The sequence below is a fragment of the Oenanthe melanoleuca genome, chromosome 13 (assembly GCF_029582105.1).
Source record: "Oenanthe melanoleuca isolate GR-GAL-2019-014 chromosome 13, OMel1.0, whole genome shotgun sequence".
In the NCBI taxonomy this organism is placed as follows: Eukaryota; Metazoa; Chordata; class Aves; order Passeriformes; family Muscicapidae; genus Oenanthe; species Oenanthe melanoleuca.
Window position 1 is genome coordinate 4,311,872 of NC_079347.1, and position 69,510 is coordinate 4,381,381.

General features: G+C 51.1%; 2 protein-coding genes across 7 annotated transcripts; one reads left to right on the plus strand and one right to left on the minus strand.

The window, feature by feature from the left end:
* The first annotated feature begins 515 nt into the window (after positions 1-515).
* On the plus strand, positions 516-18,443 carry SH3TC2 (SH3 domain and tetratricopeptide repeats 2). 5 transcript variants are annotated; one of them, XM_056502626.1, is made up of 18 exons: positions 516-765; positions 2,269-2,415; positions 4,219-4,314; positions 5,069-5,196; positions 5,587-5,692; positions 5,978-6,121; positions 6,218-6,419; positions 6,876-6,949; positions 7,636-7,831; positions 8,719-8,855; positions 9,213-9,254; positions 9,506-11,200; positions 11,287-11,467; positions 12,791-12,941; positions 13,403-13,525; positions 13,951-14,101; positions 15,048-15,244; positions 15,455-18,443. In XM_056502626.1, exons 1-18 carry the CDS (start codon positions 639-641, stop codon positions 15,644-15,646), a joined length of 4,089 nt encoding a protein of 1,362 aa, XP_056358601.1. In that variant the 5' UTR covers positions 516-638; the 3' UTR covers positions 15,647-18,443. The 5 variants fall into 5 exon arrangements, with proteins under 5 accessions (XP_056358601.1, XP_056358602.1, XP_056358600.1 ...); XM_056502627.1 differs by lacking the exon at positions 2,269-2,415; XM_056502625.1 differs by lacking the exon at positions 516-765 and having other exon boundaries at positions 2,060-2,415.
* An 11,139-nt stretch (positions 18,444-29,582) lies between these two features.
* ADRB2 (adrenoceptor beta 2) lies at positions 29,583-55,223 on the minus strand. Of its 2 annotated transcripts, none has more exons than XM_056502645.1 (2): positions 53,847-55,222; positions 29,583-32,245 (listed from the first exon to the last, which is right to left on the minus strand). In XM_056502645.1, exons 1-2 carry the CDS (start codon positions 55,018-55,020, stop codon positions 32,211-32,213), a joined length of 1,209 nt encoding a protein of 402 aa, XP_056358620.1. In that variant the 5' UTR covers positions 55,021-55,222; the 3' UTR covers positions 29,583-32,210. The 2 variants fall into 2 exon arrangements, with proteins under 2 accessions (XP_056358620.1, XP_056358619.1); XM_056502644.1 differs by lacking the exon at positions 29,583-32,245 and adding an exon at positions 32,825-36,561 and having other exon boundaries at positions 53,847-55,223.
* Between the last annotated feature and the right edge of the window lie 14,287 nt (positions 55,224-69,510).

Genomic DNA, 69,510 nt, shown 5'->3' on the forward strand with positions numbered 1-69,510 from the left:
GGAATCTTCTTCTTCATCCTGCCATCCCCACAGCTGGTACATCTCATGCGTTGTGCCAAGCACGGGAATTGTCTGGTGAGAAGTTCCCTCTCCGAGTCATGGAATCATAGACACCACCAGGTCTGGGTTAAACACTTTAAAATTTACCTCTGTTTATGGGCAGAAACACCTTCCACTGCACCAGTGTGCTCAGAGTCTCATCCAACCCGGCCTAAATCACTCCCTGGATTAATTATTCCCTACTCTGGAGAAGTTCAAGGTGCTGCCATGGCTTGGGATGCAGCCTGGGAGAGCAGCAATGCTCCTGAGCAGCCCCAGCACACAAACCCCTGCAGTGGTGGCACTGGCTGCTTGCTGGAGTAAAAACCCATCCCTAAACCCCTCCCAACCTGCAAGTTCCCTCCCTAAACCTTTGGGGTTTTATTTTGCAGGGGCTGTGTCACTATTGCCCAAAGATGCTCTGCAGAGCACCCACAGCACAGTGAGCCCTCCCAGCCATCCCAAATCCAACCCGAGGGATCCTGCACAGCACCAAACCCATTCCTGCCAGTGCTGGATCAGGGATTTGGAGAGCCCTGAGCCCGGGGGTGCCCACAGTGCCCAGGCTGCAGGAACTCACCTGGATGTAGCTGGCAGAGATGCCCGTGGTGCTGCCAGCTGCCCCCACGGTGCCACGGGAAAAGCAGCGGGCAGGGAGGAGCTCCAGGAGCACAGGCAGCCCTGGATGGAGGATGCTGGATGAGCCCCAGCTGGACATCCCCACAGGTGAGCTCTGGAACAGCTCTGCCTGTGGAACTGGGGGAGATCAGCTCAGAGGGAGCAGCTGGGAGCCGGGCAGGCTTGGCAGAGCGAGGGATTCCCGAGGAGCAATGCCAGGAATGTGCCATGTGGGATGGGCACTGCCCTCTGGAGGCAAAGGCAGCTGCAGAAAAGGAGGCTCAGGGGGGAACTTGTGGCTCTGCACAACTCCCTGGCAGGAGGGGACAGGCAGGGGGTCGGGCTCTGGGAACAGGATGAGAGAAAACAGTCCCAGGTTTCACCAGGGTTGGATATCAGGCACAATTTCTCCATATAAAGACTTGTCAAACACCAGCACAGCCCGTCCAGGGCATGGTGGAGTCCCCTTTATAAGGCAGACGTGGCACTTAGGGACATGATTTAACCTGGCCCCGGCAGTGTCAGCTCTGTGGCCAGACCTGATGCCCTTAAAGGCCTTTCCAACCCTCAGTGATGCTGTGGCTCCAACCCCAGCCCTTCCCTTCCCTTCCCCGTGCCCGCCGCCCCCGCCCAGCCAGTGCCCTCAAAGGGGACATTGTGCATTGTGCCCTGCCCTGCCAGCCCCTGCCAGCCCCTGCTGCTGTCACTGCACACATGGGCTGCTGCCTGGGCACCCCCTGGCACCAGGAGCTGGCGCTGGGATGCACAGGTAAGGTGCCTGTGGGAGCTGTGGCTGGCTCCTTCCATGGGATGGGACCCCCGGGGACACTGGCTACTTGCCTTTTTGGGATGGCTCCTTGTGCTCTCTCCTCTGGGATTAGGGTGTGTTGGGAGTGGGGCAGGACATTTTGGCCAGGGAGGGGTCAGGATGACTTGGGGGTTGGTTCATTCCCATGCTGTTGGCTTTTTGGCCACCCTCCCTGCCCAGGAACCCCCCAGGCACAGCCCATGGGGTGCTGGCATCCCCCAAGGCACCATTCCTGTTCCAGGGAGCTGGAGGAGGGACGTGGCTCAGGGCCAGCAGCTGTGGCCACGTGTCCCCAACAGAGCCAGGGCCAGAAGGTGCCCTGAGCAGGCAGCCCTGGAGCCAGGAGTGCAGCCCTGAGCCAGGAGTGCAGCCCTGGAGCCAGGAGTGCAGCCCTGAGCCAGGAGTGCAGCCCTGAGTGCTGGGACCTGTGTCTGGCTCGGGGCTGGAGCTCCTTCCTGCCCACTGTTACAAAACATTTTGGCACTGAGGAGGTCAGTGAGTCACTGGCACGACTGGGAACAACTCCCCAGCTGCAGTTTCAATTGGTGCCTTGAGAAAAAAAAGCTCCCAGTTCCCTTTCTGAGCCTGGCTCAAATGAAAATAAACACTGAAGCTGTGAGAGAAAGCAGAGCGAGCCCTGGCTCCTTCCTGGCTCTGGGCACCCATGGACAGGCTGTGTCCTGCTGCAGGCACGAGCAGTGTCCCACCTGCCACCTCCTGGGGCACATCCCATGGACACCTCTGGGGCAGGGAGGATCCTGACAGGGATCCAGACACCTCTGCCCACCCCCTGTGTTCCCCAGGTGAGGAGTGTGAGTCCTGCTGGCCCCGCTCCCCCGAGATCCCACCCCGCTGGCACAGGGGACAATGGTGGTGGGACACGAGCACAGCACCAGGGACCCAGCACCAGGGAATGGCACCAGGGATGCATCTTCAGGGAATGGCATCAGGTACCCATCCCCATCCCCATCCCCATCCCCATCCCCATCCCCATCCCCATCCCCATCCCCATCCCCATCCCCATCCCCATCCCCATTCCCATCCATCTGTCCTGGTTTTAAGGACAGGTGTCTGCCAATAAAGGCAGAAACTTCTCTTTGAAATGGAGAATGTAAACCCCCTCCCTCCTAATTATTATTATAATTTTTGAAATTAACAAGCTCTCAGGCAAAGATATGGGAATTAGGAATAACAGTTCTTCACTAGGAAAATGAAAATAGCAATGCAGTATTACACAGAACAATCCCAACCCTGCCAGAGTCAGAATCCAAGCTGACACCCGTCAGTCAGTCAGGGTGTTGGCACAGTCCCATTCAATGGTGGCTGCATCCTCCTGCAGGGGCAGATGTGGTTCAGCTGGAGCAGTGCTCCTGGAGAAGGTGCAGTTTCCTCTGAAGCTCCAGGGATGATGTGGAAAGGTCTGGTTTTCCTCTGGAATCCAGTGGAAAGAAGGTTCCTTGGTGTCCCAAATGTCAGTTTTTATCTGGGTAGGAAAGGCTTGGCTGCTCCCCTGGCTGGAGCATCTCCCAGTGGGATGATGGAATTTTATCAGTCATGCCCTGGGACTCACTGGCCATGAACAGGAGATATCTCCTGGAGGGAGGATGGGGACAGAATTCACATTTCTGGCCCCATCAACCCAACACACCATCCCCACCCCCATCCCAGGGAATGGCACCAGGGACCCATCCCCAGCCCTGCCAGGACACAGGAATGAGAGGAGGACAGGGAGGAGTGGAGCAGTGGCAGGAGCTGGCTCAGATTTTGTTCTGCCTCTCCCTCCTTTCACTTCCCTTCTCTGTTTCCCTCACGTGAGACAGAGCTGCCACAAGAAATGTTAAGACTTTGTTAAATATAAACCCTTTTCTTTCAAAGCAAAAGTTATCCATGACCTGTTCAGCCTTGGGCTGTTCTTTTCTAATTGCTGGCTCTACATAAGAATTCTATTTTTCTAAATAAGAATTCTATTTCTGCATGCAAATACCAGTTTATTTGAGTGACTTAGCAAATACCAATTTGAGTGACTGGCAAAGGTGGCACAATAAAAAGAACTGTAGAGCAGAGTTCTGGTCAAAGAAGTGACTTTAAAAAGCTGCTGCACATTCCAGCTCCACATTTCCAGGTATCTGCTTATCTTACAAATCCAGTCTGATTGCTGACAAAAGTTGGGGTTTAATCTGGTTATCCCTCCATGGCCAATGCAGCTGTGGAGGAGCAGGGCTGGAGTTTTGTGTGCCTCAGCTTTCATTAACATAATTAGCAGCTCAAGTTGCAGGCCCTGAATCCTTTATGGCAATAGTTGATGATGTGTGGAGCAGAGAGAATGCTGCTTGGATTTTGGATACCTACCAGAGCAGGCAGGGGAGAAAATCTCATTTTCATTTTCTAATTTTTGAACAAAGAGTTTTGCAAGGCCTTGGCTCTCCTGTGCTAGGGAGTTGAGGCTTCCTCCAAAAAAAAAAAATCTCTGTTGAGGATTCACCCTTTTACCAGATCTGCTCATCTGAGGGAAAACCCCCTCATTCCAGAGCCACTCCAGCACTGGGAAAAACCCAAAATCAATGGAATGATGGAGTTAGACCCCATCAATCCCGTGGGTCTCTCCAACCTTGAGCAGACTTTGGGGTGTTTCCAGACCCACACCATCCCCAGCCCCGCAGGGTTGTGTTCCCAGGAGCTCTCAGCTGCTCCTGGACATCCCAGAGCTCTTCCAGAACATTCCCAGCAGCTCTGCTGTGTCCCCTCCTCTCCAGGGAAGGCAGAGCAGAGCAGCCCCACTCCCGAGGCAGGACATGGCTCCCCAGACCCCTCTGTGGCCCTGCTGGCTCTCAGGGACACCTTTCCAGCAGGTGAGGATCTGCCTGGGGGGTCTCACACGTTTCCTGGGGTGCTTTGGGTCTCATCTCTGGCTGAAGGACAAGGATGGGCTGGGGTTGTGTGGTTTGAGCATCCAGCCAGGCTGGGGGCTCTGCTGGGCTGGCAGAGGTGGCTCTGGGTGGCAGGACTGGCTCTGGGGGGCAGAGATGGCTCTGGGGGGCAGAGGTGGCTCTGGGGGGCAGAGATGGCTCTGGGGGGCAGAGGTTGCTCTGGTGGGCTGGCAGGGTGGCAGAGGTGGCTCTGGGTGGCAGGGGTGGCTCTGGGTGGCAGGGCTAGCTCTGGGTGGCAGGGCTGGCTCTGGGTGGCTCTGGGTGGCAGAGATGGCTCTGGGTGGCAGGGCTGGCTCTGGGTGGCAGAGGTGGCTCTGGGTGGCTCTGGGTGGCAGGGCTGGCTCTGGGTGACAGAGGTGGCTCTGGGTGGCAGGGCTGGCTCTGGGTGACAGAGGTGGCTCTGGGTGGCAGGGCTGGCTCTGGGTGGCAGAGGTGGCTCTGGGTGGCAGAAATGGCTCTGGATGGCAGAGATGGCTCTGGGTGGCAGGGGTGGCTCTGGGTGGCAGGGCTAGCTCTGGGTGGCAGGGCTGGCTCTGGCTGGCTCTGGGTGGCAGAGGTGGCTCTGGGTGGCAGAGGTGGCTCTGGGTGGCAGGGCTGGCTCTGGGTGGCTCTGGGTGGCAGAGGTGGCTCTGGGTGCCCTTTATTCTCCTTTCATCCTCCTCTTTCCCTCCCCCAGAGATCTCTCTCTCCTTCTCCGTCGAGAGCCGCTCCTCGCGGGGCCGCAATTCCCAGCTCCAGGAAGCTGCCAGGAAGAAGCTGTGGGCTCTGGAGAGCGATGACAGAAGTGTCTGTGCCCTGTTCAAGGTACAAACCCCATGCCAGCATGCTGGGATGCTCCTGGAATGGTGGGAGGTGTGCTGGGGTACCAAACCCAGCTGAGGAGCTCCTCCAAGGTCACTGCAGGGGACTCTGGACAGGAATGGAATGATGGGGAAAATGAACTGATGGCAAGAGAGAGGCAAAGCTGAGCCTTGTGTTGTTTTGGGGGATCTGAGCCTAAACAGGAATTCACAGGGCTGGGATCACCAAATCCACGTCCCTGCTGGAGCTCTGGACAGGCACAGAGTTCTCAGGTTGGGTTTTATATAAATAATCCCCAGCTGCAGAGAGGATGCCTGGGCTGAACTCTCCTTCCCTGTTGGATTTCAAGGCTCCAGGGCCATCCCTTGATGCTGCTTTGTCTCCCACGTGCAGGAGCTGTCAGCCAGGCTGGTCTGCATGCAGGCACACGAGGATCGCTTCCTCCTCACCTTCAAAACCCTGGAGGAAATCTGGAAGTTTTCCACATATCTGACTTTAGGTAATGTTCCCAAAGTCTAAACAGACCTTGTGTGTGAGAAGGGTTTTTGGAGAAGGCGTTGCCTGACACTACAGAACTGTAATGCTCAGGGTGGACAGTGAGAATATGAAATACAGAACTTTGCAATCTGTTGTTTATAAAATCTCTGCTTGGATCAGTGAGGATCAGGAGGATTCCCTTTGGGAAATTTTGGAGATAAAATTAGAAGCTTTTGGAAATCCCCAAGACCCTTCCTGCTGTTCAGGGATGGAGCTGCTGATACTGATCCCTCTTTTGGCTTCTCAGGGTACGTGGGGTCCTGCCTGGAGCAGCTGCTCTTTGCCCAGGAGTTCTGGCTGGACTGTGCCCTGGTGGAGGACACTGAGCTCAGGGTCACCATGGATGAAGAGCACCTGGCCACCATCTACATGGATCTGCTCCTCCAGGAAGGTGTGACGGGAATGCACATGGAATTCCTGAAATCCTGCAGCAGGGCTGTGCTGGATCACTGATGCACTGATCCAATCTGACTCTCTCTCTCTGCAGGGAATTTTTTCTCCAGGGCAGTGCCTGGTGCCTGGAAGTCAGAGCAGGAGGAAGAGGAGGGTCTGCAGCTCTGCAGGAACGAGCTGATTCATGTGAAGAGTGTGGGACAGGATTCCAGATGGGAAGGGGTGTCCCTGCTGACAGGGCAGCGAGGGTTGGTGCCCCTGACAGCTCTGGAGCCAATAGCTCAGCCATTCTACCAGTAAGTGGTGAATTAAAGGCCTCAAACCAGGATTCTTTCCTGATCCTGGTGTGTGACTGGCACCAAAACTGGCTGGGCAAGAGTCTCACAATTCCATGAGGATATTTCCAGGAGGATCCACATTAGGCATAAAGACTGGAGTCAGTGCAGTGCTGTCAATGGGACACAGCAAGGACATGCTCCCACTTCAGAAGGGGTTTTTGTAAGATGTTGATTTAGGTCATACATGAGCTTATCTCTGATTAACAGATGAAGAAGTGGCAGAAAAAATTTAGGCAATGTCAGCCAAAGTGGGGATTCAATTGGTCACCTGGCTGAGCTTTCTGCCTTGGAGAAATCTGCATTAAAGATGGGAAATTTGTCCTGCTCTTCCCCTGGGGTGTGACACGTCCCTGGGGCTGGCCTGGGGTCAGGAGTGCTCTCAGAGGACCAGTGAGGGTCCCTTTTGCCTTGCAGGTGGTTCCTGAGGAATTATGCTGTGAGCTTTGGGCTCTCCCAGGAGATCAGTGGGACGAGCTCTCAGGCCATTGGTGAGTGACCCCACTGTCCCAAAACCTGGGTTTGGCCACAAATGACCACAAATCCTGGGCCTGAGCCCACTGCAGGGGCTCCAGGGGAATGCTGCACATCTGGAGTCTCTGGAATGCAGATCAGAAATTGCAAACCAAGTTCTGGGGAGCACAGAGAGCTGCTGGTGACATCCTCCTGCCACTGGGTTTTCCCTGTCCTACTTCAGTTTTGTGTTTCTTTGAATTCTTTCAGGAGGAAGGTTTCAAATCATGAGTGTTCCCATGAAACCTGTGCCCACCAGCCAGCCCTTAACCCCAGTCCAGCCCAGGCCAGCCCAGTTCAGAGCAAGCTGGACCCAGGATCTCCCTGCAGGTGTGACTTTGTCATGTAGGGACATTTGCCCTGTCCAAGATTTCACTCCTGGCAGAGTTGAGAATGGGCAGTGTCTGTGAAAATCCATATTTCCAGTCACCCTCCAGGCTGCAGCTTGCAGAGGTGTGGAGTTTATCCATCTCTCTTTTATTTTGTATTATAATCCTCTTCTCAAGGAGAAATGGTGCAGAGAAATGGATCCAAGATCACAATAAATCTTAGAGGGGAGAGAGGCTGGAATCAGCCTCTCCTTGCCCAGGTCTTTTCTGGTGAGGAGGTTTTAGTTTTAGCAGGGATCTCACTGAAACTCCCTTTTTTTGCCTTGTTTTCCCAGTCAAAGGCAGGTGCATTGCCACCAAGGAGCACAGAGGAGCAGCGTGGGATGAGCTGAGCTTCTCCAAAGGAGATCCCATAGAAATCATCGGTTTCTTCATCCCTGGGCTGCCCTGGTTTGTGGGCAAATCCCTCAGCACTGGCAGCATTGGCTTTGTTCCCACCCAGCACGTGAACCCCGAGGCTTGTGAACCTCTGTGAGTTTATTTAAATTAAATTCTGGAAAAAAGGGAGGGGAGGCTCCAAATCCCACCCCAAGGCTGTGTGAGGGCCTAGGACAGGTGATTTCCTTTGCAGTACCACAGGAGGGTGGGTTTGAGGTGTGAGCAGAACCAGGCTCTCTGCAGCCCAGACAAAGAAATTGGATTTCACCTGCTTCAGGTGATTCTTGGAGAGGAACAGATCCAGCCCTGGGCTGAGCTGGCTTCAGTTTGTCCTAGAAATGTCTTCAGTTTGTAGCTCTGAGGCTGACAAGGATGGGGAGAGCATTCCCTGCCAAGAAACCAACCCTGCTTTCCTTCCTCCTGCCCCTGGATGTGGAGGCAGAATGGCCACAGGCACAGAATTCCAAACCCTCCCAAGGACACAGCAAGAGCTGTCCAGGGAGGGAGGTGATAAATCCCATCCTGACTCAGGCACTTGTCTCTGTTGGTGGATTCCATTCGATGCCCATCCCAAAAAGCTTCTCCAAGAGTGTGAGGACAAGGTTTTAACCAAGCTGTGCTGGGCTTTCCTCTCTCAGACTCACTCAAGGTGAGTTGTAGCCCTTTTCTCTGGCACTCCAGAAGGGACAGAGCAGATCAGGTGATATCCCATGGCTTCTGGATTCCAAAAAAGACCAACAGGTTCTTTTCTCTGGTACCTTTCTGGTCCTTCATGGAGAACCTAGATAGGGAAGGTGTCCAAAATCCTGTGTCCATGTGCAACAGAACTTCTGTGTTGGGAGGAAGAGAAGGAATGGGAAAACATCCCACCCCATTATCCCACCCCATTATCCCATCTCATTATCCCATCCCATTATCCCACCCCATTATCCCATCCCATTATCCCACCCCTCTGACTCTTTTCTCCTGCCCCACCCCAGGGGAAAGGGCTTTGTGTTTCTGAGTGAAGAGGAGAAGTCCCCAGTCCTGCAGGTGCCCTGCAATGGTGACGAGCAGCACTTTGTCACCCTGCTGGGGGACCTGGCACACACTGACATCACCTCTGTGTACAGGCTGGGTGAGTGTCCCCTCCCCTTCTGTCCCAGCCCCAGGGAGAGCTGGAGAGCCCCAAGACCATGGGAGTGCAGAGAATGCAACTTCTGGGGTGGAGGCAGCACCAAACCCGTGCTCAGCCTGGTGCTGGAGGCTGGAGGTGTCCCCAGGAGTGAGCCTGCCACACTGGGGTTTGCAGGGACCTTCTGTGCTCCCAGGGCAGCTCCTGAGCTGGGATTCACCCTGGCAGATGCTCTCTCCACTGAGCCTGGCCTGCAGGACCTGGGTCAGGGCTGGGTGGCTTTGGGACTTCAGCTGCTCTCTGCACATTGACACCAACCAAGGATTTGGGGTTTTGTTTTCTGTTTGTCTCTTTGTACAGCTGGTTTTGAGCCCACAGCTGCATTCCCACAAGTGCCACCAGGTGAGTGTAAGGAGGGGACAGAGGGGGAGGGTTTGGTGGTGACTTCTGAGGGTGAATTTGGATATGAGGAAACATCAGAGAATGGTTTGGGTTGGGAGGATCCTCAAAGCCCATCCAGCCCCACCCCCTGCCATGGGCAGGGACACCTTCCACTAAACCCCATCCAACCTGCCCTTGGACACTTCCAGGGACAGGACAGCCATGGGAAGAATTTCTTCCTGACCCCACAATGGTTTCCCTGTCCCTTCCAGAGGCTGCTCTCCACGGCAGTAAAGAAATGCAGGTGCTCCAGTCTTGGGAGGAAATCAGTGACTGGGCTGCCAGCAGCACCTCGGAGCTGTCCAGCCCAGGCAGTGAGACAGCCCCTGCCACACTGGAAGATGTTCTCCTGGACAAGCTGGATGATTTGGATTATCCCAAATTCTTCATTGACCTCAACGCTGGACACATGGAGGATGCTGATGTCTTTGACCCCATGCTGACCTTCCTCAACCAAGACAGTTTCGTGCCCAGTTTTCAAAGCTTTTATGATCTCAGCTTTTCCTTTCTCCACTCCACTTTTTACGGTTTCTCTGACGAGGATGAGCTGGTCCTGTACCTCGAGACTTCCCGGAACTGGGCCAAGAGGACTCACTCAGTTTGGGCTCACGTCAGGCTCTGTTTCCTCTTGGGAAAACTCTGCATCAAAAAGGTGAAGCTGTCCCAGGCCCGGGTGTACTTTGAGGAAGCCATGAGTGTCCTGGACAGGGGTTTTGGGGACCTGCCCCTGCTGGCAGCGCTGCACATCAGCCTCGCCTCCATCTACCTGAAGCAGAACATGAAGCACAAGTTCTCCTCCCTGCTGGGGAAGACAGTGACCCTGCTGGTGTGCCTGCCTGGCCGCTCCTTCAGCTGGGAGAACGAGCTGGAGCTGCTGGTGTACGTGCTGAGGGAATCCATCGCTGTGCGCAACGCCCCGCTGGAGGCCCGGACCTGCTTCCTCATCGTCAGACTGCTGCTGCAGCTGGGCAGGACTGAGGAGGTGCTGCCCTTTCTGGAGCATCTCCAGTGTCTCAGCAGCACCTGGCTCAGCCCAGGCAGCCGTGCTGGGCCGCTGGACGCCGCTGCCACCTTGGGCTACCTGTATGACAAGAAGTGCCTGCCCAACGTGGCGCTGGCCTGCGTCAGGGCCTTCGCTCCCAGCAGCACCAAGGGGACGCCCACACCCCTCTGGAGAGCTGGCTTCATCCTCCAGAACGCTTCCAAGCTCGTGGGGAAGCAGCTGGACAGGAGCAGCATCCCAGCAGTGGCCTGTTTGTACCTGCAGCAAGCGCTGCAGTTCTGCAGGGCCGTGCCCACGCAGAGGACGCTGTGCGCCGTCCTGTCCAGGCTGTTCCTGCAGCACGGGAGGCTGGATGGAGCTGTTTGTTACGCAGCCAGGGCTGCAGGCCTGGCCAGGCTGATGGGGGAGGAGGAGACCTTTGAGTCCTCGCTGTGCCTGGGCTGGCTGCACCTCCTGCAGCAGCAGCCGGGCCCGGCCGGCGCCGTGCTGCGGCCGCTGCGGCGCGGCCTGCGCGGCACGGCCAGCGACAGCCAGGCCGGGGCCCTGCACAACCTGCTGGCCATGGCCCTCGGCGGCCAGGGCAGGCTGCAGGAGGCTGCAGAGAACTTCCTGAGGGCCCTGCACAAGGCCAAGGAGACGGGCAGCGGGAGGAACCAGGCGGTGGCCCTGGCCAACCTGGGCCAGCTGAGCCTGTCGTGCGGGGCCGCCCAGCTGGCCGAGCTCTACCTGCTGTGGGCAGTGCGGCTCTTTGCCCCGCTCCAGGGCCACCTGCAGCTGGACACGGAGCTGGCACAGGTGCTGCTGTGGCTGGCACAGGCCATGGTGGACAGGCAGAGGATGGAAGATGCCAAACTCTGCTATGAGCTGGCGCTGGGCTTCGCCCTGAGGTGGCAGAACCTGAGGAGTGAGTAGAGAGAGGGGAGCAGGGCAGCGTTGCGCCCTGCTGGGTGCCCAGAGCTGTGCCCTGACCTGTCCTTCTCCCTGGCACAGGTCAGCTGCACGTCACCGAGCGTCTGTGCCATTTCTACAGCAGAGTGTGCCCCGACCTGCAGGCCTGCATCACCTACCACGAGCACTGGGCATCCCTGGCACGGCAGCTGCAGGACAGGGAGCTGGAGGGCAACGCCAGGCAGGCGCTCAGCCAGCTCTACCAGGCTTTGGGCACGCCTGAGTGAGTGCCTGGGGCTGCTGGATGCTGCCAGTGGCTTTCCTGGGGTGGAAACAGGGTGGGAAGGGGTGTGGCGGCTCCACCTGCCCCACAGTTCTGCTTCTGAGATTTATAAGCTGTCCTTTTGCTCTGAGAGTGAGCAGCTCAGTGTCAACCAGAGCTGGGCAAATGTTGTCCCAGACAGAGCTGGGTTCTGGCCAAACACAGTTCTGCAGGAGACACCCAGCCTTCAGCAGAATGACTGAAGAATTCATTGCTTCCTTTGGAAGCTCATCCCATGATTAATCACCCCTCCCCAGTAAGAACAAGCTCCTTATCTGCCCTTTGGGTAAGGCTGGTTCCAGCCTCAGGCTGCCAAGACTGCCCCTCCTATATTGCTGTGATATTGTCCCCAGGGAGGAACTTAGGACCCACAGGAGCTGCTTAAAACCAGTATCAGCTCACCTTTAATCTCCTGCCTGACACCTGGGACCGATTAAATTGGCAGGAGAGGAGAGAAGGAGGCTGGGACAGGTCACAGACCTTGATGGCAATCAGGTCAGAGATGTGCAGAGCCAGGTCCCACTGCCAGAAGGACAAATGGACAGGGCTGTCCCCAGCTGGGCTGTTCACCTCCCCAGCCAGGGCACGGTGAGTGCAGGGGGAAGGTATTTAGGGAGCAGATGCCTGTCATGTGAACGGGGCTATTTAGGATCACAAAGTGCTATTTAGGATCACAAAGCACCCCATTCCCTGGGCTCCCAGGACAGCTGGGGCCTGGCTGCCAGCGGGAGGGACACCAAGCAAACAAACTGCCCTGGACATGCTGGCTCTCCCTTGCCCACAGCTCATCCCACTGCCTGTCCCTGTGTCCTCCAGTGACCAGGAGGCTTGGACATGTAGCCAGAGGTCTCTCCATGGCTGCACTGGGGACAGACACCAGGCAAAGCTGTGGGTTTGGGTGCCAGTCTGGGAGATTTAAGTACAAGCATTCTCTCCCTGGGAGCTGGGAGTGACTTTGGGACTCAGCTCAGGGAAGCAAATTGGGTTTGTGGGTGACCTGGATGAATCCCTCTTAATCACACAGGGGTGAGGAGCAGCCTGAGTGGGACCACTGGTGTCCTGAATTGTCCTAAGGTGTCCAAATGACCATTAAAGCCTGAGCATGGAGACTTCCATGATCCTGCCAGGACACTGCTCAGAGCTGACAATGTCCCTTTGTCCCCAAACTTTGGTAACTACAGGAGGAGAGAGCAGGGGGTCAGTGCCATGGGGAGGTGGCGTGGGGACAGCTGAGAGTGTCCTGTGACTCCTCTGAAGTGACTTTTTTGCCTGTTGCCATCCCAGGGCTCTGAGACAATCCCTGGACTGCACCAAGCAGTGCCTGAGGATCTTCATCGACCTCGAGGAGGCTGCGAGGGCAGCAGAGGCCTGGCTGCAGGCAGGAAAGCTCTACTACCTTCTACAGGAGGATGAGCTGGTGGAAATGTACTTCCAGGTATGGAGGGGGTGGCTGCAGCTGTGCCATGCATCCCATCACAGCCTTTTGGGGCTGGAAAACCTGGAAGGGAAAGTTCTGAGCACTTCCAGCACTCCTGCTGCAAGGAGGAGCTCTTGCTTTACCCTCAGGCTCTGAATTTCCTCTCTTTCTCTCCATCCAAGGAGTTTAGAGGATTTTGGGGTGAAAATAACTGAATTCATTGAGTCAGAAAGGGATGTAGGAGTGCCAAAGGAAGCTGGAGGTGCCAAGTGACCAGTTCCCATTGAAATATCCATAAATAAAGGATAAGTGCCAGGGAAGTCTTTGGAGTTGAAGACTTCTGGCATCTCTCCACCTCCAGCATTATTTTATCAGCTGAGCTGCAAAGTGGAAGAGCAGCTCCTAAATTTGGGGTTCATTTAATCACACCAATATCTCTGCCTTTTCAAATGTCACTCCAGCCCCTTTTTTCCTTCCAGGCAGGCATCCAGACTGCTCTGAGAGGGGACAACTTCTCCTTGGCCATGGATCTTTATGAGAAAGCAGGTGACACCTTCTTTAATGGCAGCCGGAACAGGGCCCGAGCTGTGGAGTTTTACAGGGTATGGAGCCCCCTGAGCATCTCTGTCCCTGTGTCCCCTCTAAAAAAACTGGAGGGTGGAGAGGGATGGGGTGATCCTGAGAGTGCCAGGGCACAGGTTTGCAAAAAACCCCAGAGATCATTTGGGATTGGGCTTGGGAATGGGCTCCTTCCATGACAAATCCTGGTGGTGTTAACTGTGAGCTGGTCACTGCTGGGTGCACCCAGTCAGGATTCCAGGCACCCAAGGAATGGCAGAGATGTGAGGTTCAGGCTTTGAGAGCCATGCTCTGGGATTTAAAACTCACTTTCAAGGGAAAAAAGGGACTAAAAACTAAACCTGCAGTGCCCATCCCCTGCCTTGGTCCTTGTCCTGCTGCTCTGTCTCCCCTCTCAGGCAGTGCTGATCCCTCCAGGAGCCCTGAACTCACCATTCTCTCTCCTTAGGGAGGTGCTGTGCCCTTGGCCAGGAAACTCAAGGCCACCCAGACAGAGCTGAGGCTGTTCAACAAACTGGCAGAGCTGCAGATCAGCCTGCAGGGCTATGAGAAGGCTCTGGAGTTTGCCACGCTGGCAGCCAGGCTCAGCCTCAGGGTTGGTGAGTGATTTACACCCGAAAGTTACTGGGAGTTACTGATTTCCACCCATGGGGCATTGGGAGCCATTGAATCTTGTGGGTGAGAACAATATCCATGTGAAAAGGGAATCACCTGCTTTGCTAACTCTGCTGGACCCATTCTTACCCAAAGCTGTGACATCTTTTTAAGGCCACTTGCCTTTTTTTCAGCTGTGTGACAGCAGAAGGGTTTTGTTAGCCCAGAGCACAGGAAGTCTGGTGGAAGCTGAAGACTGAGCAGTTCCTCTCTGCCCTGCTTCTGCTAAAATCCTCACCCCTTCCCATTACAGAAATAGTTTGGGTGGGCAAAATGCCATCCAGCTTAAATGTCTGGGATGGGACCAGTCTTGTACCAGACCCTTCCAGCACCCAAAAATTCCCCTGGCTGAGTGATACTGCTGGGCCAATCTGTCCAAGCTGTGGCATTAACAAACCTGCCCATGGCTCTGTTTTCTCTTCTTCTAATGCCCCCAGGCTGCTGAGAAAATGCATCCAAAGTGGCTCAGCAGGGCTGGGGGCAGATTGAACTGGATCAGCAATTTTTCCAGGAGATCCATTGTATGACCTGGTTGATTCCACACAACCTTTTCCAGATCTGGTTGATTCCACCTTTTCCTCTCTTCCCCAGGGGATCAGCTGCAGGATCTGGCTGATTCCACCTTCTCCTGTCTTTTCCAGGGGATCAGCTGCAGGATCTGGCTGATTCCACCTTCTCCTGTCTTCCCCAGGGGATCAGCTGCAGGATCTGGCTGATTCCACCTTTTCCTCTCTTCCCCAGGGGATCAGCTGCAGGATCTGGCTGATTCCACCTTCTCCTGTCTTCCCCAGGGGATCAGCTGCAGGATCTGGCTGATTCCACCTTTTCCTCTCTTCCCCAGGGGATCAGCTGCAGGATCTGGCTGATTCCACCTTCTCCCCTCTTTTCCAGGGGATCAGCTGCAGGAGCTGGTTGCCTTCCACCGCCTGGCCACAGCCTATGAGCTGCTGCACATGTATGAGATGGCTGAGGATTGCTACCTGAAGACTCTGGCCCTGCGCCCCCCCGTGCTGCAGAGCTCAGCAGAGGCTCTGTACTACTGCAAGCTCCACTGGCACCTGGGCAACCTGATCCTGCACAAGCTCAAGGTGAGGAAGGAGCCTCCCCATGCTGCTGAGGCTTGGAGGGAGAGCTGAGGGTGGAGGTCACATCTGGTTTTGAAGAGGGGAAGGTAATTGGGAAAGAAGTGCTGGCACTTAGCACCATTCCAGTCAAATCTGGTGTGCCTGGAACCCCCAGGCTCTGCTCCATGAGCTCCAGTGAATCCCTCTCCTAACACCTGTTCTGTGCTTTCTCAGGATGAACAGGATGCATCCTCCTACTTCCTGCTGGCCCTCGCTGCAGCTGCTGAGCTGGGAGACCAGGAGCTGCAGGCCCAGCTCTGTGCCAAGCTGGCTGCCATCCCCAGAGCCCCAGGGGCACCTGAGGGCACACCAGGCTGTGCCACAGAGCGGCCACGGTGGCTGAGCCAAGGTGGCCACGTGGTGTGACCCATGGAGCCGTGTGTGCTGTCCAGAACCAGCCCAGGAGCCAGGAGAGCTCCTGCAGCACGTCCTGAGGAGCTGGAAGGGTTTGATCTTCTCATCCCAAGCATTTGGGACCCTGCCCTCATTTCCCAGGAGCAGGGTTGTGCCCCAGGTGGAGGTGGCACAGCCAGGGCAGGATGCTGGAGCTGCTGGTGCAGCAGGGCTGAGCTCCTGGAGGGGTTCAGCCCAGGATGGGGATGGGGACAGCTGCCATGTGCTGTCCCCACAGCTGCCCCACACCTTGGAGCAGCTCAGCCTGACCCAAATGTGTTTGAAACAGCAGCTCTTTTATTTATGCCTGAGTTTTATCCTGACTCTGATGACATCTCTGCCACCCCCCTCTCCTGTAAAATGCACCACCAAAGCTTTTGGCAGTGAGAGACAGAATTAGGGAAGTGAGGAGGAATAAAGGGGCTGGTCCAGCATTACCTGGGGGCAGAAAAAAACTGCTCAGGAGGAGGCAGAGCCCCAGCCCTGCCATCCAACCTCCAGGTCCAGAGCAGGAGCACAGGAAAGGAGCACTGGAACCGGGAGCTGCTGTGCCCCATCCCCGGAGGTGTCTGAAGGCAGATGTGACATTTGGGGACACGGTTTAGTGGTGGGGGAATGGTCGGGCTGGATGATTTTAGAGAGATTTCCCAACCCGAGTGGTTCTCCCGGGCGCAGGGCAGGAATGTGCAGCTCAGAGTGGCCACCAGAGAGCAATAAATGCTCATTTTTGCAGCGAGAGCTGTTCCTCACAAACCGGGGCTGGGCTCTCGCTCCGGGACGAGCGCAGGGAAGAAGGAGCGAATTTCCCAGCTGATCTCTTTGCTTTGGCAACCAGTGGCCATCTGTGGCTTCCCAGCCAGACCCTGCTCCCAGCTCCCTGCCCGTGCTGCCCTGCCTGGGATTGTTAAATGCAGAATATTTATTTCCTCCCCGAGTTCAACTTCCTGTTCCAATCCCTTCGAGGCGTTTGTCACCGGGGCAATGATTATTTACTGCTTGTTTACCGAGCAGACCCCAGCCCAGAGGAGGGGAATCTTCATTCTGGCTGAAACCCAGCGAGCTCAGGGCTCCCCAAAACCTTCCTGCCCACCCCACTGCGGGTTGGTGCTCACCATGCCAAGGCAGGATATTTTTTTTTGGTATAGATGGTTTTTAAGGACCATTCCAACCACTTAACATTCTCTGGATCTTTTCACACACGGGGAAAAGCACAGTCTCACATCTCTGTGCCAGGAGGAAGATGGACAATTGGAAATGAGGCTGTGGGGAGGAGCTGGGATGGCTCTGGTTTAAACACACAGGCTCAGTGTCTGAGCTGGCCTAACTCAGCCCAGCTCCAGCAGTCAAACAGAGATGTTCTGATTTACAGGGACTCTGGAGCTGCTTGGAAACCAAATGTATCCTCTTTAAATCACAGCAAAAACCAAATTTTGTGGTGCCTGCAGAGGGAAAAAAGTCTTCCTCCTTGGGAGCATCCTATAAAAGATCATTTTCCCTCTCCCTCATCTGCCTGCCCGCTCCCCCATGCTGAGCTGAGAACTCAGGGTGGCCAGGGCTAATTAAAATTCATAATATGAAATTTAAAGCTTTTAAAGTCCTGGGTCGGTGCCTAAGGAAAAATGAGGATATTCCATCCCTCCGGCTTTGTGGGCAGAGAAATTTGGGGACTTTGTGCCAGAGGAGGTCACTGGGTGGTGGCTCAGCTCCTGGAGCTGCTGTCACCCTCCACCCTGTCCAGGCTGGGGATTTTGTCCCTCATTTTGGGGATCCTTTGGGACACAGGACCCTGGGGGTGCTGAGGGGTCAGAGCCTGCCCAGGCTGTGCTGCTGCTCCAGGAAGGGAGGGAATGTGGGAACCCAGGAATTATCCTGCAGCACAGCCAGAGGCAGAAATAGGGGAAAGGGAAGGGATGGATCAAATCTCCTCTGACACCAGGTGTGCCCTGGCTTGTGACTCCTTCCTGAGCCACGTGTAAGTGCCTGTTCTGTGCCCAGGCCAGGAGTTTTCCTTCCTCCCTGCAGCCAGACAGGCTGGAAATAGGCTGGAAATAGGCCTGGTGGGGGCCACGTGCAGCAGCACGTGCTGCTCAGAGCAGCACCTCCATTCCCAGAGCTCCCAGAGCTGCAGGAACATCCCTGCTCTGCTTTTGGGGCTCCAGTCCTTCCCCAGTTTGACCTTGCAGGCAACAGCAGTCCCAGTCCTGACACAGCACCAGCACTGGCACTGTGATCCTGTGTTTGTTTAATGCCTCAGGGGGCCATTTAAGGCCTGGAATAACCAGGGAATGGATTTCTCTCACATATGTTCATTCTTGGACAGTGGAAATACCAGGACAGGAATAATTCTTGCATCATCTGAGCTCTGGTGTGAGCCTCCCGTGGAATCAGGAGAAAGGAAATGCTGATAAATGGAAATACAGAGAGCTGGATTTATTTGGATTTTCATGGAAATGACTCTTTTCTGCAGAAATGCTGCACCCAACAATAACAGTTGTTATCAGCAGACATTTTTTCATCATTCCTTCATGGCACAGTGATGCAAAGTGGGCTGGATGAGAGACCTGATGTGGAGGAGCAGCGAGGCTGAGGCAGGGATAAACCTGGAGCTCAGCTTATCTCAGAGGTGGCTGCTCCTCTCTGGGCAGCATCTCCTGGTGTTGCCTGGATGGGTAATGAGGAGTTGGTAAACACCAGCTGTTCTGCTCAGCAGAGCTGGGGGGAGTGTGTAAACTGGGTAATTTAGATTAAAAATCATTTATTTGCACAGCAACCTGCTTGTTCAGTGATAATTGGGCTCATAAATATGTATGGGAGGAGGAGGAGCAGGGGCTGAGCCAGAGCCAGGAGTCACCAACTGTGGCTGCAAGGGCTTAAATAAACTCTCCAGCTCTGCACTGGGCTGTGTTGGGATGAAAACACCTGGAACAGGTCTGGAATTCCTGCAGTGCTGCAGCCCTGCCCTGAGAGCTCACCCTGCACCTGGGGGAAGGGAGGAGAGGCAGGGGAGCAGCAGGGAAGTGACTCTGGATGAGGCAGGAAACAGGCAGGAAAACTGGGAGAAAAGAGGCAGAAAAGTGGCAGGAAAACTGGCAGGAAAGAAGCAGGGAAACTGGGAGAAGAGAGGCAAGAAACTGGGAGGAAAGAGGCAGGAAAATTGGGAGAAAAAAGGCAGGAAACTGGTGGGAAACAGGCAGGAAAACTGGCAGGAAAGAAGAGGGAAAACTGGTGGGAAAGAAGCAGAAAAACTGGGAGAAAAGAGGTAGGAAACAGGCAGGAAAAGTGATGGTAAAGAAGCAGAAAAACTGGGAGAAAAGAGGCAGAAAAGAGGCAGGAAAAGTGGCACAAGAGTCTCCTCTCTGCACAGCACTGGGGACAAGTGTAGGAAGCAGAAGAAGTGCCAGCAATTCTGTCACACTGCAGGAGAGGGGAGGGAAATTAAAAAACTCTGCATTTGGCCATGGGGACTCTTGGAAAGCAGTCCAGGAATCAGGATGAGCACACAGAAATGAGCTCCTGAGCAGCAGATGGGTTGTGAGGAAGGAAGAATAAATCCTTACATAACCAAACTCCCTCTGGGCTCTGGTTATGGGGTGTTTGTTTGCTTTTGCTGTTTTGTTTGGGTTTGTTTTTGGTTTTTTTTCTTTCTTTTGCACCTGCTCTGACTGTGGCACTGGGGCCACATGAGAGCATAAACACATGTTGATTATAAATCCTACAAGTGCAGGATTTCTGGGCTGGTTGTGGGGTTTAATCCTCCCTGGGGCACCCTCAGCTCCTGTTTATTTTCTTACCCTGTCTGAGATTTAAGCCAGGCTTGATCCCAAAGTATTCCTACAATATTAATCAGGTTTAAAGACCCTTTCCTCCAGTGCTTTGGGAAGGATTTCATTAATTCCTAGATGACTGCAGAGCATGAGGAGCCTCTCCTGGATTTCCCTGACCCATCAGCTGGGTTTTGCCATTTTTATCTGATGATGGGGCAGGAGGATGAGCTCTGTGCTCAGAGCACCTGAGGGGCACCCAAGGGAAGCCAAACCTGGCACCTTCAGAGCCTCTCTGGTTCTGTGCCTGCACCACAACTATTTTGGGAGTTATTTGGTACCCCAGAAGATTTGGGGAGGACAGGACCTGCTCTGTCCCTGTCCTGCCTTCTCCCTGCATCAGCTGAACTCCTCCTTGAAGATCTGGGCTTGACAGATTTTCTTCTGAAATCTTCTTGCTGCTGTTATGATAAACTCCCAGGCATGAGCTGCTTTGTTCTCAAATTCCTTCCAAAACTGGCACAAACTACTTTTGTGATGTGTCCCTCTTCTCTCTGAATTCCTCTCCAACATTCTGGAAATCTCTTGATCTTGTATTTCCACCTGGAAAGGTACAATAGCTTAAAGGACACTTAGGGAAGTCTCTGTTGGACACTCTGCTAATCCTACTGAGCCTCTGGTGATTTATTTTTTGGCAGGAAAGCTCTTGCTTGTGGTGATGCCACAGCAGCTAAAAATTCCACTAAATTTTGCCCTGCTCACACTTTTTTATTTTTTTTTTTTTTTCTTTTGGGTGGCCGAGTTCTGCCAACACCCTCTGGCCTAAACCTGTGCGAGTGGGTGTGAGAGAACTCGGGGTTAATTAACAGCTCGTTAACATTTCCTGCTCTCCGGGGTAAAGGTCGGTACCTCGAGCAGCCTCGCAGACAGCGCAGAATTCCCAGCCCATCCCTGCCAAACCGCAGCTGCCATTCCTGCGGGATTTAGGGAAACCAGCCCTTCCCTTTTCCTTGCCCTCAAACAAGGCCGAGAGGTTTGACTAGATAGAAATAATAAATAAATTTGGCTGATAGAAATAATAAACACTGGACTAAGGGGTGTCCCCGGGCCAGCTGCTGCTGTGGCACTGCCTGTCCCCCCTCCTCAGAATCTCCTGAAAATCCTCTTCACCCCTGGCAAACTGGGATTTCTCCCAACATCTGGATTTCTGCCTTGTTTTGGATTCACTTTCTCAAAATCTGGCATGAAGAGCAGCGCTGGGGGAGAGGAAGGAGAGGGAAGCAGCAGAAAAGGGGGCAGGAGGGAAAGGGGGGGGACAGGAGGAGGGGATGGCACCTGGAATCCAGCGCAAGCAGGATGGAAAATCCCTTGGAAATGCACTCCCCGGTGGTGCTGCAGTGGGGAAAAGAGGCAGCAGAAGCTGCTGGCAGCTGCCCTCGGTGCCCTGTGCCTGCTGTTGGTGGCTCCTGGGGACAGGGCAGAGCCGGGGTGAGCACTCAGCACCCTAAGCTGCTCTGAGACACGAGTCTGATCTCAGCCCCCAGTGCACAGCTGAGCCAAGACTCAGCTCCTTCGGGAATGGGCTCCAAGGAACGTGAATTAAACTGGATTTACTCAGCTCAACCCAAAGCTGTCCTGGGTGACTGCAGAGCTCTCACAGCCAGACCCCAGTAGGTGATAACCATTATCAGGCTCTGGCACCGAGGTTGTGTAACCTCAGTCATCCTCCAGGGAGGCTCCGGGAGCTCCTCTGCTCCCACCCAGCCCAGAGTTTGTGTTCTCACTCCTGCAGAGCAGCAGCAGCTCCCGGAGCCAGTCCTCCTTCGGGATCCCTGATGGAAGCTGGGGTCTGTGCTGGGATCTGTGCGTGTCTGTGTGCCAGCATCCCAGAATCCCAGACTGGTTTGGGCTGGAAGGGACCCTAAAACATCCTTAAAACATCCCATCCCAGCCCTGCCATGGCAGGGACACCTTCCACCATCCCAGGCTGCTCCAAACCCATCAAACCTGCCACTGCCAGAGATCAGGGGCAGCCACAGCTGCTCTGGAGCCTCCATTTCTTCCTAATATTCAATTTAATTATCTCTTCCACCAGCTCAATGCCAAAAGCCTCACTCTGAGGAGGCAATTCTGCATTTTCTCCATGTTCTCCAGGTGCAGGCAGGATTTTTTTGGGAAGGCTGGGGCTGCACCCCATGGGCTGATTTTTGAGGGACAGCATCTCAAACTCAGAGCCTGCCTGAGAAAAACACAGCAGGTGGGAGGGGGTTACCATGGCAAGGAGCTGCTCCCAACCCCTGCATCTCTTCCAGCCCAAGCTGGAGCTGTAAAAATCACCCCCAGCAGCCAGAGCTGCTTCACATCAGCTTTAGTTTTTTATCACACATTTGTAAAAAAAAAAAAAATATCTGATTTTTAAAAAATTACTAACGTTCAGTGACTACCCAGGAGACAGGGATTGATTTCCTGCTCGTCAGACAATCTATAATAATTATTATTATTATCAAGCATCCTTGGATTGAGTTTCACAAACAAAACCTGATGAACCCCAAAGGGATGAAAATGAGCTACCTGTAACTTAATTTATGTGGAAGAGCTTTATTATTTAATTATAAATAATAAAATAATCAAGAGTTTGATTATAATCCAAGCCTGGAACATTCCAGGAGAGTTTTGGCCACATCTCCCCTCAAAAAAAAAAAGGTTTAAAAAAGCAAAATCTTCTCCCACCCCTCCTTCCAGCAGCTGGGAATGGAGGAGAATCCACAGGGTTAAAGAATTTTGAGGATTTTTACTTCCCAAGTGCTCCCATTTCAGTGTTTTTTACCTCATCCCCTCCCAAATCCTGTCCCAGTCGGTGGCCCTGTCACTCCTTGTGCAGTCACAGCCTCATTAGTTAATTAGAGGGCAGAGGAGCAGCCCCCACAGAAGATGTGAAAATGTTTCAGCAGCCCAGAGGTGACAGCCACAGCTTGTCCCTGTCACTGGGGATGAGCAGGGACCAGAGGTGGCTGCTGGGGACATCCCAGGACAGCTCCAGTGGGAAAAAACACTGAGAGAGCAGCTCAGTGCAATAAGGAAATAACCTAAATTAAGGTGGTGTTAATTAAAATAAAATAATAATAATAAAAAAAAAGAGTATATCTAGGGAAGGAGAGAAAAGAGAAAATTCCCATTTTTGCTTCCAGCAGGTTGAAGGGAACATCCCCAGAGCCCCCAGGGCAGCATTCCCGGGGGATTCCCAGCAAATCTGATTTTGCCTCTGCCCAAAACTGGAAAAGTGAAAGATTTTGCTGTGAGGTTTCCTCTCCTCCTGCAGCCCCCAGTAAAGAAAGGCAGGAGCGACTCCTCCATGGCAAAATGCACTCAGGGCTTCCCAGAATTTGTTTTTCCATGTTGATTTTCAAAACCTCTCTGCTGGTTATTTACTGCTGAGCTCCACATTTTCGGGAGTGTATTGTACCTGACTCATTTATGGCCTGCCTTGCCTTTTATCTTGCCTTGCTATTCATTTAACCCAGCAAATCTCTGTGTTTGTCAGCTCTGATTCCTGGGGTACTGCAGGACTTCGTTTGGAAATTGATTTGTGCTTCCTGATGCTCCAATAAAGCCATTTGGAATAAACACAGCTCTTCATTTCCCTGGCAGTACGTGGGGAACAGGCAGGAGCTGAGCACAAAAATAGACATTTATTTCACAAGGGGAGGGCAGCAGGGACAGGGCTGCCTCTAAATAAGGTGAGGATTGCAGGGCAAATGAACCTGGTTTTATCCAGCAGGACCTGCTGCATGCAATATTCTGATTTTTTTGGTGTCTGCCGTGCCCAGGGCAGGAGTTCTGGGCTCTGCTGAGCTCCCCCAGCTTTGCTTGTCCTGGTTTTTCCCAGCCCTGGGTGTGCAACACACTGGGGAGGGGAGAGGCAGGGCTGATCAGGAATTTAGGGAAAATAAGGCAAAAATGGGGATGGGGTCGGTCCCTCAGCTTTGGAGAGGTCACAGACCCCCTGCTCCATCTCCCCACTGCATGAATTTCAATTTTCCATCCTCCTTCTCTCCACTCCCTTCTCACACCTGATTTCTCACCAGTCAGTGTGGCAGGGGAGGACAGGAGGGGTTAATTTGAATAATTTGAATTCCTTTTTTTTTTTTTTATTTTATTTTATTTTTTTTTTTTTGCCAGCAACTTTCCCTCTGTGTTATCCTGCACAGTGCCCCCCTGGCCACGTTTTCCAGGGAAATTGGCAGCAGGTTGAGGTCTGGCCAGGAAGGAACTTTATCCATCCTGAACTTCCACCCTTCAAATGAAACAGGGAAATTTTATCGTGAAGCTGAACAGAGAAAGGAGCTCGAGTGGCTGCTTTACCAAAACGCTACATTTTCCTCTGAAATTAATTAGCTGAACCCTGACAAAGCCCATTATTAAAAGAGCACCCTTGTCTTTTTAATCATCTGAGCTGTTTACAAAGCGTTCCCAGAGGCTGGAAATCAAACCCTCTCCTCTGGCTCTTTTATTCATTTCTGTCTGGGGGAAATTCATTAAATAATTACCGGCACCCCTGAGCCAACGGCAACAGACAGCTCCAAAAGTCCTGTAATGAACAAGCACTGTCAAATGGCCAAAAAAAAAAAAAGGTAAAATAGGACAGCAAACAACAACTTGGGCATTTGGCTCCGAGCGGGGGCTGGACGAGGAGCGTGATTCACACCCAGCCCTCGCCCACCGCTGCTCTTTACAGGATGATTCAGGGATTGCATCACTCCAGCACCCCGGGACTTTCCTTTTGGAGGTGGAAAAAAAAGGATGGAGGCAGCTGGGTTGTTCTAAACCTGCCAGTGCAGTGGAAATGTGAAAGTGAAGTTTTGTGTGGCTCGTGGGACAGGTCGGAGCCTGCCTGGAGCTCTGTCCCTGGGCAGAGGGGCAGGTAAAGGAGCTGAGGATCTGAGCCTGGGGATGGGGAGAGCATCCTTTGGGATGGACCAGAGGGATGCAGCAGCTCTGGGACTGTTCACCTGAGAGGAGATTTGGAGTGATCTCAGTGCAGCCTCAGTGCCTGAGCTGCAGGAAAGATGGAGAGAGAGGATTTCCAAGGGATGGAGTGCCAGGATAAAGGGGAATGGATTCCCAGTGCCAGACTGGAAATACTGGGGAGAATTCCTCTCTGTGAGGGGGGGGAGGAGCTGGGATGGAATTCCCAGAGAAGCTGTGGCTGCCCCTTCCCTGGAAGTGTCCAAGGATGGGGCTTGGATCACCCTGGGACAGGGGGAGGCGTCCCTGCCATGGCTGGGGGACACTGGATGGGACTTAAGGATTTTATCCATCCAATATCCATCCAATATCTATCCAATATTCACCCAGTATTCACCCAATATTCACCCAATATTCATCCAATATCCATCCAATATCCATCCAATATTCACCCAGTATTCACCCAATATTCATCCAATATTCATCCAATATCCATCCAATATCCATCCAATATTCACCCAATATTCATCCAATATTCATCCAATATTCACCCAATATTCATCTGATATTAATCCAATATCCATCCAATATTAATCCAATATCCATCCAATATTCACCCAATATTCATCCAGTATTCATCCAATATCCATCCAATATCCATCCAATATTCATCCAATATTCACCCAATATTCATCCAATATTCATCTGATATTAATCCAATATCCATCCAATATTAATCCAATATCCATCCAATATTCATCTAATATCCATCCAATATCCAACCAATATCCATCCAATATCCATCCATATCCATGCAATCCATCCAATATCCATCTCCCTGTGAACACAAGCTGCTGCCCCAGATGATTCCCATCGATTCAGCACCATCAGTGACTCAATGCAATGTTCTCCAAACCTGTGCTTAACAGGAAAACCTGATTGCATTTGCTGCTGGAGATTGGGTTGGTTTCTGTTCAATTGCTGGGGATTTTTTATTTGTTTTATTTTTCCCTGTGGAACACGGTGTGGTTTTACAAATGAGGAATTTCCTGTGTGATCACAGGTGCCACTGTCACCATGGGCAGAGCTGATCCTGCATTTCCTGCATTTCCTGCATTTCCTGCAGCTCCTGCAGCCTGAGCTGGCCCTGCCCAGGAATCCCAGGCTGGAGGAGAGGGGACAGGACAGGTCCAGGGAAGGCAGAGGATCACAAATCCCTCTCTGCCTGTGCATTGTCCCTAAGGACAATAACAGCTGGACAAGGTGTTGCCCTGGAGAGAACTTCCTGCCTTTACAGAAGGATCCAGAAGACAAAATGCAGGAATTGATGGAGTTGATGTTTCAAATTTCCTCTTGGCAGCACTGGGAAGAAATCCCAAAAACCCCAGTGCAATGCAGTGCTTTGCCTTCCAGATTCATCCATCCATCCATCCATCCATCCATCCATCCATCCATCCCTCCATCCATCCAAACACTGCCCATCCCTCTGGATCTCACATTTACTGTCCAATAAAAATCTCTGCTATTGACTTTGGGTTTGTTTGCACCTTAATTAGGGCAGAGAAACCTCTCTAATAATTTTAATGACCAGATTTTAACAGTGAGGACTCAGAGCTTGCCCCAGCCCTGGGCTCTGTGCCTGGGCAGCCAGATGGGAGTTGTGGGCATGGAGATGTTCCTGCTCTGAGAGAAGCTGGACAAATAAAAGTGACCTGGAGATCAGGACTTGCTTCTGGTTGGGCTCAAAGAGATGAAATCCATTTTGGGATCTCTCCCAGTGGTGTCACTCTGCTGCCAGCATTTTAAGGGCACCTGTCAGGGATATTTTGGGCAACAGAGGCTCCTGCCTGGTGCCCCTGTGCACAGGATTCCGTGTCAAACGAGCCCTGGGGAGCAGGCTCAGGGGAAGTTGTGGTTTAGTGGGAAGAGATGAGAAAGTGGATCTGAGCCCCTGTCACACACTGAGCCTGGGCTGGGCTTTGCATTCTTCTGTGCCACTCCCACCTGCAGGTTCTGGCTCTGGTGGGGTCACCTCGAGCTTTGTCCCCTCCCAGGGACAGGGAGAGGCTTTTCCCAGGGGTCTGAGAAGGGAATGAGCTCAACATCTGCACGTGGAGCCTCCCCCTGCCACCCTGGACCAGCTCCTGCCACCCTGGGGGCTTCTAGTGCCCCCACAAATGTTCTGGCCCTGGTTTGATGTCAATCCCACAGGGAGGCTGGAACCCCCAGAGCTGCATGGTCTGCATGGCCCCACTGCCCCAGGACAGGCTCTGCCCACTCAAGAGCTGGTTTTGGGATTGCCTCATTTTTTATCTCCTTAATTAGGTCACAATTCCCCTGATTTTTGAGTGGCAGGACCTAAAGTGACCACAGGCACCTTTCCATGGGCACAGCTGGGCTTTGGCTCCGTGCAGAGCAGGGATTTGTTTGCATCATGCTTTGCTTGATCCAGGAAAAACAGGAAAAAACACCCAGCAGAAGGACAGAGCATGTTTTAAACCAGAAACTACCACAAAAAAAAAGCAACTGCAGGAGGAGTCCTTGGAGCTGAGGGATCCTGCTGTGATTTAGGTGTGGAGTGAGCTCCTGGGGAAGGGATGTGGGTCTGCAGTTGCTCACAGGATGAGCAAATCTGGCAGCCAGGAACACATTTGCAAGATTATGTTGCAATTAATGTGATTTAATGTCAGAGCCTCTTTATTGTTCTTGTCTCACTCTCTCCTTACAAGACTTCATCAGAATAAAACTTTCTCTTTAGGAATCACTGAATTATGGGATGGTTTGGGTTGGAAGGGAATTAAAAATCATCTCATTCCATGGGCAGGGACACTTTTCAATATCCCAGATTGTTCCAAGCCCTGTCCAGCCTGGCCTTGGACACTCAGGGATTCCCTGGCATGGGAGAAATTGCCACTTTCATTAATTTAATTTATTTATGGGAGGCTTGAAAGAACTGTTATTCAGTCCCAAATGCAGCAAATGATCTTCTTGCTTATAAATTCTCTGCATCAGCAGAAGTATTTGATGTTGCTGGAGACTGCATTAATCACTAAAAAACAGGAATTCTTCTCCCACTGGGATTTATCCAGGGCAGGGAATGCAGACACAACTCAGCTCTCTGCAAGGAAACTCACTCAGAACTCCTGGGGATTTTCCATGGTTTGGGTTCAAAACCACTGAGGATGGAGGGAAATGAGGAAAACAGGAAATGGGGAAAACAGGGATGGAGGGAAATGGGGGAAAAACAGGGATAGAGGGAAATGGGGGAAACAGGAAACAAGGGATAACAGGGATGGAGGGAAATGGGGAAAACAAGAAATGGGGGAAAAACAGGGATAGAGGGAAATGGGGGAAACAGGGATGGAGGGAAAAAGGGATAGAGGGAAATAGGGAAAATAGGGATGGAGGGAAATGGGGGAAACAGGGATGGAGGGAAATGGAGAAAACCAGGAAATGTGAGAAAACAGGAATATCTGTGTGGGTGAAGCTGCCCCAGGTGCAGGAGGGAGCAGGTGAAGGTCGGGGCCAGGGGTGAGGGACACTTCTCCCATCACAGAGACAAGGGAAGGATTTTTTCCTTAATATTTCCCTTCTTTATTATTCCCCTACTATTTAACCTGAAATTTCCCAGGGTTCTTCATTTCCCCAGCTGGGGCAGAGTTTGTGGCTGAACAAATCCCAGCTCTCTCCTGTGCATTTGGGGCTCGTTAATCCTCCCTGCCCTCGAGCAGCTCCAAAAATAGCTCTGAGCTCCCTCCTGGGGCAGCCTCAACAACAGGTGATGCCCTGGACTCCCCTGGAATTTCTCCTGCTGTTGTTCTGCCAGGAGCACCTGGGATGCAGCAGAGTTTGGGGTGGAGGTGGCAGGATGGGAGAGCAGGAGGGGTTTTCCCTTCCCACCTGTGCTGGTAAAATCCTGGCAAAATCCTCACAAAATCCTGGCAAAATCCTGAAAAAATTCTGGCAAAATCCTCACAAAATCCTGGCAAAATCCTGATATAATCCTGGCAAAATCCTGGCAAAATTAGGGCAAAATCCTGATAAAATTCTGGCAAAATCCTGATATGTCCCCAGACTGCAGGGATGATTTTTTAGTGGCACAGGGACCTGTGCAGGTTTTCAGGCTGTCCTGTGATAAAATTCCCAAATTCTCCTGGCAGTGCTGCCCACAGCTCCTGCCAGAGCAGTGTGAAACCCCAGGGTGCTGCTGCCTGGAGCATCTTTATGGATTAGAGCTCTCCATGATCTCCACTGGTTTTAATTGGGATGATTAATTGTCTCATCATTAATTCAGTTGGAAATGTGTCATTTTTATTCTTTCCTTGTTTGGGGACTGATTTTTCCCCTGCCAAGCTGTCACTGCCACCCTGCCCTGGGGCACAGCAGGGATGGGGAGCAGGAATTGAGGAGCTGATGTGAGATTTGGGTAAAAACCAGCCCAGGGGACAGCACAGTGCCACAAACTGGACTCCAGATTCCTCTGCTGCCATCCTGAGAGACCCTTGGGATGCTCAGCAGCTTCTTCATCTCCCTTCACCCTCCCTGGTTTGTGTTTTGGGCTTTCTGTCCTTTCTGGCACTGACCCCCAGCAGAACACTGCTTTGGACTTGAGGCCTTGGAGAAGCTTCCAAAATTTGGGTGATGGAGTTAAAATCATGGGTGTGTAGGTAGAATAGAAATCTGTTATTTCACATAGTGAAGAGTCTGGAATTTGGGGTTTAGATTATAGTAATGGGTATGGGACAAGATGGAACTTCTTGGGAGTTGTCTTTTTCTCCTTCTTGTTCCTTCTTCTTAGTTTCAGTTTTTGGTTGGATAAAAGTACCACAGTGCAGGTCACAGGTGTTTGGTCATTGGGTCAAATGTATAAACATATTATATATTATATATTTATTATATATTATATTATAATATGCTAGCTTTTAATTGGGTAGTTAGGTTTTAAAGGACCTTGTAACAAGCTAAATTCACCCAACATTTTCTCACTTTTACCTTGTTAGCCAGAAGTGCTGCAGCACTCACTGCACTATAGACAATAATTAATAAACTGAGTCCAAACACAAAAATCCATCTCTCGTGCATTCAATCCCAACTCTGAGTCAGAAGAAACAAGAAGTGAACCCCTAACAGCCACCAGCCAGGTGCAGCCCCTCCCTCTGGTGAAAAAGAAGAGTGGGAAGAGCAGGATTTTCCACAGTTTATTTGTCAGGATTTGTTCAGTGACAAGGACAGAGCCGTGTCCCTCCCTGCAGCTCTCCTGCCGTCCAGCCCAGGGATGTGATTTCCAGGCAGGACAGACATTCCCCATTCCCAACACGATCCCAGTACATCTCACTGGGAATACTGGACCTTGGCTGGGCACTTCTCCCTACCAGGGATTGCTCCCCAGGGGATCACAGAATCCCAGAATGGCTTGGGCTGGGAGGGACATTAATTAAAAATTAAATTATCCATTCGATCCCCACCCCAGCCATGGCAGGACACCTCCCACTGCCCCAGGCTGCTCCAGCCCCATCCAACCTGGCCTTGGACACTCCCAGGGATGGGGCAGCCACAGCTGCTCTAGAAATCCATTCCAGAGCCTCACTGCTCTCCCAGGGAAGGATTTCTTCCTGATATTTTGGGATATGAGCACTCAGTGCCAACACTGACCCATTTTGGCTCTGTTTGCCCCAGATGAGGGAGGGAGCAGCTGCTGGGCACTGGATGGGTTTGGATCCTGGCAGAGCCATTCTTGAGCAGCTCATCCTGTGCTGAGCCAGGCAAGGACAGGGAGGCTCTGGGAAGGGCAGCAATGGTCAAGTGGCAGGACAAGAGGAACAGCAGGTGCTGGAGGATAAATGGAATGAGATTTCCAGGGAGGAAACTCCCTGTGGAGCACAGAGCCACCTCCCAGGGGACAGGGAGCTTAAAACCAGCCCCAGCAGTGAATCAAAGCCATGGGAGCAGCCTGAAGGGTGGCAGGGGTGGGTTTGGGCAGCCCTGCAGGGCAGGTCCTGCTTTTGGGCTGGAATATGACTGGAGCAAGTTCAGCCCTTCCTCCCCCTGAACCTGCTCTTGCACATCAGGGATTGGGAGAACACAACTGCCACAACCCCATGAGTGTCCCCAACCTGCAAACAATCCCAAGGACACAGTTAGGGGCTGGAGCCAGCAGGAATCTTCTGAGGAACAGGTTTTTGTTGGGAAATATCCTCCAGACAAAGCTTTGGTGGGGTTCTTCAGAGGGAAGGGAGGAATCAGGCTCTGCCTGGGCAGCTGGGAGCTGTGCCAAGGGGTCTCAGGGTCTCCTGAGAGCTGGGGGAGAGCAGCAGGGCACCTGAGAGCCCCCAGGTGAGCAACCCTCGAAGAGAACCAGGGCAGGGGGGCACTGCTGAGCTCCTGCACTCTGCCCTGCCACCAAAGCTCTGCCCAGCTTGCTCCCACCCTGCAGGATCCACACTGCAGGGACAGCACTCTGCTCTCAGCTTCTCCCCTTCCATCTGCAATGGAAGGAGCTCAAACCCCAAATCTCATCCAGCTCACCCCTGCCATGGGTGGGGACACCCTCCAGAGCCCAGAGCTCCATCCAGGGCACTGCCAGGGCTGGCTCATCCCCTCCAGGTCCCACAGAACCACAGAATGGTTTGGTTGGAGGAACCCTGGAAGAACCCCCAGCCCAATCCCCCACTCCTTCACCAGGAGGGTGTTCCTGCTGTTTTGGGAGGTGTCCCTGTGTCCTCCCCCTGCTCAGTGCCCTCACACAGACCTTGGACTCTGTTTGTGGGTTAGGGGGGCTCCTTTAGCAGCTTCACTTCAAGCAGCGAGGAAATAAATAAATAAATAGGATTGCACTTGAGGGAAGGTTTTTTACAGCTGGGAGCCCGAGAGGGAAGGTGTGAGATGGGGCTCCCACAGTTCAGTACCAGCACACTCTGCCCAGCCCTGGGAGCAGCTCAGTGACCACAGGGCTGGGCCAAGTCCAAGGTGCACATTTTTGTTGGTTTTCAGCCAGTTTTTCCTGCTGCTTTCTGCCTGAGACCATAAGTCCCTCCATCTCTTCCTCCACTTAAGGAGTTTTGCACAGTCCAAAATCAGGAGCTCAGTGTGCTCCTTCCCACAGCTGCAGGGCAGGGATGGATGTTCTGTCGTGTTTTGAGCCTCAGGTGGGAAATCTTGGCTCCCAAGGGTGGCTGGTGCTGCTAAAATGTGAACAAGCATTGCCAGCTCCCAGCCCAGCCAATGCTGAGGGCCAGGCAGGACAGCTGCAGATTTTTTGGAGCAGAAGTGACCAAAGGCCCCATTCCTGCTCCTGGTGACAGCCAGGCCCCTGTGCTCTCTAGAGAAGAAGAGGTAGACAGAGAAGACACCAGAAGGAGAAACAAGCACAGAAGCATCAGAGGGATCTTCCATCTCCTCTCTCTTGGTCTTGGGTCCCACCTGGGTCCCCCCAGCTCTGCCATGGGCACCTGCTGGGCTCCTGACCCAGCCAGGCCCCTGTGCCTCTTCCAAACCAGCTGGACACCACTGGAGCCTTTTGGGAAGGGATTTCCAAGGGGGAAAAACCCTCAGCACCTTTTCTATGGGACATCCCCTCCTCCAGTTCCTGCAGCTTCTTTCCAAGGCTCTCAGAGCCTCTCCTGGTCCCTTGGTGTCCTTGCCCAGCTTCTCCTGGAGGTGCTGCTGGGTGGGTGATGGGTTTTTGGGATGAGGATTTGCCAAGGCAATCACTTCCCACAGCATCCCCAGCTCAGGGAAGCGAGGCTGTGCTCCCCCTCCAGCTCTGCACAGCCCTCAGAGCTCAGCCTGCTGAGGAACAGAGCTTGGGCCATTCAGCTCTCCACCATTCCTGGGCATCCAGGGATCTCTGTGGGGAAAAAAAAACAAAAACAAAAACAAAAACAAAACAAAACAAAACAAAACAAAAAACAAAACAAAACAAAACAAAACAAAACAAAACAAAACAAAAAACAAAACAAAACAAAACAAAACAAAACAAAACCACCAAAAAACAAAAAAAAAAAAAAAACAAACCAACCAAAAAAACAAACAAACAAAAAAACCAAAAAACACCAAAAAAACCCCAAACAAACAAACAAAAAACAAAAACAAAAAACCAACAAAAAACCCCAAAAATACAAAACAAAAAACACAGATGAAAAACAAAGAAAAAAACCCCAACCAACCAAACAAAAAAACAACCAAAAAACAAGCAAAAAAAACCCCCCAAAAAAACCAAAAAACACAGACAAAAACAAACAAACAAAAAAAAAACCAAACCAAACCAACCAACCAACCAAATAAAGAAAAAAACCAAAAAACCCAACCAAAGAACCAAACAAAAAACCAAACAAAACAAAAAACAAACAAAACAAAAAACAAACAAACAAAAAAAAAAAAAAAGAGAGAGAGAGAAAAGAATTAATTTAAAAAATAAATTTAAAAGCATTAATTTAGCACAGAGAGGTTGGGATAGAGGAGTGATGTGGATGCCAAAGCCAGGAGAGAGATTAAACCTCTTTCCTTGATTGTGGAGATATCAAATGAATGACAAGTCAGATGAAAAAATGGGAAATTAATTCAGAGATAGAGAAGGGAACAAGCACAGAATATGCCAGTTTTTGTTTTCTGGAAGTGATACTTTTTAATAAGGACATGTAAAAGATTATCATCTGTGCGTGTGGGAGAAGAAAACAGATTTACAGCCAAAATGGATCTGCAGAGAGAAAAAAAAAAAAACCCATATCTGTTCTTTGGGAACACAATGCCTCTCTCAGGAGAATTCTGGGTATCCAAACTGGAGTTGTATTCCCTGTGCAAATCAAGGATGAAGTTCCAATGTGACAGGGACGATTTGAACCACTGTCCCTTGCCAGCATCTCTTTATAAAGGTTATTTGCACTCCATCTGCCCTGCAAAGCGTGTTTGTCCCTCCTTCCCTCCTCCCTTTTCCCTCCCAGGGAAGAATTTCTTCCCAATATCACCTCAACCTCCTGTCTCTCCATTTGAAGCCATTCCCCCTTGTCCTGTCCCTACAATTCCTGAGGAAAATGGGAAATCTTGCAGGTGATGAGCCCTTCAGAACATCCCTGTGTGAAACAATCCCAGCTCTGCAATCCCAGCAGTTTCCAGGAGTTTTTCCAGGGTGGACAATCCACCCAGAACGATGGGCTGGGTGATGGCAGCTGTGGCTTTGTGCTCTGTGGGATGCTGAGCACCCTGGAGTTTTTCCAGAACAAATCTGGAGACTCAGAGTGAAGCTCCTCTGTCCTTTTTTTATCCTGCAGCTCATCCTGGGCAACCCAAGCCACTCTGAGCCATGAAAAAAGTCACTTTTGAACAATGAGGTGCCTCCAGCAGAGGGGTGTAAATCCCCCTGTGTGTCCAGTGGTATTTATGGGGCGAGGCTGGCACACCCTGAGGTGACCTGTGGGCTCTCCAGCTTCCCTAAAAGCAGCCAGCAGAATTCCAGGCACTCCTTTGCAAAGTCTCTTCAGAGCTGTTTGGGAAGCCCTACAGCTTCAAGAGGAAATATCCACTTCATATCCATAATTATTAATATTAATACTCAAGAGGGAATAGCCACAAACTGCTTAAACCCACAGCCTGGAGCCACAGCAGAGAGGGGCCAGCACCTCTGTGACATTCTTTCATTTCCAATCCTTTTAAAAAAAAGTGGGAAAACCTAGAGAAACAAGTGAGTAAGGATTAATACCCTGATTGTTGCCTTCAACAACTTTTTGGGTCCTCCTGGAGGAGAGAAGTGCAGCCAAAGCAGCATTCCCACCCCTGGCACCTCTTCCAGGGGTTCCTGCAGGTGCTGGGAGCAGCTGGGATCTGCAGTCCCTCCATGGAAACCTGCCTGGGCCCTGCTCTCCATCATCATCATCATCCCAACACAAGCCAAAGGCTGGGATTCATCCCTGGGGAATAGTGTTAGGCAGTGGGAATAATCACTTTACACAGGATTTAGAATTTTTGTCATTAATGACCTGGAGGTCTCAAACTGTGCTGAAGCTACAACTCCTTTCCATGAGAATTCCAGCAAAACCCACATTACTGCTCTGCACCCCAGAGCAAAGCCTGCCTTGCTGCTCAGTCCCTGAGCCCAAACTCCTCTGGAGTAAACCAGCAAACCAAGGAACCAAATCCCCCTGGCAATTCCCCCACATCATCCTGGATTTATCCCAGGACAGGATTTAGCCCTCCCTGATTTATTCCCCTGTAAAACTGAGGTGCAGGGTGTGCAGCTTGATGGAAGACAGGGCTGCCCAAACAGAGGCATGATCCCAGGAATCTTTATTTATGGGCTGGGAGTGTGAGGGAGGAGGGCTGGGGATGGCAGCTGGGATAAACAGCACAGCCCTTCTCCCAAACATCTGCCTCGTAAAAGCACAAAATCAGATGTTGTCCTGGAACGCTGCTGGCTGCTCCCAGTGACACCAGAGCACAGCCCTCCTGACCCCTCCCAACATCTCCTCTGCCCTGGGAGCTGCACTCCTCAAGGTTCACAAGGCAAAGCTTAATCTTCAAAACAGGAGCTGGCTGAGGAAACCTGCAGGCTCTGCTGCCTGCTGACCTGTGGGGATCGTGGGTTCAGCAGGATGGATCGGCCACAGATCACAAACCCCACAAAGCTCAGCCTTGTCAGCAACTCCCCAGCTGGAATCCACTCCTCTGCATTCCCTTCTTTTGGTTCAGGACAGTCCTGGGAGAGGTGGAAGCCTGATGAGGATGTTTTTGGTCATTAGTCCTAAATAAATCAAGGAGAGTCCTTCCACAGGGTGAAGAGCTGATCAAAAAATCAAAATTCCCTTTCCAGTCAATGGGGATGGATTTCTGCACACAGAGTCACTGCATGGCTCCCGTGGGACATTTCCCAAGGGGTCAAGGAGAGGGTGAGGAGGAAAAAAAATATTCCCTGTGGGTTGTTTTAGTGCTTTGCACTAAGTGGTTTTGCAAATCAGCAGGAACAGCAGAGACAGCACACAGGGAATGGCTTGAAGGGAGTAGTTAGATGGGATATTGGGAAGGAATTATTCCCTGTGAGGGTGGTGATGCCCTGGCACAGGGTGCCCCTGGACCCCTGGAAGTGTCCCAGGCCAGGTTGGATGGGGTTTGGAGCAGCCTGGGACAGTGGAAGGTGTCCCTGCCCCTGGCAGGGGTGGAATGAGATGATTTTTAAGGTCCCTTCCAGCCCAGACCGTTGTGGGACTCTGTGATTCCATAAATTTTACATTTTCTCTGCTCCATTTGAACCTGTACCCCGTGGGAATCTCTGTGTCTCTGCAAGGCAGCTGAGCAGCTCCTCCCCAGCAATCCAAGGATTTGGGGTGGAATGAGGGCAGAGCAAGACAGAATTTCCTGCCCCAGCCCTCCAGGCACCAGGGACTCTGCCAGCCTTGCCCTGCACGCTCTGCACTCAGCAGGGCTCCCACAGCCCAGCCCAGCCTCTCCCCCCTCTCCTTTCCTGCTCTCCTTGGAAACTCCTGCTATTCTCTCCTGTTTCTGCAACCTGTCATCCCCCATTTGCCAACAGTTCCTCCCAGAACATTTAAACAGCATCTGCTCCCAGTGCAAGGTGTGAGAGGAATCCCGGGGCACAGCAACAGGAGAGGAACCATCAGGTGCTTCTGCACAGCTCAAGGGGAAAGAAAAAACTGTGAAAACCTGATAGAAGCCAAGGTGTGACATAAAACACAGCCCAGAGTGTCCCAGACCCAGATTTAGTCTGGTTTATGATCACTTTACCTAGGAAAGGAAAAATTCCATCTCATCCCTTCCAGTTTACTGTGCCAAGCCTGGGCTCTTGAGCCAGCAGCCAGTGGCACAAACCAAACTGGGACACAAATTCCCAGTTAGTTCTGACACAAATTCCCAGTTCTGAGCACATGTCCAGCTTCCCCACGAGCCAAATTAACTCCACAAATCCACGTGCTGGCTGTGGTGTCAAACTTCTCAGAAGATCCAAGTGCTCTGTGCCCTTAACCCCCACCTGAAGAATCACTCAAACCTGAGTGAAGATCCCCAGCTCCTGCACTGGTGCAGCTCCATTCCTAACCCCCAAATTTGGATTTTCATCTCCTCTGCTAAGAAATGATGTTCCCATGAAACGATGGGTTTGAAGAACTTCTTTTTTTTCCAGGCAGAGGATCATCCAGAGAGCAGCCAGGATGGGAACAGCTGCAAGGCAACAGGTTTTTAAAAGCTCTGTTATCCCATTTCCCTCTCCTTCCCTTGTCCCAGCTTTTCTGAGTTTTTTTTTTTTTTTTTTTCTTTTGTTCAGTTTTGGGGAAGTGGAAGGATGCTGTTTGCTTTGGGTTTTGTGGGTTTTATAATCATTGAACAGATTGAATGTTGCTCCCAACAGAGGGAGCAGGACAGAATAATGAGGCTGGAAGGGCCATAAAATCATCCAGCTCCACCCCTGCCGTAGCAGGGACACATTCCATTATCCCAGGTGCCCCAAGCCCCTCCAGCCTGGCTGGACACTGCCAGGGATGGGACAGCCCTCCCAGGGAAGGATTTAATCCCAAAATCCCATCTAACCCAATGCAGGCAATTCTTTCCCCTTGATTCGTGGCACTGTAATTTCCTTTTCTTGGTGTGATGCCAGCAGAGTGTAGATTTGTCCCTAAATTGGCTTACACCCAATTTCCTCTGCAGATATTCCAACTAACACAGGCTTAAACCCAAGCCAAACAAGTTAACAATGGGCAGAGCAACCTTCTCCCTGCAGGAACAACAGATTCCCTGCTCAGCTGCCTTTGGGCTCCTCACACAGAGCTGGGATGGAATTCTGAATTCTCCATCAGCCTTTGGATTCCACACAAGGGAAGATCTGAGATGGAATTCTGAATTTTCTCCTCCATCTGCCTTGAATCCACACAAAGAAAGATCTGGGATGGAATTTTGAATTCTCCATCAGCCTCTGGATTCCACACAAAGGAAGATCTGAGATGGAATTTTGAATTTTCTCTTCCATCTGCCTTTGGGCTCCTCACAAAGGAAGATCTGAGATAGAATTTTGAATTTTTTCCTCCATTGTCTTGACTCCACACAAAGAAAGATCTGGGATGGAATTCTGAATTCTCCCAACTCAAGGGAAGATCTGAGATGGAATTTTGAATGTTCTCCTCCACCTGCCTTTGGGCTCCTCACAAAGATCTGGGATGGAGTTCTGAATTCTCCACCTGCCTTTGGACTCTACAAAAAGATCTAGATGGAATTCTGAATTCTCTCCTCCATCTGCCTTTGATCTCCACACAAAGGAAGATCTGAGGTGGAAATTTGAATTCTCCATCAGCCTTGACTCCACACAGAAATCTGGGATGGAATTTTGAATTCTCTCCTCCATTAACCTTGACTCCACACAAGGATTTGGGATGGAATTTCAAATTCTCTTCTCCATCAGCCTTGACTCCACACAAGGATTTGGGATGGAATTTCAAATTCTCTCCTCCATCAGCCTTGACTCCACACAAAGATCTGACAGAAATGGGATTATCAGCAGGTGCCTGTGAGTGCTGGAGGGGATCCACACCATAAACATCCCACATTTGAAGAAAGGAGCATTTGTGGACATTTGGATTCCAGCAGTGAAAATCCCTCCCCAGGCTTGGGTCATTGCTTGTGGAATTCAGCTCTGAGCTCTGATTTCCTCTGGCTTCTCCAAGGATTTCTTGGAAAACTTGTAAATGGAATTAGGGTGGTCAGTTTGATTGTTTTATGTAAAATATCTCAGTGTCAGGGGGAATGCAGAAGGAATTTTATTTTTAGAAGTCCAACAGTGCCTGGTAAGTGAGTGCTCAGCCAGGGGTTTGCTCCCTACCACAAAAACCAGGGATTTCCTCCCCATCTGCTCATGCTGCTGTCTCCCACCTGAGGACAAGACAAAAATCTCCTTTTGAAAGCAATGAGCAGCATGTTGTGCCCTCAGGAATTCTCAGCCCAGAGTGGAGCATCCATCAGCTCTCCTTCCATCCCCTCCTCACAGAAAGAACCTCATGGATGAAAACTGAGCCCTTTTCTCACTTCCCACAGAGGAAACCCCACAGCAAACACATTGATTTCAGCCTGCAGCAGTGCAAGTGGCAATTCCTGCCCTCCTGGTTGAATCACTGGGTTTTGGAGGATGCTGCTCCTGAGGAACCTTATGGATCTTCCATTCCATTAAATCAGACATAGATCACTGGTGTCAGAATCCAGATCAGAAATGCAGAGTTACACAGGGCAGGGAGAGGGCCAGAGCCCCAGCTGGCCCCTTGTGCAGCACATCCCCACCAACTCTTCCCAAAGCCACTCCTGAGCTCGAATCTCATTCCCAAAATCACCTCCAGCAATCTCTCACTCAGCAGCAGCTGCTACCCACGAGAGCAAACCCTGATTTTTATTTTTTTTTTTTTGTCCCTGATCCTTCTCACCCATCAAAGGGTGGAGCACAGGAGCTGTGCCAAGCCTGGCAAACACTGCCAGGGCTCTGCAGGGCCAAACCTGTGTGGGAAAAGCTGCAGCACAGCCGGGTCCACAGCAGGCTCAGGATCCCTGCAGGGTGTGATGCTGTCACAGCAGAGCCCTGCAGAGCTTCTGCAGCTCAGACAGCACCAGGCAGGGCCAGCACCCCAGGGTGGAGCTGGCAGCACACCTGGGCAAACACAACCCGTTTGCCCAGCTCCCAGTGGTGACAGCTCAGCCCACGGGGCTCTGCTGCTCTGCTCCCTGCTCTGAGCCAATGCTGGCACCTGCCAGGGAGATGGAAAAAGATTTCCCTGCGGGGTGGAGCTCAGCTTGTTGGTGATCTCATGGTGTCATGGTGAGCTGCTGCCCCGATGGATGCAGGTCGGGGCTGCCTTCTCCACCTGTCAGGAAATCCACAAACACCTGAGGTTTGTGTCCAAAAAGGAGGCAGAAGAGGTCCTTTTGCTTTATTCCAATAAAGGGAGAGGCCATGGGGCATTCCCCTGGGATCTCTCAGATTTTTGGAGGACACAGCCTCCTTTTTATCCCAATTTCCCTCTCTCTTTCCCCATTGCTGAGGTACTTGAGAGGCACAGACTTCCCAAGCACCTGATACCTGAGATTCCTCTCTGATGTACAACCCTCCCTTTTCATTTTTAGTTCTTGTAGAATTCATGTGGTTTTTTCCCCATTTCTTCTTTAATTTTCCAATATCCAATTTCATTTATCAGCAAACCTACAGTTTGCTTGTAAAGGCAAAAATCTGTTTCCATTTATCAATCAATGGAATCCATCCCATTGTTTCTTTTATTTCTCAGTGCTGGTTTTATCCACCAGCAGACCCACAGCTTGTTTGTAAAATCAAATATGACATTCCTCTCACAGCTTTGCCAGGGCAAATCCCAGTTTTGCACCACAACAACGAGCCCAGCCTGTCCTGACTCCAGAGATGGGCTGGGAACGAGACAGACACTCCTTGCAGAAGGAAAAGTCAGGAATGTGCAGAGATGGCAGGGGCTGGATGCTAAGGGGACACAAAGTTTTCATTCTGGTCACTAATTTGCTGTAATTTCCCTCCTGTTTAGGAAGGTTGAGAAGCCCAGCTGTGACCTAAACCTCATTTGAAAATGGGTGGTCCCCAGACTTGTGCAGGAGTGAGAGGAGCATTCAAGGAACTGAATGATATGGAAGATCTCCAGGTGTATTTTAGCCCTCTGAGGGTCTGATACTGAAGATTTCCAGGTGTATTTTATTTTATATCAGCTTCATAGTTATGACAGCCCTGAAACCTGAAGGACCCCAGCTTTTTACAGAGCTGGGGGACACTGTCCAGCTGGCCCTGTGATTCCAGGGCTCACTGCAAAGGCAGGAGCACAGAGCAGGGCTCAGGGTCCCAATAAAATCCTGTGCTGTGCAATGACAGAGTGGTGTCTGTGCACAGAAACCCCCAAGAGGGGTGTGGGAATTACAGCTGAGCTTTCCATAAAGGACTGGAAGCCAAAGTTTCACAAATTCCATGTAAGGAAGATGAAAGGAGGAGCGGGTGGGATTTATCCACCTCCATTATCCTCACCTCCAAAACCAGTCCAGCAACTCTTTAATCCCTCAGCAGCTCATCTCGAAATTGTCTCTGTTATTAACAACAAAGTGCTCGTTATTCCCATCCCCATCCTTTGAAGGAGCCGTGGATGAGGAGAGGATTCTGAGGAGAGAAGCAGGGAGGGGCAGGAGACACAAATTTGGGAGGTGATGTCCCTAAGGCTTGTCCCAGGGGACACCCCTTCCTTCTGCAAAGACACTGAAAAACTCCCAGGAAGGATCAACCACCCCAGCGTCTGCACCAGAGCAGAGAAACCCTTCTGAAACCCTCAAGTTTTTATTATTAATGGTAAAAAAAAAAAGGAATTGGAGCTCCTGGCTAAACCCAGAGGGGATTTCCTCGTGCGAATCGGACCTGGCTGGGCTGTTCCTATAATTAGCATTTGGACAGAAATTGCCATTATCAGCCTGAGACTCCCCGGGCCCCATTTGCATGGATGGGATCCTCTCACTTCTCGAGAAATGAATTCACCCCGGGGTGAATCACACCGGGGAAAGGAAAAAAAAAATCACTGCAAACACAGCTTGTGTCATCAGCGGCTGGAGGGAGGGAATTTATCAGGTACTTAAGGTTAATGGAACAAGCTTGCAGGGATGCAGTCGCTTTTAGGATAGGATTACTCAAGATTAAAAATAAATAAATAAATAAATAGATAAATAAATAAATAAATAAATGGCAGGTGGCAGTGGCAGGTCCTGGCAGGGGCAGATCCTGGAAGGTGGCAGGTTCTGGAAGGTGGCAGATCCTGGCAGGTGACAGTGGCAGGTCCTGGCAGGAGGCAGATCCTGGCAGGAGGCAGTGGCAGGTCCTGGCAGGAGGCAGTGGCAGGTCCTGGCAGGTGGCAGGGGCAGATCCTGGCAGGAGGCAGTGGCAGGTCCTGGCAGGTGGCAGTGGCAGGTCCTGGCAGGAGGCAGGGGCAGGTGGCACCAGGCTGGGCTGTGAGTCACCAGGGCACACACTGGTTTCTAATCTGGGCCTGCTGTTTGTCACCACGGGGCAGGGTGACACCTCCACGCTGCATTTCTCTCTCCCTGCCCCTCCTCCAGCCCTGGGACTGGGACTGAGCTCTTGAGGAATCCCACACCCAGCTGCAGGAACATTTTGGCCTTTCCAAGTCCCGTGTGTGGCAGTGCCAGCACAACCTCTGCCCAGGCCCTGCACACCCAGAGCTGCAGACACTGTGTCCATGCTCCAAGGGCTCCTTGCACAGCAGGACAGCTGGACCCTGATTTACATCCCTAACACAGCCACAGTCTGCCCAGGGTGTGAGAATCTGTTGGATTTGTCTTTACAAACAAGCTGTGGGTCTGCTGGTGGATAAAACCAGCACTGAGAAATAAAAGAAACAATGGGATGGATTCCACTGATTGATGAATGGAAAAAGAGATTTGCCTTTACTAACAAACTGCAGGTTTGCTGATAAATGGAATTGGATATTGGAAGATGAAAGAAGCAATGGGGAAAAACCTTGAATTCTATAAGAATTAAAAATGAAAAGGGAGGGTTGTACATCAGAGGGGAATCTCAGGTATCAGGTGTTTGGGAAGTCTGTGCCTCTCAAGTACCTCAGCAATGGGGAAAGAGAGAGGGAAATTGGGATAAAAAGGAGTCTGAGTCCTCCAAAAATCTGAGAGACCCCAGGGGAATGGCCCATGGCCTCTCCCTTTATTGGAATAAAGCAAAAGGACTCTTCTGCCTCCTTTTTGGACACAAACCTCTGGTGTTTGTGGATTAATTTCCCTGACACGTGGGTTGCCACCTTCCCATGGGAAGTCTGGAATTCCCTGGGGCACAGAGAGCTGTGGGTCCCTCCACTCATCCTCTGGGGCTGCCCATGGGTCACAGGATGGGCTGAGGTCCCCTCACAGTGGCAGTGCCAGTGGTGCTCCTGTTCCCAGGGGCCACAGCCCCTGCAAAAACTGCAGAAAACAAAACCTGCAGGATGGACACGCCAGCAGAGGTGACAACGCTGGCCTGTCCCTTCCAAACAAAGCACAGCTCCTGGCTGGCGCTGTGGACACATCAGGGTGACAAATAAAGAGCAAATGAAGACCAGCAAAACTCTTGAGAGTAACACTGACACCAAAACCCAGCAGCATCCCAGGGACCCAACCCCTTCCCACAGCCCTTCCACTGGGGAAAACACATTTCCCCTACAACTGGGGTAACCCCATTTTCCCTTCCACTGGGGAAAACACATTTCCCCTACAACTGGGGTAACCCCATTTTCCCTTCCACTGGGGAAAACACATTTCCCCTACAACTGGGAAAACCCCATTTCCCCTACAACTGGGAAAAACACATTTCCCCTAGAACTGGGGTAACCCCATTTCCCCTACAACTAGGAAAAACACATTTTCCCTACAACTGGGAAAATATCATTTCCCCTTTCACTGGGCAAACCCCATTTCCCCTACAACTGGGTAAACACCATTTCCCCTTCCATTGGGCAAACCCCATTTCCCCTACAACTCTTCAGGCTGGCAAAGTGGCCCAAGGCTGAGCTGGATTCTCCGAGAGCTCCTTCCCAAGCTCAGTGGTTCCCATTCCCAGCTCCTTGTCACCCGGGCCATGCCCTGCAGGGACAGCACGGCTGTCCTGGTCTGTCTCCCTACCTGTCACACACTCACTCCAAAGGCATCCCCAGCCCCAGAATGACAGGAACTCCTGCCCCACGCCCTCCCAGCCGTGCCTTGGCAGCGGCAGAGCAGCTCCCAGGAAGAAGCAATGCTTTTCATCCCAGAGGCAAACATCATCTTCACAAAGCTCCAGGAGCAGACAGGGAATGGGAAATGTGGGAGGGCAGAGGAACCAGCCAGGCTGCCTGCACTGAAACACAGATCCTGCACAAAAATACAGATCTTACACTGAGATGCAGAGCCTGCACTGAAATGCAGATCCTGCACTGAAACACAGATCCTGCACAAAAATACAGATCCTGCACTGGAACACAGATCCTGCACAAAAATACAGATCCAGCACAGGAACACAGATCCTGCACTGGAACACAGATCCTGCACTGGAACAGATCCTGCACTGGAACAGATCCTGCACAGGAACACAAATCCTGCACTGGAACACAGATCCTGCAGTGAAATGCAGATTTTGTACTGAAACAGAGATCCTGCACTGGAACACAGATCCTGCACTGAAACACAGATTTTGTACTGAAACAGAGATCTTGCACAAAAATACAGATCCTGCACAGAATTGCAGTTCCTGCACCGAAACACAGATCCTGCAGTGAAATGTTTCCCACACGGGAGGGGCTGGAGCCGCCTGTCCCTGTCCCTGTCCCGTCCTGTCCCTGCCAGGCTGTGTCACCACCTCCCGTGTGGCACCAGGGAGGTGCCACTGTCCCTTCCAGGCTGGCAGAGGTCAGCAGGAGGGGCTGCAGGGGAACAGCCTGTCCATCTCCCCTGCTCCCAGGCTGTCCAGGCAGGGCTGCTGACTCTCCTGGAGCACTTTCCCTGCTATAAATAGGAGCCCTGAGGATCCCCTTTTAAGAAGGAGCTTTCTCTGCAGCAGGGAGCCCTGGAGGGACAGGGAAGCACAGAGTCAGCTCGAAATGAGCTGTGCAAATCATTCCAAAGCTGAGGAATGGCCTCCTGTGAGTCACAAACCTCTCTGTGCTCGTGCTTTCCCTTCTCCCTGCCCTCTGCTGCTCCCCTTTGCCTCGTGCTGTGCCAAAGGGATTTTTTTTGTCTGTAAAGCTGCTGGTGCATCTCTGAACTCCTCATGAGGCTGGTTTGGCTCTCTGAAGGAGGTCACGAGCCTGTGTGGCTCAGGGCAGAGGCTCAGAGCAGGATTTGGGCTCTGCTGGGGCCCCAGCACCAGGCCAGGCTCACTCAGGTTTATCTCAGCATCGCTCCCCTGCACAGGGCTGGCCACACTTTTCCCTCAAAAACCACCAGCAGCAACAACTTCTGCTTCTCATGAGGCAGGGCTGAGCTGGCAGAGGGCTGGGGCAGAGGGGTGGCAGCCTGATCCCAGCTTTTCCCAAGCAGGAGGGGGAGGAAACTCTGAGCAGGGAGAGCAGATTCCCCAGTGCACTGCCCCAGCTCCCCCAGTGACATTCTGGGGCTGCCACCAGCTCTGCTGCGTGCAGACACACTTCCTCTCACCACCAGCTATCAGAAAATACACACACAGACATTTGATTGCAAGGCCAGACAGCAAGAAACTTATTTAGGTCTCCAGTTTTTCTCAGAAAAAGATGCCACACATTTCCACTCACGTGCCCAACACAACAGGGTGGGACTCTACTTTGGGATCCTGTAACCCCAGGGATATTTTGCACTATTTTGCTTCTGAATTCTTCCTGGAGGCTGCCTCACAGTCTGCTGTCCCATGGGACCTCCATCCAGCTGAGGAGGTCACGTCCTGACAGGCACCATCTAATCTGATTCCTGTGTGGCTTTGGGGGTGATAAGAAATGGTTTCAGCTGCGTGGGTCTTGCTTCAGCTGCAAAATATCAAGATGAAGCTGTTCCCACCCAGGGATGAACAAGCATTTCCTTCAGCCAGGGACAAAAAAAAAAAAAAAGATTAAGGAGAGGTTTTTCACACTCACATACACTTAAGAGGAAAAAATATTTACATGAGGGAAAAAGGACTTGGCAGGGCCTCCCCAGAGGCCATTTGCTGTTTATGCATTTCTCAGGCCTGGGCTAAGGCTGCAGAGCCTGGAGCTCCCTGAGCCACGGGATTGTTTCTGGGGCTGGGAGATGCCCTTGCTTGGCCTCTGTGCCTGTGGAATTGTGTCCCTCAGGCTCTGCCAGTGGCCACTGTGACCCTGAGGCCTCTCTTTGGCATCCTGCAGGCTCAGGGCCAGGAGGGGCTGCTGGGATCCTCAGGGAAATAAGAACTGGTCTGAGCACCTCCTAAGAACAACCACCTTTCCTTTCCAGGTGAAATATTCCCAGTTAGGGATGTCCTGCTCTAACAGGAATAGGGAAGGTGAGTGGCTGCTGCTGAATTTCTGATGCTGAATTTCTGATTTTTGCTTCCTGCAGTCAGCAATACCTGGAGCTCTCTATCCCTTGAAAGCACAAAATTATTATAATTCAGGCCTCTGATGTGGTTTGGAAGTGCCTGGTGCCATCTCTCCCTGTCCCAGCTACACAACAATTCCCTGCTGCTGTTTCTGGGAGGGAGAAGCCCCAGAATGTGCTGGGCACTGTGTCCTCTGCTGCCAAGTGGCACAAGGACACAAAATCCCTGTCACTGCAGCAGCTGGGCTGGCATCCTGCTCTGCATCACTGTCCTTTCCTCAGCCCCACCTGAAGCAAGAGGGACAGCAGGTGACAGGGGACAGCCAGGAATTCCAAAGAAACAGCCCCACGAGCTTTTCCAGCCTGGAAAGTGTGTCCCAAAGCCCAGAGCTGGGGATGCTGCAGCTCCCTGCCAGCCCCAGGGGATGCAGCAGAGGATCAAACCCTCCCACTGGTGCCTGGGCTTTCAGCTTTTATAGTTTTCAAAATCTCTGCTGCTTGGTGTGTAACTCTGAAACTTCACGTTAAGTTCTCTTCATAGAAATAAATTCTCTTCTTCAAACCCCCCTCTGATCCTGATGGGAGAGGGGAAAACCAGAGAGTGCTGAGCACCCAAAACCCACTGCCAGGGCTCAAGGCACTCATAAATTAAAGAAATTTTTGTCCAAACTGTGTTTCCTCCCTGCTCCTTGAGGTGTTTTTGTAATGAGCCCTGAAGGATTCACTGGGAAAAAGTTGGGGAAATATAGAAGAAATGGCTTTAAGCAAGGACACTTTACTAGAGCATAAATACCATAAATCCTCTTTATTTAAACACGTCAGTCAATAGGACCTGCAATAAATACTCTGAATTTTGAACATACAGATCTTCATCTCTGTACTTATCTGGCACAGCAAACCCTTTGCATTTCCTTGTTTGTGTACAGCTATATATAGATAATGGATATATACACACACACACATATCTATAGATGCACTTGTGCAAAAATGATCTCATCAAGGACAGGAAACAAGTGAATATTTCCCAATCCACCCTCCCTGGCACTGGCAACATTGCACAGAAACTCAGCTGGATGCTCCTGCCATAAAGGAAATGGGAAAATTGAAATTACATACATGGAGAAGCAGCAAATCCACTTTTTTTTTTTTTTTCCCCATGATGGAGAAAGTTTAAAAAAATCTCAGTGCCCCCTTAAATAGATTAAATTAGATTAAATCGATTCAGCACCTTTACACATAGCAATTCCAGATCCAGGGGGATGGGGGCTGTGTCCTGCTCTACAACACTCCAGGAGGGAGAATCTCCTTCCAAGCTGTGGAAATTCCAGTTTCCAGCTCTGTCTGGAGCCAGGCTGTGTCCCTAAACCCCAGCAGAGCTGAGTGGGATTTGTTTGTGCCAGGCAAACACGTGGGGATGACAGGACAGGTTGTTTGCTGTGGGAGCTGCACCTCCCAGTGCTGGTGGGATATTCCTGCCCCCTCTGGAATATGACAAAAAGCACCTCCAGGCTGCTGTGGCAGCAGCTGGTGCCCCCCAGAAATGTGCTGGTGAGGGTGCAGCATCCTCAGGGCTCTGAGCTCATGGCAAAATGCTCTCTCTGCCCCCAGCAAGGAGATCAGTGCTCGTGTTTGCTGCCAGGAGAGCTCCAATAAAAGTGTAACAAGGGGGAGAAATGCTGGGGCTGCTGGGTTGGAGTCTGAAGAGAGCCAGGCTGTGACACTGGAAGAGATTTTTGCTCAGGGAGGAGATGCCAAGGTGGCCACGGAGCAGAAACGGAGCAAAGTGTGAGAGCAGAGCAGAGATCTCAGGGAGCCTGGGGGGGCTCTGCCTGGGCTGGGAACAGCTCTCCACGAGAGCCTGTGCTGCCCTGAAGCTGCAGAACCGCCCTGGGTGTGCTCCCAGGGCAGAGCTACCCAAGAGTGGGGTCAGCCAAGGGGCTGCTGGGGAAGGGAACACGGGGCACATGGGGAGAACATGGGGGAACACTGGAAGAACACTGAGACAAGAGCAGCAGAACCTTGCCCAAATCCCCCCTCCATCCCCACAGCCCAGGGACACCTCCAGGCACTGCCTGCCCATCCCAGCTCAGCTCCCCTGCTGCTTTTAGGGAGGCATTTGACAGAGAGCAGGGAAGGGAACAGGCCAGGCCGCCCTCCCTGCTGCCAGGGGAAGGAACGTGCTCATAAAGCCATCTCCTTGGGAAATGGATTCATCACCCAGGGAAAATAAACACCAGGCTGGCAAAGGGAGGGACACAGCTCTTGCCTCAGCCTGTGGGTTTGAGGCTCCTGGCAGCAGGAGATGGAATTAGAGGGGCAGGAGCAGCCTGTGCCCGTGTGCTGGATGAGCCAGCAGGGGAGAAAACAAGGCTGGCAGCACAGAGAGTTTTGTCTGGAATTCAGGGGAAAAAAAGGAGAGTCTAGGACCTTTGGAAAAGGGGCAGGAAATTCGGGACAACGAGGATGCCAGGAGATGCAAGTTAGAGGGACCAAAGCCCAGCTGGAATTTAATCTGGCTGCTGCCAGAAAAGGCAATTTAAAATGCTCCTGGAAATACATCAGCAGGAGAAGGACAGCTGAGGAGAATCTCCATCCTTCACTGGGGAAACACAAGGGATGAGGGAGAGGCTGAGGTGCTCAAAGCCTTCTTGGTGTCAGCCTTTAACAGTGAGACCAGTTGTCCCCCAGAGCTGGAAAACAGGGACCTGATTCCTGTGACAGGATGACACTCCATGGATGGGGAAAAGGCTGTGGATGACGGACTTTCATTCAGCTTTGACACTGCTTCCCATTATTCTCCTGGAGAAATTGAATTCCTTTAACTTGGATGGGTCCATTCTTCACTGGGATAAATCTGACTTGGGTTAAAAGCCCAGAGAGTGGGAATGGAATAAATCCAGCTGGTGGTTGGTCACCAGTGGTGTCCCCAGGGCTCAGTTTTGGGGCCAGTCTTGTTTAATATCTTTATCAATGATCTGGACGAGGGGATGGAACACATCCTCATTAAGTTCATCAATGACAGTAAATTGGAGGGGAGTGTTGGCTTGCTGCAGGTAGCACAGCCCTGCAGAGGGACCAGAGGGAATGATGAAGTGGAGGCTGCCTGGCAGTGCCCTGCTGGGGTGGCACAAACACAGCCCTTGCAGCAAATAAACCCTGAACTCAGCTCTGCAAAGCCCAGCAGAGGGGCTGTGAGGGGGCAGAGCTCACACACCCTGCTCACACATCCCCTCCTCCCCACACTCCTAATCCCTGGCAGTTCTCAAACATTTGGGGGCATTTAGGAACTGAAATCTCTGCCTTCACCTGAACCCCGGGGTGGGCTCCAGTTCCACAGGTAAGGCTGGGGAGGCACAGCCCTGATCCCCCAGAACAGTGCAAGGTAAACCTGGGGCAATGCTGGACTGCAGGAATTGCTGAACAATTTGGGATAGGAGGCACTTTGGGAACAGCCAGTCCTAATGGGGCACTCGAGTGGGGAATCTGCACCCAGCCCCTTTTCCCTCTGTGCACTCCACATCTCCCTGTGCCACAGCAAGCACATTTCCAGCCCAGAAAAGCTGAGACACAGCCCTGGCTGCCCAGCCAGCCAAAGCTGCCCAGGAATGCTCCCAGGAGGTGAGGGACTGGCAGAACCAGCAGCTTTCTGTTCTGGGGTGAAGCAAAGACAGCCCAGATGTGGAAATTGCAGCTGCCCAAACCCCAGGCAGGAGCCACAGCGAGGGCTGTGACAAAACCCAAGCTGTGTTTGTGACGTTCACTCCACCAAGACTTTAAAAACAAAAACAATCTGGATAAAGCAGTGAATGTAGGGGCAAGCTCCAGTGACCAACAGCTGGGGTTGTGTCCCCTCTGTGTGCCCTCCGTGTCCCCTCTGTGTCCCCACCACTGTGGCAGTGGCACGAGGTACAAGCCAGCAGCACAGCATTTGCTTTAGCCTGCTCTGTTTGCAGGAAGAATTTAATATTTGTCACTGATTTCCCTCGAATGAAGTCATCACTGTGTGTTTTATCAGTTGTGTTTAACCTAAGCCAGTGTAAAATCCTAAAATCCAATTTAAACAGCGACTCCTGACTTCAATGCTCCATTTTTTATTGTGTCTATAAAAATTTTTAATATTAAATATTTTAACAGGACAAAGCTTTTAAGCTTTTTTTTTTTTTTTTTTTTTTTTTTTTTTTTTTTTTTTTTTTTCCCCAATATGGAAAGGTTTGGCCTTGGTGGTGCCACAATATTTTTTCCTCCACTATTTAATTCCAGCTGCCCTCAGAACTGCATGGTTTATATTTCACCAGTTTTACTCCTGTTGCCTTAGAGGAAAGATCAGTTCTTCAACACTGCAAGCCTGAGGTTTCCTAACAGTGCTGAGGTCATTTGTCCAGTGCAAAGAGCCCAAAATTCTCTGTCCCTTCCACATGCTTTGAAGCTGGAGTGGTTCTGCAAATAATCACTGGCCCATCTCAGCTTTGGCTACCCACAGCCACAATATTTGAAGTGAGAAGAGGAAGCCAAAAAAAAGAGAGCAATCATTTGGACAACAAATCCTGCTCCACTGAAATGCAAATAATTAATCATAGTGAAAACACAAACCACAACAGAGATGTGGAGTGGGAATTCTCTGTGCCAGAGGGTCCTGCCTCAAACTGGTGAGAACTGGAGCTGCTGGGCTGGTGTGACCCCCATCACTGCAGGACACCCTGTCCCTCTGTGCCACAGCCCTGGCAGGGCAGGACAGCAGGGACTGCCAGGAGTCAAAGTGCAGGAGGTGGAAACACGGAGATATCGATCTCTGCAATCGGGAGTTAATTCTCATTTCCCATGAACGCTGTTTAATAACCACAGCCTGCACTGAGTGAATTGTGTCTGCAGCTGCAGAGTGAGAATCTGCATGGAGTGAGAATCTGCATGGAGTGAGTACCTACAGAGAGTATCTACACAGAGTACCTACATAGAGTATCTACACAGAGTATCTACATAGAGTGAGTATCTACATAGAGTGAGTACCTACAGAGAGTATCTACATAGAGTACCTACATAGAGTAACTACATATAGTACCTACATAGAGTGAGTACCTACATAGAGTGAGAATCTACAGAGTATCTACACAGAGTGAGTATCTACATAGAGTATCTACACAGAGTACCTACATACAGTATCTACAAAGTGAGTACCTACATAGAGTATCCATAGAGTATCTACATAGAGTGAGAATCTACATAGAGTATCCACAGAGTATCTACATAGAGTGAGTATCTACATAGAGTGAGTACCTACAGAGAGTATCTACATAGAGTATATACACAAAGTGAGTACCTACAGAGAGTGAGAATCTACATAGAGTACCTACATAGAGTGAGTACCTACAGAGTGAGTATCTACATAGAGTATCTACACAGAGTGAGTATCTACATAGAGTATATACACAAAGTGAGTACCTACATAGAGTGAGAATCTACATAGAGTATCTACAGAGTACCTACATACAGTATCTACATGGAGTGAGTACCTACATAGAGTATCCATAGAGTATCTACACAAAGTGAGTACCTACATAGAGTAAGAATCTACAGAAAGTATCTACATAGAGTACCTACAAAGAGTATATACATAAAGTATCTACACAGAGTATCTAAACAGAGTGAGTACCTACACTGAGTGTGTTACTACACTAAGCTCCTAGAAAGAGTGTGTTTCCTACACCGAGTGTGCTCCTACTCTCAGTGTGCTCCTACACCCAGTGTGTTCCTACACCCAGTGTGTTCCTGCACCCAGTGTGCTCCTACACCGAGTGTGTTCCTGCACCCAGTGTGCTCCTACACCCAGTGTGCTCCTACACCCAGTGTGTTCCTGCACCCAGTGTGCTCCTACACCCAGTGTGTTCCTACACCGAGTGTGTTCCTGCACCCAGTGTGCTCCTACACCCAGTGTGCTCCTACACCGAGTGTGTTCCTGCACCCAGTGTGCTCCTACACCCAGTGTGCTCCTACACCCAGTGTGTTCCTACACCGAGTGTGCTCCTACACCCAGTGTGCTCCTACACCCAGTGTGCTCCTACACCGAGTGTGTTCCTGCACCCAGTGTGCTCCTACACCCAGTGTGTTCCTACACCGAGTGTGTTCCTACACCCAGTGTGCTCCTACTCCCAGTGTGCTCCTACATCCAGTGTGTTCCTACACCCAGTGTGTTCCTACACCGAGTGTGTTCCTGCACCCAGTGTGTTCCTACACCGAGTGTGTTCCTACACCGAGTGTGCTCCTACACCCAGTGTGCTCCTGCACCAAGTGTGCTCCTGCACCGAGCGTGTTCCTGCACCCAGTGTGTTCCTACACCCAGTGTGCTCCTACACCCAGTGTGTTCCTACACCCAGTGTGCTCCTACACCCAGTGTGCTCCTACACCCAGTGTGTTCCTGCACCCAGTGTGTTCCTGCACCGAGCGTGTTCCCAACCCCGCACCCCCCACTCCTCTCCCCTCTCTGCTGGAAGCAAACAGCTCCTGGCTGCAGCCCCGCTCTGCCCGGCATTAACTCCTGTTAATGTTTATCCGCGCTGCTGCCCCGCGGCCGCTCACGCCGCAAAGTGTCACCGTGTCACCGTGCCGCCACACCGCACACTCCCAGCACCCGGGGCCCTGCTGGCAGCCCGGCAGGTGAGGGCACAGGCTGGGGCAGGGCTCGCAGCCACATCCCCGGGCTGCAGAGGGGACACGAGCAGCGGGTCAGTGACAGCTTAGAGGAGCAGAGGGCTCTTAGAGCTGCTCTCCCCCACTGCGCCCTTACCAAGCAGGATCGGGACCACTTTGAGAAAGAAAAAAGAGCAGCAGGAGTTCCCAGAGCTCTGGGGTTTACCCCGAGGGTGCGACAGCTCGAGGAGTTTGTCCCCACACTCGCAGCAGCAATGACACCCTCCCATCCCAATGACACCCTGCCCATCCGGGGGGATTCCCCTCCAGCCCTGGCGGCACCAGCGAGTCCTGAGAGCAGCCAAGGCCACACGGGCACTGCCAGGGGACAGTGTCGGAAACCAAAAACCCCGCTCCGCCCCCATCGCAGCTCCGGCTCCTCCGGGACGCTGCCCCAAACCCCTCTGCATCGGGACTCAGCCTCGGGCTGGTCACTCGCCGCCCACCCAGGTCCCCCGGGCACCCAGCGACCCCCACACCCCCAAACTGACCACAGAATGACCCGGCAACGCCACCGACACCTCCGAAACGCGGGGCGAGCGCGTGGAAATGCGGGGGCTCCGCACGCCCGAGCATCCCCCGAGCATCCCTGAGCATCCCCCGAGCATCCCCGGGACACCACGGCCCCTGGAGCACCGAGAGGTCCCGGGAGCAGCTTTTCCTGCACCTTTCCCGAGTATTCCTGAAAGAACCCCGCATTTGCACACCCTCCCAGGCGCGGGTCCAGCGTGTCGCACCGGGGTGCGCCCCCAGACCAAATCGCTGCTCCCCTCCAGCCGGGGACCGTCCTGTCCTGCCCTGTCTGTCCCGCAGCCCACCCAGCCCGGGGACCCCTGGCAGAGCTGGCACACGGCACGAAACCCCCTCCACACCCACCCCAGTGACCTGCAGCCGTCCCGCGGTCCGAGCGGCGCTTCCAAGGTGCCACGGAAAATCCAAACCCTCCTCCCCTCTCAGCTCGCTGTCATCTGAGCCCTGCAGTTAAACAAACCGAGCGCTTTACGAGCTCTTGGTTGGGCTGCGATTGTCACCCGACTTCCCAGCGCCACATTCCTGAGTCCCACAGTCACAGCCTCGCGTTCTAGGCGAACGCTCCCTTTATTTATATTTTTTTTCCCCCTACAAAAAGTCTTGTAGCACTTGGCAAAACAAAACCCCACAGAGCGTTCTCGGTTTTTTGGGCGGTGATCGAGCTGTCCCAGAGCCGGCAGCCCCGAGCCTGCCCTGCCTGCATCCCTTCCCCGCCGCTTTGTCGCAGATCAAATTCAGGATTTTTTTGCCATCTCCGCAAAGTGCCCCGAGCTGGACAATCCTGCCACAACCGCCCCAAGTGCCCTCCTGGCCTGGAGGGCTCCCCCAGGGTTGTGAGAAGGGTGCAAGGGGGGTCCAGCCCCGCTCCCCGCGCCCAGCAAGGTCATGAGCTGGTTCAGTCCCAGCTCAGCTCAGTCCTGGCCACGCTCAGAAAGTCCCTCCGGGCTCGCTCGTTCTGCACAGCCCCGCATCCCCCGCCCCGCTAAGGGACCCCCGGGTGTCTCCCCAACCCAGGGGGGCTGCCCGGCCAGGGACCAGCCCCGCTCTGCACAGTTTAATTCCTGCGGCTATTAGGTTTTAGGCACTCCCTAAAAAATCGTCACTGCTGCTATTAAAAGAAGTTGATTTTCCTTGGAAAGGCTCCTCTGTGCCACCCCCCTGAGCCACGCCAGAGCCCCCATCACCCTCCCCACCAGGCACAGTACCTTTGCCGTGCAAAAAGTCCTCGGGGCGAGGGAAGGAGCCCTCCTCGCAGAGCAGCTCGCAGCTTTTATCCGGGGCCAGGGGGTAGCCGTTCTCCTCCTCGTTGTAGTCGCTCCTGCCGTTGCTGTTGGAGTAGCCATTGGCGTACATCTTCAGCGCGGACCTGCGCAGGCACAGCAGCTCCTGGAAGGCGAACCTGAAGTCGGGGCTCCGGCAGTAGATCAGGGGGTTGAAGGCAGAGTTGACGTAGCCCAGCCAGTTCAGGAGGATGTACACGTACTTGGGAATGATGTTGTCCTGGATGACGTGCACGATGTTGACGATGAAGAAGGGCAGCCAGCACAGCGTGAAGGTGCCCATGATGATGCCCAGCGTTTTGAGGGCTTTGTGCTCCTTCAAGAAGAACTTGGAGGAGCGGCGGTGCCCGGCTCCCCCTTTCTGCTCCTGCTCCTTGTTCTGCGTGTGAAACCTCCCCTCGCTCCTGTCTATCTTCTGCAGCTGCTTCTTGGCCACCTGGAAGACCCTGGCGTACACGAACACCATGACGACGAGGGGCAGGTAGAAGGAGATGATGGAGGAGGCGATGGCGTAGGCTTGGTTGGTGAAGAAGTCGCAGCACATCTCGTCCTCGTAGCAGCGGATGGCGTCCTCGTGGTCCGCCCGGTACCAGTGCATCTGGATGGGCAGGAAGGAGGTGAGCCCCGACACCACCCACACCACCAGGATCACCACGCGCGCCTTGCCCTTGGTCAGCAGGCTCTGGTACTTGAAGGGCGAGGTGATGGCGAAGTACCGGTCCACGGCGATCACGCACAGGGTCTCGATGCTGGCCGTGACGCACAGCACGTCCACGGAGGTCCAGAACTCGCACCAGAAGTTCCCGAACTTCCACATCTCCATAATGATGTGGCAGGCGCCGAAGGGCACCACGGCCAGCCCCATGACCAGGTCGGCGCAGGCCAGCGAGGTGATGAAGTAGTTGGTGACGGTCTGCAGGCGCTGGAAGCGGGCGATGGCCGTGATCACCAGCACGTTGCCGAAGACGATGGCCAGCACGATCAGCGACATCAGGATGCCCATGCCCACCACCCACACGTCCCGCGACACCGTGGGGTCGGCGGCGCTCTGGTTGGCGCTGGCGTTGCCACCGGGCAGCTCCGTCCCCGCCGTGGCCATGGCCCGGCGGCAGCCCCGGGGCGGCGGGGGGAGCTCGGCTCTGCTCAGGGCTCGGCAGCGGCGCTCCGGGAGCCGCTCATGCGGGACAGGTGCGGGACAGGTACGGGACAGGCGCGGGGCCGCTCCTCCGGGGCACCGGGCAGCGCTGCGCTCCCGTCCCGTCCCGTCCCAGCCGTGTCCCAGCCCGTTAGGCGCCGCGGAGCTTTTTAAGTGACAGCAGCCCGTGACATCAGCCCTGCGCAGCCAATGGCACCGCACCCCGGGCCCCCCCGCACCCCGCGGCCACCCCCGCCTGCCCCACGCGTGTCCCCGCCCCGCTCTCCGCATCCCCGCGCTCCCCGTGCGCTCCCCCCGTGCTCACCGTGCTCTCCTGTCACCCTGTGCCTCCTGCCCGCAGCGCCACACGGGCGCTCCGTGTGTCACAAATGTCGCAAATGTCACAATTGTCCCCGCTCTCCCTGTCCCACGCGTGTCCCCGCCCCGCTCTCCGCATCCCCGCGCTCCCCGTGCGCTCCCCCCGTGCTCTCCTGTCACCCTGTGCCTCCTGCCCGCAGATCCACGCGAGCGCTCCCCGTGTCACAAATGTCGCAAATGTCACAAATGTCACACTTGTCCTCGCCCCGAGGTGTCCCCACCCCACCCGTGTCCCCTGTGTGCTCCCCGGGTGTCACCAGGACACGCAGCACCGGGGAAATCCCGAGGGCTGCGGGGCTGTGGGGAGCCCTGGTCGCTGGTGACACCTCGTGACAGGATGTCACCAGGTCCCTGTCCCGTCAGTCCCCAGCTCGGTGCTGTCGCTGCTCCCCAGTCCTGGGGTGCATCCAAGTGAAGCAGAAATCCCAGAGCTGGTCCAGGTCAGACACCCCCGAACTGTCCTGGGAGCACTGCCCAGGCAGGGAGTGACCACTGGACACTGTGGCTGCAGCCAGGCCATGTGGTCAGAGCCAGACTCTATCACCAGCATTTCCCTCCAAAACAAACAAATTCACTAAAAAGGACTAAGGAATCCTGAAAACTTCCTCTTAGCCTGGCAGGAGATAACGCTGCCTCTGGAGTTTCACTTCTGCATCCCTCTGAAGCAACGCTGCTCTCCCAGAGCCACATCTCACTCTGCTGGCCCTGGCTGCTCCCAGAGTGACAGCTGAGAGCTGTGCTGCTAAAACCACAGAAAGGGAGAAAAGAAAGAATTGGTTTTGCCCAGATTACCCCAATGCCAGCAGCAGCAGCTGCAGGTCGGTCCCTGCTGGATGCAGCTCTGTCCTGCCTTGGTCAGCAATTAAACACTTACCAATGTTGAATCTTATCTGACACTCATCAGCTCTTGGGCTCTGATGCATTTTCATGATTCTGCCTCGTTTTTCCTGCAGTACTGGGGTGCCAGGGCCAGGTTCCCCAGTTTTTGCTGTCTTTGCCCCACTGTCCCCACACCACAGCCCACTGAGTGTCCATGTCTTGCCCTGGCAGTGCTGGGGATATTTATAGAGAAGGGAGGAAGTTTCATGGTCTAAAGCAAGGGGCAGATGAGGTACTGGAATCAGGAAATGAAATTAAAGCAGTTTCAGTGGTGTGAGGTGTCTGTCTCAGCAGCTTCCCTGCTCTTCCCACCCTCCCCCTCTGCATCCACACACTTCAGGGCTTCAAAAACGAAGAGACAAGGAGCAGGAGATGCAGAAGTCACCCCCTGCCACTGCAGAGATCTGGGAGAGCTGGGAGGAGCTAATGACCTGAGCTAATGACCTGAGCTAATTACCTGGAGCTTCCCCTGCCTGTAAAATAAATGCAGATAAACGGATCATCAGTCCCGGGCAGAGCTGGGACCTGCTGGGCTCAGTCTGTGGCCACAGGAGCTCAGGAGCACAAAATCCAAAATCCATTCCCACCCCCTGCCCCGGGCCAGCAGTGCTCACCTCGCAGGGAAATCATGGCCAAAAGCTCCTGGAAGTGGAGGAGATGCAGCAGTGGGAGTGAGGAGCACAGCCAGAGGAAAAATCAGAATTTTGGGAGCCCCACCTCATCCTCAGCTCCTTATTCCCCCATTTTTTTTTATTTTTTTTTTTTTTGTAAGAGCTGAGGTGACAGCTCTAGGAAGAACTCAAGGTGTCAGGCAGTGACCAGGGGAGTTTGCTGGGCTGTTTCTGAGAATTCTGGCACCAAATCCAAGCATTCCCAAATAATTAATAAATCCTTTATCCTCATAAACACGTTCATCCCAAAGATGTTCAGCCTTGCAGGCAGCACTGGGCCCTGGATTTGGGGCTGTGCTGGGGAACCCCAGCTCTGAGAGAGACAGAGGAGAGTTCTCTGCTTTGCACTGGGTGTTTTATCCCTGTCTCTGGCAATCCCTCTCCAGAAGCTGCTCCTAAATCCATGGCCCAGGTGCAGGGATCAGCCAGCCCAGCTTGCAGCTCGATATTTTGTCTTTGTTGTGCCCTGTTCAAAGAAATCTCAGCCTGGGCTTTGGTTGAGAAGCTGTGCTGCAGGAAGCAGGGCAAGGCTGGTTTTTGTTGCTTGGTTTTCTCCCTTGATTTCCTCTTTTAAGTGTGACAGGGTGGGCTCAGGGCTTGAGTTGATTTTTGATTTGACTACACAGTCATGGCCCTCAGCGAGTTGGACAAGTGACCACAGGCTCAAAGGAAAGGCAGGAATAAAAATAAAAAATAAAAATAAATTCCATCACCCCAAGTCTCACCGGATTTTGAGGTCTGCATGACTTTACCTGTGCTTTTGAGTAATTATTAGATTTCCATCAGGTTCAAGGCTTCATCCTGGAACAAACACAAACTAAACATCAGAGATGTTATGAACACAGTTCAGTTTGAATTTTTTTGGAGGGGAGAGCCCCAAAATGCCTCCTCCTGGGTTCCTTGGATTTGCAGGGTGTCAAAACCAGACAGATCTCATTTGTTTCATGCCCTGGTGCTTTGTCATCAGGCTGATCTTTTCCCTTTTCATAATTGGATGTGTGCTCCCTCCTCTCTGAGTGACATTTGAAGAGCAGCCTGTGGGATCAATGAGAAAGCAGGGCTGGGAGAGAGAAATAATCACTTTTATCAGCCCAGCTGACATAATTGGAATAAACAGCCAGGCTTTGGAAGACTTTCCTGAGGACTGTGAGGAGCTGGATGCTGCTGTGCCTGCCCCACAATCAATCTGGGATTAAACAGCCTGGCCAGGAGTGACAATCCTCAACAAAAGCAGCGTTTTTGGCAGGGGAATTTGTGAGATTCCTTGCAGGGAAGCAGAGGGGTGGCTCCTCCTGCAGCTCACACCATCCCTGCTGCCCACCCTGCTCCCAGGGGATCCACTCTGCTTTCCCTGCTGCTGCTTCCCTCCAGATGTGCCAGCTGTGGCCCTTGGGAGGGATGCTCAGCACTGTATTTTTTCCTCTCCCTGCTGTTTTTCCCACAATTAAACGTGGTTTTCACAAGCACAGGAGATCTCTGTGCCCAGCCCACACCTCCCTCTTGGCTTGTCCCTGCCCTGAGCCCCTGGTGCCAGCAGGGCTCCCTTGTCCTGCCCCCCTCCTGCTTTCCTTGCAGGCTCTGCAGAATTTGCCACACATGGGGGATTTTTGGGTGGTTCCTGCTCCATTACCGCCACCCACAGCTTGGAGGGGACACCCAGGTACAGTGGGGCCATAAATTCACAGAATTCACAGAATTTTGGGTTGGAAGAGACCTTCAAGATCACCAAGTCCAGCCCATTCCCTAACACCTCACCCATCCCATGGCACCCAGTGCCACATCCAGGCTTTTTTTAAACACATCCAGGGATGGTGACTCCACCATTCCAGCACTTTATCGCTCTTTCAGTGAAAAACTTTTTCCTGCTATCCAACCTGTACCTCCCCTGGCACAGCTTGAGAATGTGTCTCAATTCATGCAGCCATAAATTCCCAGGAGCTGGGGCTGGAGCTGCCACTCATGGTGTGAGGCCAAGGCTGATTCCAAGACAATTCACCAAATTTTGGCTGAATTGAAGCTGCCTCCTGCTTTAAAACCTTTTTGCTGCTTTTCTCCCAGGGTCTTGAGCTGCTCAGACAATTCTCAGGGTCATTAAGCAGGAGGCAAAATTTACACCTCCAGGGGTGTAAACTCTGATTCCCATAAATAATGGCCATGGATACAGGAGATACTCCATGGAAATGACACAGGGAGCTGTGTCCTGTCCAGCTCCCCATCCAGGAGGGTTTCTGTGCCCCAAGGTGAGTCCTGGGCTGGGACAGGTCCCTGTGTGCAGGGAGCACACACCTCCACCTCTCTCCTCATTTTAGAAGGCTGCTCCACGAGCTGAAAGGAAAAGCAACTCGGTGTGCTGGAATATGTGTGGAGTCCAAGAGGAAATTTGGTTTTTCCTGAGAGCTTTCTTATCAAATCTGCCTCGTATCAAGCCCAGAATAGCTGAGTGGCTGCTGAGCTCTGCCTCAGCTCCAGGGGGATGGATGGGGAGTTGCTGCAGGGGGGATGCCCACGGTGGGTGCTGCAGGGATGTTCTACAGCTGGGAGGGTTTAATTTGCTTTAATCACCTTTAATTTCCTCCTGGATCCCACGGACCTTTGCAGTCATTTGCCCACGATTTTCTGTTTTCCCTCAATGAAACACAATCAACAATTCCTTATTTCTCCAGGTTTATTAACTGGTGTCTCTCTGTTCTTTTGGAGCAACTTCACAAGACAGTCCTAAAAAGTTTGGGTTCCTCTGTGGCTACAGCATAAAGGGTCCCATCCTCTCCCTGAATCCTTGCTGGAAAAAAAAAATAAAATAAAATAAAATAACAACTCGAAAGTGGTTTAGGTTGATGGTTGGAATTCTTTGGAATTCCTCAGCCTGGCTGTACCATCAGTTATCCCATTTTGCACAGACACTGGGCAGTTCCTGTGGGAATTGTCACAGGGATTTTGCCTGGAGCATGGAAGTGAATGGATGCCCTAGAAGAAATGGCTGAGTTCTGCAAGATTTGGGGACAGAGAATCCATAAAAAGTGACTGTGTTTGAGAAGAACCATCCCACTGAGAATTCTGGGCACAGCCACCCCCCGACCATGCAAGGACAGCTCTTTAATTGGCCACCACCGACTCATTTCTTAATTCGGGGGTCGAGTCTGATCAGAAGAGTGAGAAGCACGAAGGTGTCTGGGTGATGTGAACAAGAGGCAGAATTCCCTCTCAGCCCGATGTGAACCCTCCTGAAGCCACTCCCTTGTTCCAGGGGAATTCCTCAGCCCATTCCCAGCTCGTCCTGCACATCCCACCTTTATTTATAAATTATTTCATTTATATCCCATCCCACCTTTTGTATTCCATCCCACCTTTTATATCCCATCCTACCTTTTATATTCCATCCCACTTTTTATATCCCATCTCACCTTTTGTATTCCATCTCACCTTTTATGTTCCATCTCACCTTTTATATCCCATCCCACCTTTTATATCCCATTCTCATTTTCTCATCTATGAACTCGAGTTCAAGGCAGAGCACCCCCTACAAAAGAAAGTCACCACCACCACTTTTCCCACCTCAGGAATATCAGACAAACCCCGTTTAACTCCTTAAATAAATCCTATTTAACTCCCTGAACAAACCCAGTTTAACTCCCTGAACAAACCCCATTTAACTTCCTAAAAAATCCCTGTTTAACTCCTTAAACAAACCCTGTTTAACTCCCTAAACAAACCCACTTTAACTCCTTAAACAATGCCAGTAATGACTTTTAGATGAGCTATTGTGTGCAGCACCCACCTCGGAGATGGTATCTGGGAACGGGGCTTTGTGTGGTACCGGGATTTTTAATAGCACAGATTACATCTCTGACGAGTGTTTTTATTTGCTGCACGATGGTAATTGGGTGATTTTAATCTGGGCTTGATTTTATTTTAATTTTTCTGGATGTTGCCAGCTCGAAGGGAAATGGTGCAAGGCTGTCTCGTGCTAAAATTAGCTCGAGTTTAAATTCGCCTCTTCTGGCAGAATATTTGGGATAAAAAATGGCTCCAAATCTGACCAGAGAACCTGCAATTCCTGCCTGTCTACTCCCACTATTGACCTTCCCCATGGAGGCACAGAGTCAAATTTGTAGAACCTGATATCCTCCAGAATTCCCAGAGAACAGGAATTTTCTCCCTCAGTTCCAGGGAGGAACCAGATACCAGGATACCAGAAATTACCAAGTCTTATTTAGGGATTCTTCTTCTTCTTCTTCTTCTTCTTCTTCTTCTTCTTCTTCTTCTTCTTCTTCTTCTTCTTCTTCTTCTTATTATTATTATTATTATTATTATTATTATTTCTATTCCTATTCCTATTCCTATTCCTTTCCTATTCTTCTTCCTATTCTTATTCTTATTCTTATTCTTATTCTTATTCTTATTCTTATTCTTATTCTTATTCTTATTCTTATTCTTATTCTTATTCTTATTCTTATTCTTATTCTTATTCTTATTCTTATTCTTATTCCTATTCTTCTTCTTCTTCTTCTTCTTCTTCTTCTTCTTCTTATTATTATTATTATTATTATTATTATTATTATTATTTCTATTCCTATTCCTATTCCTATTCCTTTCCTATTCTTCTTCCTATTCTTATTCTTATTCTTATTCTTATTCTTATTCTTATTCTTATTCTTATTCTTATTCTTATTCTTATTCTTATTCTTATTCTTATTCCTATTCTTCTTCTTCTTCTTCTTCTTCTTCTTCTTCTTCTTCTTCTTCTTCTTCTTCTTCTTCTTCTTCTTCTTTTTTTTTTTTTAAAGGCTTTTTGCCTTAAAAAATCCACCTTTTGGATTTCATCCCTGGGGATGCTGCTGCAGAAGAGAAAATTCTCCAGGAACCAACCCCTTGTGCCTGCAGCTCTTTCCCAGCATCACCTGTGTCCATCTCTGAGTGCAAGAAATCCCTGAGAAAAGTTTTCTTCACTTGCATTTCCAGTTCTAAGAATATTTCCCCCTCAAAAAAAAAAAATTAAAAAAATAATAATAAAAAAATTCTTTTGGCTTTCCTTCTGCTCCCCAGGGCTGTCCCTGTCCAGACTGAGAATTCCAGGGTGATAGACCCTGGTCAGAAAAGTTTTGTAGGAAGGTTTGCATTCCCTCTCCCTGGAAATCTCAGCTCATTCCTATTGCATGAGTTAAGGCAGCTGCTGAGTTCAAGTGGGTGCAGTTTTAAAAGGGAAAATCCTGCTCCAAGCCCAAAATAAATAATTATGGACACAGCCATATGAAAAGGAATTATAAGGCTTTAAATGAGCTAAACTAAAATAAACAGCACCCCTCTCCTTCACCTGCTGGCACCTTGAGCCCAGCATTCCCAGCCATGGATGTGGATTTTTATTTTTTATTATATTTATTTTTTTTTTTTTTGAGCAGGTGAAGGAGCTGAGAGTGGCTGCATCTCTCTGGAATCTGGTGCCAAGGGTAACAACTCCTCCTGCAGAGCAGAGTGGGACCAGCACTGTCACCAGCAGCCAAGCCACCCACACTTTCCTTTCCCCCAAAGATTTAAAGCTCATTAATTCCCCAGTCCTCACTGTCTGGCTATTGTTGTTGTTCTAGATGAAGTCAGCAGCTTTTGTGGGAGATGTGGCAGACCCCAGCTCACAGGAATTTTGCTGTGGGGGGAGGAATTCCAGTGTCTGGCCCAGCCCTCTGCTGTTTGATGTTTCTCTGGGGATAAAATCTTCCCAAATTTGTGCAGGGCTTGGAGCTGGGGGGGTTCAAATGCTGTCAGTGCCACAGGGGAGGGCAAGAAACAAAATATTCCTGCCTGGAGCCCTCTGTGAGACCCCATCAAAATGGGGCAGGAATTTGAATATGAGCCTCCAGCAGCCCCAGGGTTCAGCTCTGGGGTGCAGAGGGATCTGTGATCCAGGCTGGGTGAAGGAAATGTTCCTTTAATCCCCAAATTCCTGCTCAGAGATGTCATGGATGCACAGGGCAGGGAAATGCTGGAAGGCATCAGTGCCATCCTCTCTGCAGGAACAGGGAAAATCCTGGGGCTCCCTCCTCTAGCCTGAAGCTCTGGATTTTCCTGACTCATTCATCCATTTTGCACGTTTTAATTCCTTAATGTCAGCAAATCTCTGCCTGCCTGCACCCAAATCCACAACCCACAGCTTTGCACCTGGCCCTGCACATCTCTTTGCTCCAGGCTCTGAAAAGTTGGGAGATATTGATTAAAACCCTTTTATCCTGTAGCTCAGGAGAGCAGAGAACTATAAAGGGCCTGAGGGGCTTTCCTGGAAGAAGACACGAGATCCAAGAAAATCAGGAATTTACCTCAGGGTGAAGATTTGTTTTATTGTAGAGCTGCAGGGTTGGATCTGGGGGGATAAATGGGGTGATTGAAGGTGCTGCTGTGGCTTTTAATGAACCCCTCAATTCCCCAGGGAAAACCTCTGTGCCTGAACATGACTCAGAAAATTTAAATGCACTGTAGATTTTTATTTTTTTTTAATACCCCTGCAGTGTTTCAGGAGAGAAAGGAAAATTTGCCTTAGAATGGACCAGAGGCTGCACTGAGTTAGAGCTTTGCTGACAACAGGCTCTGGAATATTGTAATTAACTTCAAACCATGTTAATGAGGTGGAAAAGAACAAAGGGGGAAGAAATGAAATGGCTGCTGCAAAAATGTTGTCACCTGCTTCCCAGAGAGGAGCAGCTCTTAATTTATTGTTTTGGGAGGAATTTGTCCCTCTCACATTAAAGGAATTTGTCCCTCTCACATTAAAGGAATTTGTCCCTCTCACATTAAAGGTTGATTTTCCAGCACACCAGGATGGGATGTGTGAGCTCACAGAGAGGGATTTTGAAGATAAATGTTCCCATGGATGCAGGAAGGGAAAAGATGGTTTGAGAGGGAAGAACAATGTGCAATTAGAGGGAATTTTGCAATATTGACAAGGCAGAGCTGTCTAATCATGAATTTGGAATTACAGGACATCCAAACTTCTGTTTGGCTGCTCCAGAGCTGCTGTTCTGGGAATTCCAGGTGGATGAACCCTGTGTTCCCTGGGAAAGGTGATTCCTCCCAGCTCCTGTTCCAGCAGAAATTCCTTTCCAGAGATCCCTAAAATCCCAGAGGGGTAAAAATCCAGCTCATCCTCGTGGGTTTGCAGGGAATTCACAGCCCTGAGGAAGGATTGGGCCATCAGCTGGCACAGCCCCAGGCAGGGAATTGTCTGAATATCTGACCATGTAGGGAATGAAGAGTCCCAAAGTGTTTTAACAGGAAAACAACACGAAATCCACATCCTGCATCCAGGGGAGGGAATCCTCGTCCTGCATCCAGGGAAAGTTTGTGTTTGTGAGCTCTGGGGAGAGCTCAGGGCTGCTCAGGGCACTGAGAAATTGCTCCTGGTGTTTTAAATCCTGCAACATTTCGGAGCTACAGCTCAGAGAATTCCTGGAAATCCTAACTGGGGTCTGAACTTACAGGTAATGAGGAAAATCAGGCATTAAAAAAATGTGTGGAAAGGATATTTTGGATGTGGCTCTGCTTTTCCTAAGGAGACAAAGCATTTCATGGAAAAGAAAAACCAAACTCAGTTATGACAGGGGTGGAATCTCTTCCTGTTTGCTACAAGAAAAGCAAAATCAATGGGTTTCTAAGGGCCAGGAGGAATGTTTTATACCCTGAAAGGTAAATCCATAAAAACTGGGGATTTCTGACTTTAAAAACAGAATTTAAACTGCAGCACTAAGATAAATCTATATGGAAAACTAGTTTTGTTTTCTACATAAAGGCAGGACTTAGAAGGCATTTACTGATTCCTGGTTATGATAAAACTGACAAATACATGAAGGTTTTTAGTGCTGACCTCCTCTGTCCAAAACTTAATTTAAAGGAGATGGAAACAATTCTGTGGGAAAAAAAAAAAAAAAAAAACACAAGAAAAAAAGACTTTTCCTCCTGTTCCAGGTGTGCAGAACACCTGGGAAAAGTTTTTACACTGTCCATGGATGTAAAAGTTTGGTCAGCTGTACAAAAACCTCCCTGACATTTTGATTTATGTCCTTTCTTTCTGCTGGGAGATGTTTTCTGGAATTCTCTTTTTTCTTTCCAACTGAAGGCTGATCAGAAGAAGAGAAGACAAGACTTGGTAACATTTCAGATGATAAAAAAAAGAAATCAAAATGTCAATCCAGTGTCAAGGGCATCATATTCCTGCTTTTCCAGGCTAGGTGGGAATGGGGTCAGGGTTTTTAAAGCTGAAACCATGAGGAGCTTCTGGAATTTTCCTCCTCTCTCACTTGGTGGTGCCAGCTGGGAATACAAATGGAATTTGGAACATGTTCCACCCATGTTCCAGGACATCATCCATGCTTTATTCCCCTTTTCTCCACGTCTCCTCCATCCTGAACATCTTCAGTTCATCTGGAGGAACGTGCAGGAAACTCCAGGATTCTGTACAGCACGTTGGGCCAAGGCCCTGGACAGCATCAGCCTCATCCCAGGGCTGGAGCTCCCCAGGCTGGTGAGAAGGGCTGAAGATCCTTTCTGACGTAACCAGAGCCTCTCTCCACAGAAACAGAACCAAAGGGAATTTCTGGCACAACCCAGAGTGAGACATAATTTTGTGATGACCTCTCCCAGCTCCATCCCTTTGTTTGGCACCAGGTTCAGTGTCTGACACACAAATTTAAATTTCTATCCATCTGCAGGACTTAGAAGACAAAAAAAAAAACCTCTCAGGGTTCTGGTCCTCCTGCTCCCTGCAGAATCAGAGGAACAGAATCAATACAATTTTTTTTTTTTTAATGCAAGAGAAGAGGAAATATGGGAAGATGATGCCCAGGAGCACACAGGAAACCAGTAGCAGAGCAATTCCCATTTCCCAGATTCTCTCTGTGTGCTCTGTGTTTTCTCCCACTGCCACAGGACGTGGAGCAGTGAGGAAATTCCACCCCAAGCTCTTCCAGCTCTGCCCTGTTGGTTCACTTGGTTTCCCAGGAAATAAAACTGGAATTCAGCAGCAGCTGCCCTTTAATGACAAGCAGAGCTCCCTCAGCAGCACACAGGAGCTTTGCTTTTCCTTTTTTTCCTTTTCTCCAAATTCACCCAGGGTGAAGCCAGCAGGATGGGGCAGGAGGGATCACTGGAGTCACCAACCAGCTCCAGGGATTTGTCTCCCCTAAAGAGTTCTGGTGTCAGAGGGAGGATTGGGAAACTCTCAGCAAAGGAGGGTTTGGCTTGGAGGAGCACCAGGGAATCACAGGGCAAGTTGGAAGTGAGTGGTGGAAATGAGCCCATCCAGATTTTTGCTCCAGCTTCCCTGAACCTCTCTGGGCAAACCCCAAAATGCAAAACCCTGGCTCCATATATTGCATGAATCAGAGCACCCAGTGTGTTTCCTGCTGAAAAAATGATGGAGTTCCACCAAAAGCAGAGCACAGTGATGCACAGGGAAGCAATCTAATGTTTATTTATCCCTGTGGTTTGTAAACTCACTTTGACTGTTCAGACAGGGACAACCCAATTGTCTTCAAAAGTCCTTTGAGAGCTCCCAAACCTTCAGAGGGTCAGAAATGTGCATCAGGTGGTCTGGGAGCAGGAAACATCACAGAGGGACTGAAGGAAGTTCACAAAACTTTGGGATCTGGGGTTTGGAGCATCCCAACCCTCACCCACAGTGTGAAATCTGCTCCTGCTGGCTTGACCTTTCCCAGGGAGCTTTTCCTGCCAGAGCCATCACAGTTTGTGCCCAGCAGAGCCCAAATCCAGCCCTGGAATGTCCCAGCAGCTCCAGAGAGGCTCTGACACCCCCTGAGCCCCAGCCCAGCCTCATCAGCCCTTCTTGAGGTGACTCAAAGGAAACAGCAGCAGCCTGGGAAGCCCTGAGCAGGCAGGGGAGCCCTGCCAGCTCCAATCCAGCAGGAACAGAGCAGGAACTCAGCTCTGTGCCCAGGGTGAAGCTCTTCCAGGCGTTATCCTGGCAATTAGTGTTTGTGTGCTGCTCTCACAGCAGGATCTGGCCGTGGTTTTTGGGATTCCAGGGTTTCCCACAGGCTGCTGACATCAGGAATCCATCATGGCACGGTGGGATCCCACAGGGGAACCTCCACCCATCCATCATCCCGGCCTCCTGCCCCATCAACACCCTGCACAGGTGGGAAAGCTGGGCAGGGAGGGGCTGGGGGGATTGCTGAACGTGGGGTCACTGCTGGAGCAGCAGCAGAACTGCCACGTTCCCACTTGTGTGCCTGTGGGGCTTTGGAAAAGTCAGGGGGAAATTCATTCACATCCTTAAAGCAGAAACTTCTGTAGGTCCTGAGACCAAGTAATGCAATGATGAAGCAGAATTTTTGTAATTTCAAATGGGTTTGGGCAATATCCAGCGGGTTTTGGCATTAAAAGGAGAATGAACAGAAAGTCCATGCACATAAAATTCATCCTGGCAGAGTTTGTTTTTTTTTTATTCAATCTGAATTAGAATGAGTGAATTAATTAGAATTAGAATTATTAGAATTAGAATTAGAATTAGAATTAGAATTAGAATTAGAATTGGAATTAGAATTAATTAGAATATAACATTTGTGTGTGTTGGCATTAAATGATGCCAAGGCCATGTCACCACATGAAGGTGACACTCTCAAACTGATATTCACGACCACAAACATCTGGGTTCACAGCCCAAGCCCCCAAATTCCCATCAATTCCTGGGTGTTTTCCCACCATCCACAGGCTCAGCATCACCAGCACTGCCTGGAATGGTCCCACTGCTCCCTTCACCCACTCCTGTCGTCAACTCAATCCATGTTTCCTGCAGCTCCTTCAGGCACTGAGCTCACAGCTGTGTCACCCCAAAGCTTCTCCTCTCCAGGTGAACAATCCCAGCTCTCCCAGCAGAGCTGCTCCATCCCTCTGCCCATCTTGAACTTGCTCCAACCCAGGAAGCCCCAGCAGAGGATTTCATCAGACCATGAACAGCTCACAAGTGATGCTTTCACCATCAGCCACGATGTTCTGGACAGACAGGATTTGCCTAACTAGACCTCTCTCAACCCAGGGAATGGAATGGAATGGAATGGAATGGAATGGAATGGAATGGAATGGAATGGAATGGAATAGAATAGAATAGAATAGAATAGAATAGAATAGAATAGAATAGAATAGAATAGAATAGAATAGAATAGAATAGAATAGAATAGAATAGAATAGAATAGAATAGAATAGAATAGAGAATAGAATGGAATAAGAACAGAACAGAATAGAATAGAATAGAATAGAATAGAATAGAATAGAATAGAATAGAATAGAATAGAATAGAATAGAATAGAATAGAATAGAATAGAATAGAATAGAAAATAGAATGGAATAAGAATAGAATAGAATAGAATAGAATAGAATAGAATAGAATAGAATAGAATAGAATAGAATAGAAAATAGAATAGAATAGAAAATAGAATAGAGAATAGAATAGAATAGAATAGAATAGAATAGAATAGAATAGAATAGAATAGAATAGAATAGAATAGAATAATAAAAAATTAAATTTCCAACACTGAACCAAGACAGAAATTGCAGATATTTTATTATTGCAGTGCCTTGAGTGTCAGTGCAGACAATAAATCCACATTTCCCTGTGGAAATTTATTTCCAAGGGAATATCCCAATGGATTTAAATCCTTGTGGATTTATTCCAAATAAATCCACTGACATCCTGTGTGTTCCATGAGGTATTTACCGAGTCCATCAGCACCAAAGTTCCTCTCCAAGCAAAACCTCCATCCCTAAAGGATCAGGAACCTGCTGGAGCTGCAGTGCCAAGGGTTGAACAATGTCAGCACCCCCTTGTTTGCAGCTCCTTGGTGCTGAATGAGCTGGGGAAAAAAAAACAACAAAACAACAAAACAACCTCTCAGGAGGCTCTTTGTTCCCATGGCAGACTCTTGTTTTTATGAGAACATCTTGGACAGATAAAAATCCTGTTCTGCCACTCCAGCTGAGGCATTTCAGACACATCCTGGTGTGACCCTGAGCAGAGACTGTCCCTGAGCTCCAGGGGACTCCTGTTTATGACCAATTCTGTGATTCCCAGAATTCCACAAGTTTTGTTGGGACTTCACCTCTTTTCCTATTCCCAAAGGGGACTTTGAGAAAGGAGTGGCAAGTGGAAAACACCAGAGCACCCATCCCAGCAGGCAGCAGCTTCCTGGACACACAATTCCAGGGATCAAGCTGGCATTGGCCAGGGAGTAAATGAATCAGAAAGTGACTGAGCTTTCCAGGGTGGACAATAAAGATAAAATCAGGCTTTGAGGTTGTTTGGCTTTTTGTGAGCCTCAGGAGAAGGAAAGGGTTGAGGCAAACATGTTCAATCAGTGTTGGAGATCTTTCCATGGCTGTTTTATGGAACCAAAGGTGCCTGACCAGGAGTTTCAAGGAATGAAGGATTCCTGTGGCAAAGGCTGGGTGGAAATTTAGCTGTGTTTTATGGACTTTAACATCATTTTTGTTTTTAAAACAACTGTGACAAGAGCAGAGGCTCTGCTAGAAG

What these genes read in the sequence shown, in the direction of transcription:
- SH3TC2 (XM_056502625.1), top strand. Translation starts at nt 2,130, where the DNA reads ATGGACAGGCTGTGTCCTGCTGCAGGCACGAGCAGTGTCCCACCTGCC. An exon ending in GTGTCTGTGCCCTGTTCAAG is followed by an intron (nt 5,197 to 5,586) that starts GTACAAACCCCA and finishes TCCCACGTGCAG; the next exon opens with GAGCTGTCAGCCAGGCTGGT. An exon ending in GAGCTGTGGAGTTTTACAGG is followed by an intron (nt 13,526 to 13,950) that starts GTATGGAGCCCC and finishes CTCTCTCCTTAG; the next exon opens with GGAGGTGCTGTGCCCTTGGC.
- ADRB2 (XM_056502644.1), bottom strand. Translation starts at nt 55,020, where the DNA reads ATGGCCACGGCGGGGACGGAGCTGCCCGGTGGCAACGCCAGCGCCAAC. An exon ending in GGACTTTTTGCACGGCAAAG is followed by an intron (nt 36,562 to 53,846) that starts GTACTGTGCCTG and finishes GTTGCCTTGCAG; the next exon opens with CTGTTCCCATCCTGGCTGCT.